At 43.5% G+C, this 72,089-nt stretch overlaps 2 protein-coding genes and 1 pseudogene across 2 annotated transcripts in view; 2 read left to right on the top strand and 1 right to left on the bottom strand.

The window, feature by feature from the left end:
* The first annotated feature begins 8,596 nt into the window (after positions 1 to 8,596).
* On the top strand, positions 8,597 to 10,092 carry LOC137937264 (protein disulfide-isomerase-like). Its single transcript, XM_068782349.1, has 3 exons — positions 8,597 to 8,899; positions 9,073 to 9,704; positions 10,089 to 10,092. Exons 1-3 carry the CDS (start codon positions 8,597 to 8,599, stop codon positions 10,090 to 10,092), a joined length of 939 nt encoding a protein of 312 aa, XP_068638450.1.
* A 26,995-nt stretch (positions 10,093 to 37,087) lies between these two features.
* LOC137937263 (cinnamoyl-CoA reductase 1-like) lies at positions 37,088 to 57,041 on the bottom strand (annotated as a pseudogene).
* A 14,847-nt stretch (positions 57,042 to 71,888) lies between these two features.
* Positions 71,889 to 72,089, top strand: part of LOC137937262 (uncharacterized) — a 483-nt gene continuing 282 nt past the window's right edge. The window contains exon 1 of the mRNA XM_068782347.1: positions 71,889 to 72,089. This exon is cut by the window's right edge and continues 282 nt beyond it. Within this exon, the coding sequence (XP_068638448.1) occupies positions 71,889 to 72,089 (201 nt within the window).

The raw sequence follows: 72,089 nt of genomic DNA, 5'->3' as shown, positions 1-72,089 counted from the left end.
GCATTGCTTTGAAGTGTCGACCTCCACCACAGTGTCCCTCTGCATGACAACGACTCTCAAGTGGTAGAGTAATATATGACATTAATGGGGGCAAGTAACATTAATGTAATAATAAGTTCATCTGTCATGAAATTCCAACCGCAAATATTTTTGATATTTTTGATGGGGTATTAAGTTCCTCCATCATGGATTCCCAACCACAAATTATTTTGATATTTTTGACAGGGTATAAAGTTCCTCTGTCATGGACTCCCAACCACAAATATTTTTGATATTTTTTATGGATATTAAGTTCCTCCGTAATGGACTCCCAACCACAAATAATTTTGATATTTTTAGGGGATATTAAGTTCCTCCATAATGGACTCCCAACCACAAATAATTTTGATAATTTTTAGGGGATATTAAGTTCCTCCATCATGGACTCCCAACAACAAATATTTTTGATATTTTTGATGGGGACAAATAAATAATGGTATGAGGCTACATTTTCTTCAATAATAATGTCTCATCAAAAGAGACACAATAGCAGCAACTGAAATGGGCTTAGGCCCACATAACACGAACCAAACTAATCCTTGTAAAATAACCCATGAAATAATCCAATGCTCATATCTAAACATAATAATATGCTGACCAAGAAATAATCTATCAATTCTACAAAAAACAATAATCCAGCCAGAGAAAGGTTTACCGAATCATGCCAAAATATGTATAAAACTTTGGCATGTATATTGAGGTAGAAAATAAGTGGCCCGAGTTAGGTTGACCCAGACCCGAGTTGACCTGAACAGAGTTGGTTCGAGTTGACTCGGTGTTGCTGGTGCAGAAGCAGTATCCTCGGGTCAGCTAGGAACTCAGTTCGATCTGAGTTGGGTTGGAATGAGTGTGGGCTACGCTGAATCGGCGCTGATTATTTCATGTTTCTTAACTTAGTAAACATGAGATATTTGAACAGTGTCGTCTTCTTCTCCACACTGCCAAACCGAGTTGAAGATTAGAAAGCATAGCTGGTAACGAACAGCGAGAATCAGAAATAGTCGGTGAAGGAATTTCCAAAATCATTAAACTCATCGTCCTCCCGAAGGGGCAACCAAGCTGGCACAGGAAAGGCCAGCAAAAAAAAATCTATCTTCGGAAATTATGGAAACAACAAAGGACTAGCAAGGAGATTTTGAATCAATAGAGTCGTCATCCAGAAACGGCAACACAACGGGATACAGGCACAAGACTTTTAGAAAAACAGATATAACAACAATGGAGAGTGATCTTCTAAAAATGGCAGCAATGCGGGCCGGCTGATTATAATTGGTTTCCTAACTTAGGAACAAATTTAAATCGGTAACAGTGCCTTCTTCCCCAAAGAGCAAAAAATCAAAGCTCTTCAGGAGGCAACTTTCTAGATTAGAGTAGTGAACGAAAATTGATAGGAAACTTGCCCAGATAGCAGCGTGATAGAACAAGACTTTTTCTAGCAATATTTTTTGAGAAAATCAAGAATGTCCAAAGAGCAACTTTGGACGAGCATAGACCGGATAGGCTGGATCAAGTCAGCCATAATCTGCTAAACAAGCTCCAACCAAGTAGGATATATGGCAACTTGATATATGCCAACCAGAATATCAGACTAGACGATGATGACCAGAAATGAAGTTGCCTCTATTGCTGGAATGATTTGGAATGAAGGAAACTTTCCAAGTTAATACACTGAGAAAACTTTCCAGAGGCAACATGTCATAAGAAATCGGGAGGCAACTGTTATGGTCCTGGGTTAAGTATCTATGTCTTCCGCTCCTAACAGGCCGGTCTTTTGGGTAGTATTGGCTAGGTGCTTAACATTTGGTATCAGAGCGGGCTCCCACGTCGCGAGTTCGAGTCATGGGGCGCGCAAAGGCTGGATTAAAATTACTGGTAGGTTTGGAAGGGGCGACCTAGTGGAGGGGGCGACCTGGAGAACTGTGAAGGGGCACTAGGAGTAGGCCGCCGCTAGAGTAGGCCACCGGGTTGGGCTAGTGTTGTTACGCCGTCGTGGTCGTCGGCTCGCGAAGGTGGGGTGTGATGTTATGGTCCTGGGTTAAGTATCTATGTCTTCTGCTCCTAACAGGCCGGTCTTTTGGGTAGTATTGGCTAGGTGCTTAACAGCAACGAAGACAACAACACTGCCGCTGGAGGGTGGTCACCCATAGCTACACCCCGAAGCGGATACCTTCTTCTATCATAAGCTCCATAGACAACTCAAGGGGGGCTGACATAGAGAAGGATGAGAGTATCTTTACCAGTACCATCCGAGACAATGTTCTTCATGCACCATGAGAGCGCTTGCAGACTCTCTTCACCATCATTCACCACCACCAAAAACTTCCTCTCCTTCCCTTTGCCTCTGCCATCATAACTGACCCTTCATCTCATATCTGTCTAAACACTAAACTCTCTCTGAAGTCCGAATTGTGAACCCCATTTTGCTAGCTTTTATAATGGGTGGAAGGTGACTGCTATTTACAAAGACATGGCAGGTGGGTATTAAGCTTGCTGCTATAGTAAGGCTTGGCTGAAGAGCATTCTTTATGATGGTAATTGTCCCCATCGAGAATCTGGATAGAGAGTAAAATCGGAGTCGTGTAAGAAACTCCAAATAGATGGAGATGTAAAATATTTGAAATTGGAAGAAGTAATAAAAAAATAATATGGGTGTAGGTACTAAAAAATAAACACAAGGAACAAAATAAAAAACTATAGGAAAAAACGAAGGAGAAAGAATCCTAAAAAAACCATAGTCAGAATATTGAAAATCACTGTTCTGATACCATGTTGATTTTCAGGACTCCATGGATTAAGCTCATGGAGAAAAAAGGGAGAGAAACCCATTTGGAGAAAACTGGAGGAAGAAGGGTTATGGACTTGATTTCCTGACCCTCCCCCTGAAGCTCTATTTATAGATTTACAAAACTACTATATTATAATAATACCCTAAACTTAGGGTTTAGGGTATAGGGTTTTAACCTTGGAACTTTAACTTAATTATATCAATGTCATCTCTATGAGACGACCCTTTATTTACTATCCTGCCATCATTGTATGTGGGCCTATGGTCTTGTCTTTGATATGTGGGCTTTGAGCTCGTCTTCTATATCTCTTGGTTGCATGGGTCTTCCTGGGTCTTATGGGCTTGGGCCCATCTTCTAATACACTTGGATATGTGGGCCTTCCTTTGTCGTGTGGGCTTGGGCCCTATCTTCCACACGACTTGGTCATCCGTCTGTTATGAACACAATAACATTAATTTTTTTATTTTTTTTATTTATTTTATTTTATTTGAATTTAGGCCACATGGGTATTTTTGGGAATATTTTATTTATAGGAGTATTTTTGGGAATATTTTATTTATAGGGGTACTTTTGGGAATATTTTATTTATAGGGGTATTTTTGTAATATTTTATATTAAACCCTAACAGGGTGAACCCTATTTAAGGGGTAAGAGTAATGAGAAAGACTTGCATTGAAATATTAAGAATTAGGTTAAATATAGTGTAGACAGACTTAGAGTTCTCCATTTTCATATTTGTTCTTCTTCCTAATTGTGTTAGATCTGGGACCATAACAACTGGTATCAGGGCAGGAACACGATGTCCATCGAAGACCCATATTTGGCAACGCACAGACAAGTCCGTGAAATGGCTGAATATGGTGAGACGCCGAAAAGTATACAGATGTGGCGTGCTGGCTGGGTGCAATATTGGCTGACGACGGAGTACAGAGAGGCATTCCTAGGAGTAGATATCTCCGACGGAGAAAAATTATGGCGAATGAAGAGGTCTAGAGAGGCATCCTGTGGAAAAACTGTGTCTGACGGGAAAAAGGGTAACGCCGAGGCTTCGGCTTCGTTCCGTCTACCGACCAAGACTCTTGCAGAGGATTTGGGGGAAACCTCAAATCCATATTCACCCCAAACGCCTCAGCACCACCATCCACCCTCACCTCCACCAACGTCGACCACCAGCGTCGATTCCGCGATGGCGACCTCCGAAATTGGGGACTCAACATGTCCCAAATCAGAAGGATATCACGAAATCCCTTCGGCGACACCCACGGAACACCGTTTACAGGTCCCCCCTCAAGTCCGAAAGCTCGCCCTTTCGAAAGAGATTTTTGAAATCCCGAAATCAAACGACGAGGACCCAGATTTTGGGAAATTGGCAGAAATTTCTACCCCAATCCCGTTGATGGGTTCGACCTCCGAAATCACCTTCTCACAGCCAGCCACACCTCTTCCAGCACTGCAGACGGAAGTCTTCTCATCTTCCTTGGTCACGACAAAGCAATTCAATGTTATGCACGCAATAACATTATTATTTTAGTGTTTTCTTTAATTTACTTTATTTTATTTCAGTTTTAGGTCATAGGGGTATTTTTGGAATATTTTATTTATAGGGGTATTTTTGGAATATTTTATTGTAAACCCTAACCGTGTGAACCCTATTTAAGGGGTAAGAGTAATGAGAAAGGAAAAGGATTGAAGTATTAAGAATTAGGTTAAATCTAGCGTAAAGAGGCTTAGAGTTCTCCTCAACGAGCTCTAGGGTTTTCAAGCTTCCCTTTGGCTTGATCTTCGTTTTCATCTTCCCCATGTCTTCCTACTACCCCTACGGTAATGCCTGGAAGACCCGTAACCCGTGGCAGACTCCAGATCCTCCCAAAGAATCCATGTGTCAGATCCGGGACCGTAACAACTGGTATCAGAGCAGGAACACAATGGGTTATTCTATATCCCAAGAAAGATGGGTTGCTATGGGTAAGGAATTGGAGGAAATACGAGCACGGTTAGATGCTTCAATTGAATGTTCGGCAATGGAGCCACGTGCTCCCACAGAAAAGGTCATACGACCTGAAATTTCCTGCATATGCGTAGGCATATGCGTAGAAGAGGCAGCTGCTGCTTTGGGCGAGCAGAAAGGCCAACGGCCAGGAACTCCAGCGGCGACGACATCGGAATTTGGGGATTCCGAAATTCCAAAATTGCCTGCACCGGAAATTCCGACGGCACTCGAAATCTCCGAGCAAGCGCAGAACTTCCGATATGCCTCCAAGGGCTACGATTCGCCTCCAAGTGGTGCGATTCGCCGCCGGCGTAGCAGGCGACCCAGTCGCTTCCCTTGGGTTCGTCGGCAAACTACCCGAGAGCCCTCTGTCTCGGAAAAATTCCAAGCGGCGACGCCTCAGCGGGCTTCTCGTCGCCACCGGCGAAGCAAAATAGTTCGTCGGCGCCATAAGCAACTTTTCCGCAAGGGATCTCGGTTCCGGGAGGCTGAGGAACGACGATTTACAAGTTTTCGAGACCCCTCTGTCTCGGAAACTATCCAGGCGGCGAAGCCCCGACGGGCTGCGATTCGCCACCGGAAATTCATGCGATTCCGTCGGTGCCGGGAGAGAGGAAGGAGACGAACGTCGCCGGTAATCGTCGGTGCCGTGAGGAACGGAACCGCCGGCCGCAGAGTTCGGGAGCCGCCGAAGGAAGAAGACGACTCCCGATTAAATTTTCCTAACTTAGGAAAATTTAATCGGCCCGGTTCGCTGAGTCGCAAGCCGGACCGGGTTCCTGAACCGGGTCAACCCAGGTTAACTCGGACCGGCCCCCCCTCCCCCCACCCAAAAAAAAAAAAAAAAAAAAAAGGGGCAAACAGAGGGGGCGTCATTGCTTTCGCGGATGCTACTTCAGCACCGGTGAAGACGTCGGCATACAGACACTACTTCCGAGCTTGAGGACAAGCTCGTTTTCCAAGGGGGGTGTAATGTTATGCACGCAATAACATTATTATTTTAGTGTTTTCTTTAATTTACTTTATTTTATTTCAGTTTTAGGTCATAGGGGTATTTTTGGAATATTTTATTTATAGGGGTATTTTTGGAATATTTTATTGTAAACCCTAACCGGGTGAACCCTATTTAAGGGGTAAGAGTAATGAAAAAGAAAAAGGATTGAAGTATTAAGAATTAGGTTAAATCTAGCATAAAGAGGCTTAGAGTTCTCCTCAACGACCTCTAGGGTTTTCAAGCTTCCCTTTGGCTTGATCTTCGTTTTCGTCTTCCCCATGTCTTCCTACTACCCCTACGGTAATGCCTGGAAGACCCGTAACCCGTGGCAGACTCCAGATCCTCCCAAAGAATCCACGTGTCAGATCCGGGACCGTAACATTCAACCCTTCCTCCTCTGTCCCCGTACATCGACCAGCTCCGACAGCTACAAGATTCCACCGAAAAAAGAGGAAGCGCCGTCGAAAACATGTCCGGTGGGATGTGACTTCCAACCATTCCCTCCCACTCGTCGTCCTCCTCTCGGCAGAACCGAGGGAACCCAACTTCCAAATTGGGTGGGCATGGCTCCGAAGTTTTTTTCGGGGGGAGTTGGCTTCCGGCCAACTGCAATCAGTCTCAATCTCCTTCTCGGCTAGCCAGTGGGGAATTCTTGTCCACGCAATCGCGGGTAAGCCTTTACACCGTCCGCTATTTTCCACTCAATTTGATTCTTCCATGCAGTGGATGGGGCTCCCAGGCCTGGAGCAACAACAACGCTGCCTTCAAATTGGGTTTATTTTTTTTGGGAGAGTATTGTCAAATTGGCAAATTGGGATTCTGCCAAATGGATGTTGGATGGCATTTTATTTCCTTGTTAATTACAGCTGGTTTAGGTGGTAGAATCGGCCTTCTAGAGGAGCGCAGGTTCTTCTTTGATTCATTGGCAATTCAGACCATTCAGGTGCTTTCTGTTGGGACCTTCAGGTTCTTCTTTGATTCATTGGCAATTCAGACCATTCAGGTGCTTTCCGTTGGAACCTTGCCTACTGCATCTAATTACAGATCTGCCAAGGATGAGGCAGATGATGGAGTTGAGCCCTCTATGTTAGGCTTGCAAAGCTATTGGGAAGTTGCGTATGCAGATGACCTGGCAAATTTTCATGAGAATGGTCATGTAGGTGAAATTTGGTTTGGATCTGAAGTTATGGAGATTGTTGTCAATTGGACCAAAAATTTGTGCGTCACCATATCCAAAAATTATACACAAAATCTTGCTGATGAAGCCAGCTCCAAATGTGAGTCAATTGAAGAGGTCAACAACTGGTTGCCTAGCTGGAGTGTCCTTGACATTGGCACTGGACATGGTGTCCTTCTCCAGGAACTTGGAAAAGAAGGGTTTTGTGACATGCCGGGAACTGCTTACAGTAAAGCAGCAATTGATCTTGCACGCAATCTTGCATTTGATTGTGATGATACCCATTTAGAAATAAGAACACAATTTGTGGAGAAAGGTTCTGATTGGCTTCAAAATTGCCCTGACATTGAGAATTATCCTCACATGGCCAAACTATATTTGGGCCCAGAAAATGGAGACAATCTAAATCATCCAGTGGAGAACAGTGAGAGAAGTGCTGGAGATATTTCTGGAAGTATCTCATTTTACATCCCAAATATTTTGGCAGGATTCAGTGTGCTAAATAACCGTATTACTGACAAGTTTGAATGTCTCTTCTTATATGGATGAGCGTGTTGGAATATTGTCACAGGCTTTACAAGCAACATGAAATGAAGTTGTTCATCTGCTTGGAGTCATGAAGTTGCTGAAGCTTAACATGAAAAACTTGGAAGCAAGTAACCATGACCAAGACCATACGATAACACTGCTCCAAACTCCTGTAGATGTTCTATATGCTGCATGTTGTAATTCTATCCTCGAACTGCAGACTGTGTCGAACTCCAGTGCAGGTCTGGATTTTGTGGACTTGGGGGCAAGAGGTGGTGATAATGTACCAGAAGAGCGATCAGAGTGCATTAAGACTGCAGAAAAGTTGTCAGCGGTTGTGAAATACATTCACGCTAAAATAGAAGAATTCAGGGTTGAGAACAGTGATAAAATGCAAGATGGTGAGATAGGCAGTAGTACAAAAACTGACAAGCAGGCGCTTGCGGTTAAAAAATCTGGAAAGGATCTTATGACCCAGAATGAGGGACCTAAATCCGGGGATATGCAGACGACTGGGGCTAAAATTACTGCTAGTAAAAAGGAATTCAAGGATCCATTGGAATTATGTGTGAAAGATGGAGATATTAACAGTGTTATGTGTTCTTATAATCACATCAATGGTGTTCCCTCTTGTGCTGATAACAGGCTCTTATCTGCAACCGTTAGAGGAGAATGGGCTCTTCATGGATACATTGTTGTTGACTGTTATTCACTTGAAGTCATGCACCATGGTCACAACTGGCTGAATGATGAACGAGAAGATGCAGTAGCACAAACCTTTGAAGCTGGTTTGGATCTGGATTGTGGAGTTTATTACACCAACTACGCCTTCCCTGCTGTCCAGAATGGCAGAGTCTAGGAAACAGAAGTGGACAAGGCCTTGAGAAATCTCTATGTTGTTCTAATGAGGCTGGGTCTCTTTGATGGAATCCCTGATGGTTATGATTCACTTGGGAAAGAGGATGTTTGGCCCCATAGATCATATTGAGCTTGCTGCTCAGGCTGCTAGGGAAGGAATTGTCTTGCTCCAGACTAACCATTCACTCCCTTGGTACCATCAGAAGATGAATTAAGCAAGGGAGATGGAAGTCATTTTTACTGTATATGAGGACTTCGCACACTACAAAACTGGAGTTTACAAGCACATTACAGGCAGAGAAATGGGTAGGCCGTGCAACTTTACCAATGAGGGACATTGTAAGAATCTTGCTCCTGAGTATGAGAAAGCTGCATCTGTATTGAGCTGCTTTGACCCTCCAGTTGCTCTCGCTAAGGTTGATGCCAATGAAGAGAAAAACAAAGAGCTTGCACGTCTGTATGATGTGCAGGGTTTTCCCACACTTATGATTCTGCGCCAAGGAGGGATGACTATTGATGATTCCAAGGTCCCAAGGATTCTGATGGGATTATAGCATATATCGAGAAACAAGTGGGCCCTGCTGCCACTGAATTAAATCTACAGAACATGCTGGTGACATCATCGATGAGGAAATGATAACTATTGTTGGGATTTTCCCTGACTTCACAGGTGCGGACTATGAAAACTTCACAGCTTTAGCTGGAGTTTGGCATAGGCTTTCTTTTAGGTGATGTTGCAGCAGCCCAAGGTGCCTTCCAGTATTTTGGCCTTAAGGAAGCCCAGGTGCCTCTCATTATCATACAACAAGAAGAGGGCCAGAAATTCCTCAAAGCAAAGTTGGAGCCTGACCACATTGCTTCTTGGTTGAAAGCATACACGGAAGGTAAACTTGAGCCATTCAGCAAATCAGCGCCTATTCCAGAATTTAATAGTGCATCAGTCCAGGTTGTTGTTGCTGCTAGCCTCCAAGAGATGGTTCTAAACTCTGGGAAAAATATTTTGTTGGAGTTCTATGCACCATGGTGTGGGCATTGCCAGAAACTACTCCCTATACTGGATGAAGTGGCTGTCTCCTTTCAAAATGACAAGGATGTTGTTAGTGCCAAAATTGAAGCCACTGCAAATGATATCCCAACCGGTACCTTTGGTGTGAAGGCCTACCCTACTTTGTACTTCTTGTCCTCCAATGGCAAAATATCACAGTATGTGGTGCACAGATCAGCGGAAGATATTTTTGACTTCATTCAGACGAATAGAGATATGGCTGTAGAACAAGATGCTGCCATAGACCTTACTTTCGAGCTTGAGGACAACCTCGTTCTTCCAAGGGGGTATAATGTTATGAACACAATAACATTATTATTTTTTTGTTTTTCTTTAATTTATTTTATTTTATTTCAGTTTAGGCCACAGGGGTATGTTTGAGAATATTTTATTTATAAGGGTATTTTTGGGAATATTTTATTTATAGGGGTATTTTTGTAATATTTTATATTAAACCCTAACAGGGTGAACCCTATTTAAGGGGTAAGAGTAATGAGAAAGACATGCATTGAAATTTTAAGAATTAGGTTAAATATAGTGTAGACAGACTTAGAGTTCTCCATTTTTGTATTTGTTCTTCTTCCTGATTGTGTTAGATCTAGGACCATAACACCGTCTACCTCTTCACTTCATTCTTTGCTTCCATCTTTAAAAGTACTTTCTACTTTCAGTTGAAAGGTTTATCAATTAAGTAAAAAAATTAGGAGTACATATTCTCCTCATCTTACAACTACAAGTGCTACTCTTTTTGAGTTAATACATTCTGATGTATGGGGACCTTTATGTGTCTCAAATATTTCTCAAGTTAAATATTTTGTCACTTTTTTTTATGATTTTACCCAAGTGACTTGGTTATATTTATTTAAAGAACGTTCATAAATACTTCCTTTGTTTAAAATTTTTTATGCTATGGTATTGACACAATTTGGGGAGAAAATTCAAATCCTTAGGTCTGATAATGCTAAGGAATATTTGTCAAATGAATTCAAATAATTTTGTGAGGGTAATGGGATTATCCATCAAACATCATGTGCCTATACCCCTAAAAAAATGGTGTTGCTAAAAGGAAGAACTGTCACGTTATTGAAGTTGCTTGGGGACTCCTCTACTCCATGAAGGTACCCTATTTTATTGGCCTCATGCTATACTTACGGCATGCTTTCTTATTAATATGTTACCTTCATCGGTTCTTCATAGTAAAAATCCTTACTCTATTTTATTTCATGGTGAAGATCTATTTTCTCTTCCTATTAAAGTGTTTGGATATATATGTTTTGTTCATATTACTTCCCCACAAAAAAATAAACTTGATCCTCAGTCTATGAGGTGTATTTTTTTGGGGTACTCTCACACCCAGAAAGGTTATGTCTATTACAATCATACCCTTCGGAGGATGCTTGTTTCTCGGGATGTGACTTTCTTTGAGGACACCTCCTTCTACTCCTCCCATGATGCTCCTCTAGGATGGACATTTTCTTCTACCATTCTGTTATGGTCCCTAGCTATGGATCTAGTAACTCGGCGAGTCAAATAAGCATCCAGCACTGTTAGAGGGTTTCTTAACACGTTTTTATGAAAACAAACTCTCTTTTACTTCCCTCACACATTATAATTGAAAAGGAGTTTTCTTTTCTCAATTATAGATGCACCAAATCAATCAAGAGACTGTTTAAGGATCCACTTTATACCTCACGTCAATGAGTAGGGTTTTTGAATTCATGCAACTACCAATGCTGTATGTAAAGTAGTCTATAGCTCTTCTAAACTCAGAAAAGATAGATAAAAATACCTCTTGAAGACCTCCTTCAATCAGCAACTCGAAATCCTCTTTCTTGATGCTAATGCTCACGCAAAATCTCCTTCCCTCACTGCTGGTTCGTGGAAGAGATGGATAACTATTGCAGCTTGGAAGACAAGGATGATTCCTCTTCTTTTTCCTTCCACGATCTCCTCAAAGACTCCCCAATGGATGCAACAAACCACCAAGGACAGTTCACGCCAAGAACCCTAGGACAAGGAACATAGAAAGAACCTAATTACTCTATTTTACTCTAAATCCGAACTTACTTTATTTCTCATTCCTTACCCTTTAAATAGGGTCATTCACACCAAGATAGGTTAGGGTTAGGTTTATAAATCCCAACTATACCCCTACCTTCAAGTCTTATTACATAATCTATCAAATTCAAAATTAAAAGCAACATAAGTAATAAAAGTAAAAGTAGGTGACTTGGTGAGTCATTGTCTCCTCCTTTGAGTGACTCGCTGTGCCATTGAGTCCATAACATCTGCCTCCCCTTGGAGAAAGAGCTTGTCCTCAAGCTCATAAGTTGGATAGACCTGTTTGAAGGTCTCTAACCGCTCCCATATCGCTGCCTCGGGGCCTGTAGCGGTCCACTGCAAGAGGATGTCCCAGTGATCATTCGTCACACGCACCCGTAACACCGCGTAGGGTGTCAGAATGACGTGGCCATTGTCCACTGGAGGAAGGAACGGTGGAGATGAAGGGGCTGACCCCTTGTTTGGTTTTAGTAGTGAGACATGAAACATATCATGCAACTTCTCTGTGTCCGGCAATTGTAGTTGATACGCCACCTGCCCGACGCTTCAAATAATGGCAAAGGGCCCAAAGTACATGGGGGATAGCTTATGGCGCGCTGGCCGGATGAGAGAGTGTTGTCGGTACTGCCGAAGACGTAGCCACACATAGTCCCCAACCGCGTATGAGACATCCCGGTGGCCCTTGTTGTAAGCCGTAGTCATCAGGTCCTGAGCCTTTTGTAGCCGGTCTGTAAACGTCTTCAACAACTGATCTCGATCCATGAGTGCCTCATCAATGGCATCCACGCGGGTGGTGCCTTTGGTATAAGAGAGAAGCCTCGGGGGATCCCTCCCATAAAGAACCTAGAAAGGAGAAGGCTACAAGGCTGAGTGGAATGAAGTGTTATAACAGTATTCTGCCCTGGGTAGCCATTGAACCCACTGTTTCGTCAATCTCCCACTAAGCACCGGAGATACATCTCGATGGTCTGATTAACCACCTCGATTTGGCCATCCATCTAAGGGTGATATGTGGAGGAAAATTTCAATTGCGTTCCACTCAGTCGAAACAGTTCCCTTCAGAAAGTACTCATGAAAATCGCGTCCCGGTCACTCGCAATAGATTCAGGAATGCCATGTAAGCGTACAATATGCTCCAAGAAGGTTTGTACCACGCGAGCTGCCATGTAGGGGTGAGCCATTGGGATAAAATGACCATACTTGGAGAAACGATCAACCACCACAAACAAAATAGACTTCCCGGCTGAGAGGGGAAGACCCCCCACGAAGTCCATCGAAACATCTGCCCATACCTGAGTAGGGAGAGTGAGAGGCTCAAGAAGATTTGCAGGACTCAAATGATCGGATTTGTTCCTTTGACATACCTGATAGTCGGAGACATATGTAGTAATGGAGGACTTCATAGCCGGCCAATAGAAATCCGCCCGAATACGCCACAATGTCTTCTGTAACCCCTCAAGGGTAGAATCATGATAAGCCGAGAGAACGGCTGGAGGAAACTCAGACGTGGTCGAAAGGTAAATTCACTACTTATAGCAAATTAGTGAATCCTGAATGGACCACTTAGAATCCATCTCCCCATTGAAAATTTTGAGGTACAGTTCCTGTAGTGCTGGAAGTGTGGCATGCACATCATAGACCATGTCTAGAATGAGCAAACGTGGCTAGCTGATGGCATAGATGAGCTGCTGATGTTCAAAATGTTTGGACAAGGCATCTGCTCCCTTGTTTAATCTGCCCACACGATACTCCACTGAGAAATCAAAGCACATCAACTTACTAATCCAATGTTGCTGTGGTGACATCGTGAGACGCTGCTCAAGTAAGAACTTGAGACTATAATGATTAGTATGGATGAGAAAAGTACGTCCCCATAAATACGGCTGCCAGTGGTGGACCGCCTTGGCCAACCCGATCAGCTCACGTTCATATGCAGCCAATTTCTGATAACGAGAGGTCAACTGTCGACTGAAATAGGCACTGGGGTGGGAGTTCTTATGCAACAAGGCCACAATGCCCCCACCAGAAGCATCACATTCTATCACAAACAAGTCATCAAAATTTGGAAGCTGTAACACCTGTGTAGATCCAAGAGCATTCTTGAGTACGTCAAATGCCATGGAAGCCTCCTCGTTCCACTGAAAACAATTCTTTTTAAGGAGGTTTGTCAAAGGTGTTGCCAACAGACCAAAACTCTGAACAAGTTTCCGGTAATAGCCTGCCAAACCCAAGAATCCGTGTAATGCTGAGCAAGACTGAGGCTGTGGCCACTCACTAATGGATTGAATCTTCTCCGAATTTCCGAAGGTAAGAGCTAAATACCTCATTCATCAATGCCTAGAAAGTAGAAGGAGCATTTGATAGCCCAAAAGGAATGACCACAAATTCAAAGTGGTCGTGATATGTTCGGAACGCCGTCTTTTCAATATTTGCTGGATGCATGTGAATTTGATGATACCCAGACTGTAAGTCTAATTTTGTAAAGACCCACGATCCATGTAGCTCATCGAGGAGCTCCTCCACCACCAAAATGGGAAATTTGTCTTTCACTGTCAGCGCGTTCAACTCATGATAATCAACACAAAAGCGCAAGTCCCATCATGTTTCTTCATGAGCAGAACTGGTGAAGAGAATGGAGACCTATTGCTGTGAATAAGGCCCTGTTGTAGCATTGCCTGACACTGTCTTTCAATCTCATCTTTCTGGAGGTGAGGATACTGATACAGATGAACAACTACCACATCTGACCCTGGTTTCAAACATATCCGGTGATCACATTGTCTGAGCAGGGGGAGCCCTATAGGCTCACAGAAAAGGTCAGAGAACTCATGAATAAGACCATCAATATTGCCTGCTGAATTATCCGGGGTAGTTAGAGAGTGAATGTGCTGTTGTGTTTCTATTTGACCTCCTTGTAGGAGCACTTGGCTACCACGTAGGATAAAACTCATTGTCAATGCAGGAAAGTCCCACAAAATGGGTCCCAACATTTGTAACCATTTGATTCCCAACACCATATCAAAACTAGCCAGAGGAATAACAAAAAACTCAGTATGAAACAAAGTAGTGCCAATAGTAAAATTTACCGCCTTGCTGATTCCATAGCTAGGAACCTTCTCCCCATTGGCCACTGAGACTGTGGCTGTCGAATGGGGAAGAATCTGTAACTACAGGTGCTGGATCGCCATCAAACTACAAAAATTGTGGGTGCTCCCCAAGTCCACTAGGCCCACGAGTTCCCGATCAAAGATCTAAGCTATGACTTGCATGGTTTTGGGCAACTTTTGCCCAGTAATTGCATGCAAGGAAATTTTCGGTGATGTTTCCTCTATCATATCCTCTGTCACCTCGATATCATCATCTTCAACTGTATCAATTAAAAACAATCTTTTGCACTGATGACCAACCTGATATGGTTCATCACAGTTGTAAAACAGATTTTTGGACCGCCTCTCCATCATCTCAGCACTTGTCAATTTTTTAGGTACTGAGGTGGATGACTACTCGATTTCTTATCCCCTAGTAAAGTGGTGCTCGGAATGTGTCTGGGAGGAGGTGTTGTGGGTGGAGGAAGTGCTCCTCTCCCCTGACCATGTGGGTTGTCTGTGCAGGGCCTTCTGCTGCAGTTCTAAAGCATGAGCTACATTCATCGCGTGTGATAATGCAATCGGTGCATAGAGCTCCACCTCAAGCTTTAACGCCTCCGTCAGGCCTACTGTAAATAATGCCACTTGCTGGTCCACTCGTACCATACCGTTTGTTCATGCTAAATTTTCCTGGAACAGTTTTTGATATTGCTCCACGGAACTAGTTTGTCGTAATAGAACCAAATTACCCAAGGGATTGCTGTACGCCGGAGGACCAAAATGAAGAGAGCATAAATTCTTAAATTCTTCCCACTCCACAACTGGTCTATCCACTTCAACTTGTTGATACCAGAGTTGTGCTTCTCCCAGTAAGTGGAAAATAGCCATCCCCATTTTATCATATGTTGGTACTCGTTGATGGGAAAAAAAATTTCGCAGCGATGTAGCCTTACCAAAGGGTCTTCTGACCCATTATAAGTGGGAAATTCGAGATTAGTGTACCTAGGTATTGTGCCTCCTCCTTGGTGGAAGGGTCCCCTTGGGATGAAGGGTCCTTGCTGGCCAGGTACAGTGCCTCCCCCCTGGTTGAAGGGTCCTTGCTGGCTAGAGATACTCTTGCGCCTTGTAAACTCATCTCTCCCTCTGTTATATGAATGATCCCCTCCTCTTTCCTCTGGAGTTGTGTTCCTTCCAGTAGTCAGACCAATCTCCATGCTGTCTATTCTTCCATTCAAGGTCTCCATACCGATATCAACCTTAGAGAACCTCTCCTCCAATTCAGAAAATCTTTTCTCATTATCTGCATTGCCTTTGAGGATAGCTTCAAGCAATTCATGGTTGTTGATATCTGTCGGGTTACCCTGCTCTGATACCAAGTTGTTATGGTCCCTAGCCATGGATCTAGTAACTTGGTGAGTCAAATAAGGATCTAGCACTGTTCGAGGGTTTCTTAACACGTTTTTGTGAAAAGAAACTCTCTTTTACTTCCCTCACATGTTATAATTGAAAAGGAGTTTCCTTTTCTCAATTATAGATGCACCAAATCAATCAAGAGACTGTTTAAGGATCCAATTATGAAACCCCACTTTATACCTCACGTCATTGAGTAGGGTTTCTGAATTCATGCAACTACCAATGTTGTATGTAAAGAAGGTAGTCTATAGCTCTTCTAAACTTGGAAAAGATAGATAAAAATACCTCTTGAAGACCTCCTTCAATCAACAACTCAAAAATCTCTTTCTTGATGCTAAGGTTCACGCAAAACCTCCTTTCCTCACTGTTGGTTCGTGGAAGAGTTGGATAACTATTGCAGCTTGGAAGAGAAGGATGATTCGTGTTCCTTTTCCTTCCATGATCTCCTCAAAGACTCCCCAATGGATGCAACAAACCACCTAGGATAGTTCATGCCAAGAACCCTAGGATAGGGAGCCTAGAAAGAACCTAATTACTCTATTTTACTCTAAATCAGAAATTACTTTATTTCTCATTCCTTACCCTTTAAATAGGGTCATTCACGCTAAGATAGGTTAGGGTTAGGTTTATAAATCCCAACTATACCCCTACCTTCAAGTCTTATTACATAATCAATCAAATTCGAAATTAAAATCAACATAAGTAATAAAAGTAAAAGTAGGTGACTTGGTGAGTCATTGTCTCCTCCTCTGAGTGACTCGGTGTGCTATTGAGTCCATAACACACTCATGTCCGCTTGTGCCTTTCAATGTTGAAATTAATCCACCCCTTGATGCACCGGCCGTACCTTCACCTGTGGAGTTATCGGATCCACTAGAGGTAAGTCATTCTCCTCCTATGTTCAGGCCTGAATTTGATACTAGGCCTATTGCTTTAAGAAAGGAATGTTGTTCCTGTACTACTTCGCATCCTATCTCAAATTTTATGTCTCACCATCGTTTATCTTCTGAGTGTTTTGAGGTCCTTGCTTCTCTTTCTTCTACTTCCATTGCATAGTCGCATCGGGAGGATTTAAAGCATCCAGGATGGAAGGTAGCTATAGATGAAGAAATGCATTCCTTGTATGAAAATCAAATCGGGTCCTTAGCATCACTCCCAAAAGGTAAAAGAACCAGTGGGTTGTAGATGGGTGTTTTCAGTGAAAATTACCCTGATGGATCGGTTGCTCGTCTTAAAGCTCAATTCATTGCTAAAGGTTATACTCAGAGCTATGGGATAGATTATGAGGAGACCTTCTCTCCTGTTGCCAAATTGAATTCAGTATGTATCATCTTATCTATTGTTGCTAACTCATCATGGCCTGTAAATCAATTGGATGTCAAAAATGCCTTTTTAAATGGTGATATATGTGAAGAAATTTATATGGTTCAACCACCTGGTTATGTGGTGGAGGGGGAGTTAGTATGCCGGTTAAAAAAATCTTTGTAAGGGCTTAAACAATCCACTTTGGCTTGGTTTGATAAATTTAGTCAAGCACTTCTATGGTTTGGTTTTCATTGGTGCTCGGTTGATCATTCAGTATATTTTAAAGAAACTGTCAAAGGAAAAACATTATTGGTTGTATATGTTTATGATATTATCTTAACCGATGATGATGCTCAGAGCATACAAGAAGTGCAAAATATGATATGTCAGGAATTCAAGACTAAAGACCTGAGTATGCTTAATAGTTTTTTGGGCATAAAAGTTCTTCAATCCAAGCATGGGATAATATTGTCTCAGCAGAAATATGTCTTGGATCTCCTTGAAGAAACAAGAATGAAGGGTTGTTGACAAGTTAACACACCTATGGATACAAATGTAAAATTGTGTGCCACGATTGGAAAAGATATTGATATTTGAAAATATCAAAGACTTGTGGGAAAAGTGATGTATCTCATCGTAACTAGGCTGGACATATCATATGTTGTAAGTGTGGTGAGTCAATTCTTGCGCAAACTACAAATTACCCACTGGCAGGCCTTAGAGAGAATAGTACGATACCTAAAAGAAGCTCTGGGAAGAGGATTGATGTATAAAAAACATGGGCACTTCAACATAGAAGGCTTCTCAAATGTAGATTGGGTTGGATCACCTGATGATAGGAAATCTACATCGAGATATTGTACTCTTGTTGGAGTGAACTTGGTTACCATGGAAAAGTAAGAAGAAAAATGTGGTTGCAAGATCTAGCGCCGAAGTAGAATACAAAGATATGGCCCATATAGTTAATGAACTCTTATGGATTATGACCCTTCTTATCGAATTAGGATTTTATAAAAGAGGTTCCATGGGTTTGCATTGTGATAACCAAGTAGCCATTCATATTACTTCAAATCCAGTCTTCCATGAAAGCACTAAACATATTGAGGTGGATTGTCACTTTTCACGGGAGAAGTTTCAAGTAGGAATAATCTCCCTCAAACATGTTTCATCTCAAGAGCAAGTAGCTGATATTCCCACTAAACCCATTACATCTAAAATCCTATCTTTTATTAGTGGAAAGCTGGGTATTTATGATGTCTTTTCTCCTCCAGCTTGAGGGAGGGTGTTGGAAGAAGGACTCAAGCCCACAAGCTCAAGACAAGAAGCCCACATGTCAAAGGAGTGGCATATGTGTAAAATATGATAGTTTCCATAAAGAAGGCATAGAGGTATAAATATGTGTTCCTTTTATGTATTTTGTTTTATCAAGTTGTAGCCCTAAGGACATTTTAAAACTATAAATAAAGGCATTGGCTAAGTGGTAGAGCATTGAAGTCCTCTCCTCTTCTTCCACAAATTCGTCCTGCCTTCCTCTTTCTTATTTGATACAAACTCTTCTCCTCTTAATCCAAACTCTCTCCTTCTATGTTCTTCTTCTTCTCCTCTCCTTTCTCTCTTCTTCTTCTTCTTCCTCATTGATCTAAAGTTCTTCTCATGGGATCCTAAATTGTACATTTATCAAACTCAATTTCAGGAAAAAACTAGCTCGAGCAAGCCACCTAGTTCGAAGAGACCAGTATGTAAATTTGTTTACAGCAAGGCTTAATGACCCATTGAAGTTGGAGGTGGAGCTCCACGTGCCTACTGATTTGGGCCGAGCAATGAACTTGGCTCAGGCAATGGAAGCAAGACAGCACATTCAAAATAGGAGTAGTTGGCAGGGGGGAGAAACAATTCACCTAAGTGGCAGGAGGAGGACCTATTCACCACCGGTGACAAGGCCAACAGTGCCACCACCCAAAACTAATACTATACATACTGTGGCAGCAACCACTAGAACTAGCAATTCACTGCCCCCATATATCAGAAAATTAACAGGGATGGAAATGGCTGACATATGTTAAATGTCATTATGGACAGAAGTCAGCCAAAACCATGCAAGTGAGAGCAAGGGTTAATGACCAGGAACTTGTGAGGTTAGTGGACTCTAGTAGTACCCACAATTTCCTAAGCATCACAATGGCGAAACATCTCCACCTTGGGATCCAGCATCACCCAATTGCCACTGTTTCATTCGCCAATGGTGAAAAAATCCCTAGCTACGGGGTCAGCAAGGTGGTATAAATTTTCATTGGTAACACCCACTTTACCACTGAATGTTTTGTCATTCCCTTAGCCTGATTTGATATGGTGCTCAGGGTTAAGTGGTTGCAAACATTAGGCCGACTTTTTTGGGATTTCTCGGCCTTAACAATGAGCTTTATGTTAGAAGGCAACCCAGTCTTACTAGGTGGTAGTCAAGCTGAAGCAGCCCCCCCCCCCATGTCCACCTACTACACAAGCAACAACCACCAGACAACAACATAGACAAGTTACTAGAGGAGTTCATCGACTTGTTTCAGGAGCCTTCCATGCTGCCCCCATTGAGGCATTGTGACCACAAAATTTGTTTAAAGGTCTGATCAGATGTGGTGGTTGTTAGACCATATAGGTATCCACACCTCCAGAAAGGTGAAATAGAATGGCAGTGAAAAACCATGATGGAACAGGGCCTTATCTGCAACAGTCGTTCCCCATTTTCTTGGCCAGTCATACTAGTTAAGAAACATGATGACACATGGTGGTTCTATGTGGACTTCTGGGAGCTCAATGAAAAAACCATCAAAGACAAGTTTCCCATACCAATGGTGGATGAACTATTGGATGAATTGCATGGGTCCCAAATTTTTACCAAGCTGGATTTACTATCGGGTTATCACCAAATCAGAATGCATCCTCCCGATATCAAGAAAATAACATTCCATACTCACCATGGACACTTCAAATTCGTGGTGATGCCATTCGGGTTATCCAATGCACCACCCTCCTTTAAGGCTTTGATGAATGAAGTATTCTGTGAATATCTCCGTAAATTTTTGTAGGTCTTCTTAGATGATATTTTGATTGACAACACATCAAGCGCACAACATTTAGAAGACCTACGGGTTTTTTTCCAACTCCTCCAATCACATCATCTCTTCTTGAAACAATCCAAATGTTCAATTGGGAAGCCCCAAGTTGTATATCTTGGACACATAATCTCAAAAGAGGGTGTCACAGCGGACCCAAAAAAAATTATAACAGTCACCAACTGGCCTCAACCGTACAACATTTCAGCCTTAACAGGATTTTTGGGACTAGCAGGATATTATCAGAAATTCATACAAAATTTCGGACCGCTGGTCAGTCCATTAACCAGTCTTCTCAAGAGCAATGCCTTCGAATGGGGTGATGCAGCAACAGACTCTTTCAATGCAATCAAGCAGACTTTAGCTTCTACTCCAGTCCTACAATTGCCTGAAATTGAGGCCCAATTTGTGGTGGAGTGTGACGCTTCTGGTGGCGGTACTACAGCAAACACAACACCCCATTGCATATTTGAGCCGGAAGCTAGTAGCACATCACCATAAATTACCCACTTATGACCGAGAGCTGATTGGGTTGGCCAAGGCGGTTCAACATTAGCGGACCTACTTGTGGGGATGCACCTCCCCATCTGCACTGATCATTACAACCTCAAATTTCTGCTAGCACAACACATCTTGACGTCTCCACAACAACATTGGATCAAAAATTTATTGGGGTTTGACTTCACAGTGGAACACAAGCCGGGTAAATTGAACAAGGTGGCTGATGCTTTATCCCTACGTCTGGAGAAACAACACCAAGTCTATGTGATTAGCCAGCCAAAGTCTCTCTTGCTTGATTCCATTAAAGAGGACCAGCAGACTAATTCAACACTTTGGGAGCTGTCGCAGAAGATCACGACAAGAACAATGGACTCCAGATGGGCTATCCAGGACAACACCGTTATGTATGGCAATGGCATCTATTTACAGAATTATTCTCCCTTGATTGCCTTAATTTTATCCACCTACCAAGATAGCACTCAAGAGGGCATTCAAAAGACGTTGCATCGGATTGGGGCTGATTTTTACTGGCAAGGCATGAAGTCTACAATTGCTGAGTACGTAGCCTCATGTCATACCTGTCAAGGTAACAAGGCTGAACATTTATCCCCAGTGGGCATCCTTCAACCACTTGCACTTCCCACATAGGTTTGGGCTGATCTTTCCATGGACTTCATTGATGGCCTTCACAAAACATCCGGCAAATCCATCCTATTAGTAGTGTTTTACAGATTTTTCAAAGTATGCTCACTTTATTCCTTTGGCTCATCCGTATACGGCTTCATGAGTAGCTCAAGTGTTTTTTGAAAATATTGTGCATTTGCATGGCATTCCGGAGTCCATAGTGAGCGATCGTGATGCTGTCTTTACTAGTGAGAGAGCTCTTTCAATTATGTGGTACCAAGCTGAACTTTTCCTCTTCTTATAATCTGCAATCTGATGGGTAGACTAAGGTTGTTAACTGCATGGTAGAAATGTACTTACGGTGCTTTGTTGGTGACCGCCCTCAACGGTACATTGAATGGCTTGGGCCGAATATTGTTACAATACATCCTTTCATATAGCCTTCCAACCCACTACCTTCAAGGTCCTCTACGGCAGGGATCCGCCAAGGTTGCTGTCCTATATGGCCGGTTCCACCAGAGTTGACGCTCTTGACCAGGCATTGCTGGACCGTGATCAGGTAATACAAGTAGCCACCCAGCATCTCCATACAACTCTGGCCAGGATGAAATAATACTATGATAGGGGCCATAAAGATGTTACTTACAACCCCGGAAATTATGTGTGGCTTCACCTCCAACCCTACCATCAACAGTCTCTTGCCGGCCCCCACCACAAGCTATCTCCCAAATTCTATGGGCCCTTTTCGATTCTCCAACGCATTGGCCAAGTGGCATACCAGATGCAGCTTCCATCAGATGCTCAATTGCACAACATCTTTCATGTGTCCTTCCTCAAACCCTTCAGGGGTCCAGCACCACCTCCGCCTCCATTCTTACCATGAATGAAGGAGGGACGTGTTATTTTCTCTCCAGCCACAACATTGTAAACTCGCCAACTTCGTAACAAGTGGGAGGTTCTCATCCAGTGGGCTGACACAGATGAAGCAATGACAACATGGGAAGATGTGGAGACTTTCTGCCAGGCCTACCCTACCTTCAAGCTTGAGGACAAGCTCTTTCTCTAGGGGGTGGGGGAGTGATGTTATGAACTCTATAGCGGGCCGAGTCACTCAGAGGCACCGTGGCTGAGTCACTAAGTATTAAGTTCTTTAGTTTTATTTTACTGCATTTTATATCAGTTTAAGAGTAGATATGTCATAGGGGCATATTGTAATTTTTAGCCTAAACTCTTGTTGGTGTCAAGCTTATGTAGGAGGGAAAGGGAATATGAAAGGTCAAGTATCATTTAAGCCAAAACAGAATCTGAGTTCTCCTTGACGAGCTCAAGGTTTGGAGTTCCCCTCATTGAGCTCTGGTTTTCTCCATTTATCCCATCTTCTCTCCCTCCCCTTTCCATTTTACTGACTTCAAGCCAATTACAGTAGTCCTAAACTCGTACACCGGTTTCAGGTGTTGCTATGTAGTTTAGATGAGCATAATAGTGCAAGAACTCACCTTCTCAGCTCTGGATTTATCCATCCCATGTCGTGTTACACGATCTATTACAAGGGAACCTCACACGCAAGTCTTCCTCAAGAGTATTGTCCATTTGCATGGCATTTCGGAATCAATTGTCAGTGATTGGGATGTTGTCTTTATCAGCCATTTTTGGAGGGACCGTTTTTGTCTGTGTGGCACCAAGCTGAACTTCTTCTCCTCCTATCATACTCAAACAGACGGCCAAACAGAGGTGGCTAACCAAACCACAGAGATGTATTTACGGTGCCTTGTGGGTGATCACCGTAAACACTGGGTTCAATGGCTACCATGGGCAGAGTATTGCTATAACATGTCCTTCCACACAACCTTGCAGGCCACTCCATTCCGAGTTCTTTATGGCAGAGATCCCCCTCGACTTGTCTTTTATACTCCGGGATCCACCAGAGTTGAAGCCATTGGTTAGGCCCTCCTTGATAGTGACCTGCTGTTACATGATATTACGGATCACCTCCAGAAGGCCCAAATTTGTATGAAGGAGTTCTATGACAAAGGGCACAGGGACATCTCATACAATGCTGAGGACTACAAATGGCTATAATTACAACCTCATAGACAACACTCCATTGTTGGCCAAAAGCACCACCAACTCTCCCCCAAGTACTTTTAGGTAATTCTCTATCCACAAGTGAATTTGGGAGGTTGCCTATCAGCTTAAACTTCTAGCCAATGCCAAGCTTCACGATGTCTTTCATGTCTCCCTACTTAAAACCTTTTAAGGTTGCAGACCCTCCTCCAACTGTTGAGGACTCAATAGCTAACCGAGTCACCCAAAGGAGGCACCAATGACTCACTGAGTTAATTAATTTTAAGTTTATTTTTCATTAAGTATTTAAGGTTACGTGCCGCAGAGGCAGAATTGTAATAGTGAAACCCTAAACTCTAATGGCATCAAAACCTATTTAGAGGGTAAAGGAATAGAGAAAAGGCAAGTATTGATTTTTAGGTTAAACAGGGTTTAAGAGTTCTCCTTGACGAGCTCTAGGTCCAGGTTCCCTCTTGAATCTGAGTTTCTTCCTTCTCTCTTTGAATTCTGTTTTACCTTGCTCTCACCGAAACCAAGGGGGGAATTTCTTTCCCTTTTTTCGAGTTCAACCAGAGGCTTCAGTCTCTCAACCATCCACAGCAGCAAGAGAGGTCCCTCTCTCTCTTTCCGAGCAAAGATAGGGCTTTCCAGCCCTATACCGAGAGCAACCAAAAATATAGGGTTTTCAGCCTCTATTCTAGTGAGCTGCAAGGTTAGGGAACCCTAACCCCTCTCATCTGTGATTAGTAAGAAGCAAGAAGGGTCCTAATCCCTCCCTGCAGTGAGTAATAAGGGGCCATCCCCTTCCTGTACCAGAGCAGCAAGGGTTTCTCAACCCTTAGTGAGAACAACAGCCAAGTTGAAAAAAGAGGCTCTTTTCCTCCTTACCGAGAGAAGCAGCTCTCTTATAGCGTTGGATTCACCAATCCCATGCCGAGTTACTCGATCCATGGCTAGGACCATAGCAATGTGGTATCAGAGTAGGGTACCACGGGGGAGACCATCATTGGTGAGTTAAAAGAATTGGTGATCAGAGGGCAGCACAGACAGAGAATGATAGAAAGTTTGCTCTAATCATGGAGAAGTTGGAACAACTTATGAATATGAATCTCCAGATTGATAGACTTTCTGGAATGATGGGAAATATGACGGCTGGAAGGAACTCAACCCTGGAACAAAGAGGAGAAGACAACTCGCACAGTAGAGGGGGAGACCAGTGTGTAGGGCTCACTGCCTTTCCTACCCGGACTAGAAATTTCAACCAGGGAGGAGGCACTGTACCCAGGTATAAAAAATTGGATTTTCCTAATTTTAATGGGTCAGACGACCCCTTGATTTAGTTACATAGGTGCAAAAATTTTTTTATCCATCAAAGAACATAAAAAATTGATAAGGTGGGGTTGGCGGTCTTCCACATGCTCGATGAAGCACAACTTTGGTTTCATCAAGTAGAGTTGGATAGATTGGTCCTGGAGTGGGAAGAGTTTAAAGGATTATGCACCCTATGATTTGGTCCTCCAACCCACATAAACCCCTTGCAGGATTTGGTGTTGTTACGACAAACTGGTCCAGAGGAACTAGATCAAAAACAGTTCCAAGAAAATTTGGCACGAGCCAACCGGATGGTTTGTGTAGACTAACAAGTCAATTTATTTACAATAGGCCTTAATGAGTCATTAAGGTTAGAGATGGAGCTCCACACACCTATGACTTGGCTTGAGCAATGAATCTAGATCGCGCACATGAAACTCGACAAAAATGCTCAAAATAGGAGGACGGTTTGGCAAGGGGATCGGAACACTTCCAATAGTTGGCAAGGGAGGCACAACACTACCTCTCCGATAAATTTCCTAGTAGGGCAACAGGCCAAAAATAATCCCATTACTAATCTTGCAGCAGATACATGGCCTAGCAACCCACCTGCCCAGTATATTCAAAAATTAACTAGTTTGAAGATGGCTGACAACAGGGGAGATAACTTATGTTACAACTGTGATGAACCATATAGGGCAGACCATCAGTGTAAACGGTTGTTCTGGTTAGAAGTCAATGAAATCATAGAACCAGAATAGAGTGATGATCCTACTGAGGAAGATGCACCAGAAATCTCTCTGCATACCATTACCGGCTAGAAATCCGCCAAAACTATGCAAGTCAGGACTCGGGTGATGGACCAGGACCTTGTCAGCCTTGTGGATTCTGGAAGTACACATAATTTTCTCATTTTAATAGCTGCTCAACACCTTCAACTACAAATCCTTCCACACCCAACAACCACGGTTTCAGTTGCCAATGGAGAGAAAGGTCCCAGCTATGGCATCAGCAAAATAGTAAATTTCTCAATCAGTACGACTTTCTTTCATGCAGATTTTTTTGTCATACCTTTAGCTAGGTTTGATATGGTATTGGGTATTTAATGGTTGCAAAACTTAGGCCCTATTCAATGTGACTTTACTGCTTTAACTACGAGTTTTGAAACGGGTAGACAACAAGTACTATTACAGGGCACTCAAGTCGACAAGCCACAACACATTCACATGCTTCACTCATAGGACAATCTGGATAGCACTATTGAACATCTCCTAGATGAACTCTCGGACTTGTTCCAAGAGCCCTCAGGGCTGCCTCTCTTGAGGCACTGTGACCTTCGGATATGTTTAGAACAAGGCTTAGAGTTGGTGGTAGTTCTACCTTATCGGTACCCACCTCTAGAAAGATGAAATAAAAAGACAATGCCAAGCCATGCTGCAACAAGGCCTTATTCGCAGCAGCTATTCACCATTTTCTTCACCAATCCTTCTCATTAAGAAACATGATGGTACATGTGATTTTGTGTCGATTATCGGGATTTGAATGCACAAACTGTGAAATACAAGTTCCCTATTCATATGGTGGAGGAACTTCTAGATGAATTACATGGGTCGTATATATTCACCAAATTGGACTTGTGCTTCAGATATCATTAGGTTCATATGCATCCAGATGACATCGAGAAAACTACCTTTTGCACTCATAACAGCCATTTTGAATTTGTGGTCATGCCATTTGGGTTATCCAACACACCCTCCACATTCCAGGTTTTAATGAACGAGGTATTCCTCAACTATTTCCGCAAATTTGTACTTTTTTTTTTATGACATACTCATTTATAGCCAGACAGGAACTCAACATTTAGAGCATTTAAGAGTGGTATTTCAATTGTTACATGCACATCAGCTATATTTAAATAAATCTAAATGGTCTTTTGCAACTTCACATGTGGCATACCTTGGCCATATTATTTCCCATGATGGGGTTACGGTTGATTCTGAAAAAATTCAAGCCATTGCCGATTGGCCGCAACCTATGAATACCTCTACTTGGAGAGAGTTTTTGGGATTAGTAGGATATTACAAAAAATTAATCAAGAATTATGGGGCCATTAGCAGCACCATTGACAAGCCTCCTATTATGGACTCCATAGCATCTAGAGTCATTGCTAGACATAGGACTTCGTGGGTGTCATTTTTATGTCACGTTATGTGTTGGGTCTAATGTAATTTTCAGTATATGTGTGGGTCATGGTTAGGGAGGTTAGCGTCAGGTTTTGGGAAATGTCAAATTCCATAACATCTAGAGTCATTGCTAGACATAGGACTTAGTGGGTGTCATTTTCATGTCACGTTATGGGTTGGGTCTAATGTAATTTTCAGTATATATGTGGGTCATGGTTAGGGAGGTTAGCGTCAGGTTTTGGGAAATGTAAAAGTCATAGTTTTGGAAAGTGTATGCTTTGGGGAAGAGTAGGAGTCATGGTGGGAAGTGAGTGGACGTCATGGGAAATGTATGGACGTCTTGAGAAATGTGGGGTCATCATGGGAAAGCGATTGGTTTGGAAATTGTATGGATGTCATAGTCCTTCTTGTTATAAGAAGGAAGGAAGTAAAAAGGAAAGGAAGCTTTGATCAATTAAATTAGTGCAAGGTCGGATTCTCCCTTTGAGATCCAGGGTGAGCTTCCCTTCACAAGCTTAGTTATTCCTCCTCTCGTTAATTCTGTATTCTCACTATTGCTCGATCAAAGAACTCCAAATATCCTTCAACGTCGCATCAAGAAGGAATGAGTGATCGTCAGGTGACTCGATCTATGGTGAAGGAACCTAACACCTCCTCAAGAAAAAATCCTTTATTTGGAATGACCAAGCAACATAGTTCTTCTTAGATATCAAATTAGCTCTTGCATCTGCACTAGTTTTGCAACTTCCCAATTTTGAAGATTTATTTGAGGTCGAGTGTGACGATTCTGATGGAGGCATTGGGGCCGTTCTACAACAGTACTTTCATCCTATTGCATATTTCAGTAGACAATTGGCAGCATATGAACGAGAGTTAATCGGGTTGGCCAAAGCTGTCCAACATTGGAGACCTTACTTATGGGGCCATGCATTTCTCATTCACATTCATAGTCTTAAATATTTGCTGGAGCAGTGCCTAAGAACTTCTCCTTAACAACACTGGATTAGTAAATTGATGGGGTTCAATTTTATTGTGGAATACCATGCGGGGCGGTTAAACAAGGCGGTTGATACCTTGTCACGACATTTTCAGAATCCACCGCTTCTTTATGCTATCAGCCAGCCTTGTTTTATTCTCTTAGACTTGGTCAAGGAGAAAAATTCCAGTAATCTAGTCATCCTCAATCTGCACAAAAAAATTACAGGGGGGGCACTATATTCTTGATGAGCCATTCAGGATTCTCTTATTTACTACAAATTGTGCTTTTATGTTCCACATACTTCAGAGTTAGTTTCAGCCATCATCTCTGCATACCATGACAGCACTCATGAAGGCATACAGAAAATATTGCATCGCATTCGAATGGATTTCTATTGACAGGCCATGAAGACCTCCATTGCAACATATGTAACATCATGTTCAGTGTGTCAATGTAACAAGGCCAAACACTTAAGTCCAGCGGGCCTTCTGCAACCTCTTGAACTTTCTACACAAGTGTGGGCTGATATATCTATGGATTTCACTGAAGGTCTTCCTCAGTCTTCCGTCAAATCTATAGTATTTGTGGTGGTGGATAGGTTCTCCAAGTATGCTCACTTTATTCCCATGGCACACCCATATGCTGCATCCAAAGTGGCACATATATTCCTTGAGCATATTATTTGTTTACATGGCATTCCAAAATCGATTGTCAGTGATCGTGATGCAATCTTTACCAACACTTTTTGGTAGGAACTTTTTTATCTATGCGGCACCAAGTTGAAATTCTCATAATCCTATCATCCTCAAATAGACGGCCAAACAGAGGTGGTTAACCGCACCATGGAAATGTATCGCCGCTGTCTGGTGGGCGATTGTCCTAAAAATTGGGTTCAACTGGCTACCATGGGCTGAATATTGTTACAACACTTCCTTCCACACCGCTTTGCAGTCTTCTCCCTTCTTCATTCTATATGGCAGAGATCTTCCTCGATTTCTCTCGTATTCTCTAGGCTCCACCCGAGTGGGTTCTATTGATCAGGCACTAATTGAAAGGGACAAGATGCCATAGGGATATCTCATACAAGGAAGGGGACAACGTATTGTTATGACTCCAACCTTACCGCCAACACTCAATTGCTGGCCAATAGCGTAATAAACTTTCCCCATAGTTCTTTGAGCCTTTCTCTATTATTTTGCACGTTGGACCAGTTGCCTATCAACTGCAACTTCCCACCACAGCCAAACTTCATGATGTGTTCTATGTCTACGTACTTAAACCCTTTCACGGCTCACCCCTCCTTCAACCCCATCACTTCCTTCAGTGGACAATGGATGGGTTATTCTTACTCCAGCTACAGTATTGCATGCCCACCTTATTCATGACTAGTGGGAGATTCTAGTCAATTGAAAGGACACCGAACTAGTAGCAGCTACAAGGGAATAGCTGGCCAAGTTAAAGCAGGTCTACCCAACTTACGAGCTTGAGGAAAAGCTCTTTCTCCAAGGGGAGAGGGGAAGGGGGGGGGGGGGTGGCGAATGTTGAGGAGTCAATAGCTAACTGAGTCACCCAAAGGGGGTGCCAATGACTCACTGAGTTAATTACTTTTACTTTCATATTTTATATTACTTTAAAGTGTATTTTTCATTAAGTATTTAAGGATACATGTTGTAGGGGCAGAATTGTAATAGTGAAACCCTAAACTCTAATGGGGTCAAACCCTATTTAGAGGGTAAAGGAATAGAGAAAAGGCAAGTATTGATTTTTAGGTTAAACAGGGTTTAAGATTTCTCCTTGACGAGCTCTAGGGTTTGGAGTTCTTCTTGACGAACTCTAGGTCCAGGTTCCCTCTTGAATCTGAGTTTCTTCCTTCTCTCTTTGAATTCTGTTGTACCTTGCTCTTACTGAAATTAAGGGGGAAATTTCTTTCCCCTTTTCCGAGCTCAACCAGAGGCTTCAGTTTCTCAGCCATCCACAGCAGCAAGCGAGGATCCCTTTCTATGTTTCCGAGCAAAGATAGGGCTTTCCAGCCCTATATCGAAAGAAACCAAAAATATAAGGTTTTTAGCCTCTATTTCAGCAAGCAGCAAGGTTAGGGAACCCTTCTCAGCCATGAGCAGCAGCAAGAAGCAAGAAGGGTCCTAACCCCACTCAGCAGTTAGCAGCAAGGGGCCATCCCCTTCTTGTCCAAGAGAAGCAAGGGTTTCTTAACCCTTACCAAGAACAGTAGCCAAGCTGCAAAAAGGAGACTCTTTTCCTCCTTACCGAGAACAGCATATCTCTTACAACAATGGATTCCCCAATCCCATGTCGAATTACTCGATCCATGGTTAGGGACCATAGCACCAACTCCTTTCCTCCCTCCAGTGGATGACAACTGAGTTATCCTTACTCTAGCCTCTATGTTGAGTGTTCGACTTCTCAATGACCAGTGGGAGATTCTAGTCCAGTGGACTCACACCGAACCAGCAACAACTACTTGGGAACACTTGGACAACTTCTGGCAAGTGTACCAAGCTTTCGAGGTTGAGGACAACCTCTTTCTCCTGGGGGAGGGGGGGGGGGGGGGGGGGGGGGAATATTGAGGAATCAATAGCCGGCCGAGTCATTTAGAGGCGTCGTGGTTGAGTCATGCAGTTATTCAGTTAATTGCTTTTATTTTATTTTACAATCAATTTATTAGTTAGTGTGCCATAGGGGCATAGTTGTAATTCTTTCTCTTAAACTCTGGTTGTCATGAACCCTACTTAGAGGGGCAAGAGAAGGAAAGAGTAACTCTTGATTTAACGTAAACAAGGGATTTTGAGTTCTCCTCAATGAGCTATAGGGTTGGAGTTTTCCGCAATGAACCCAAAGGTCTAGATTCCCTTACAAATCTGATTCTATCTCTTTTCCTTTTTCCAAAACCAAAGGTGATCATGATAGAGAAGAACTCATTCTCTAAACCCTGGATTATCCTTCTTAGTGCCCTATTACAAGATCCATGACCCTGGACCCTAATATACCATTGGGTGAAACAGATGAATTTACTTCTTCAATCAGAGTAGATTGTTCTAAATGGAATGCTCACTTTACTCTTCACAAAAAAGGATAAAGGAAGCCTTGGATAGCTGCCAAATCACCATTATAACAATCATAACATAAATCATCCAATGCATAATCATCTTATACTTCTTAACCTCTCTTAGCTCTCTGGCTATTTCTTCAGTTGTCATATTTTTTTTCTTGATGTTTTGAAACTTCTTGCCCACTTAATTCTTTTTGGAAGATATGGTGGACTGCCATTTTATATGGGAGGATCCTATACACCATTTGCAGCAAGCTAGGCATTCATGATATTCTCTCACCCCCAACTTGAGGGGGAGTGTTGGAAGAAGGGCCCAAGATCACACGACCAAGGAAGGCCCACACATCCAAGAGATGTGGAAGGTGGGCTCAAGGCCCACAAATCAAGGGAAGGCCCATAGGCCCACATAGTGATGGCAGGATGGTAAATAAAGAGTCATCTCATAGAGATGACATTCATGTATTTAGTTTAAGTTCTAGGGGTATTATTTTAATATTGTAGTTTTATCATTCTATAAATTGAGTTTCAGGGTGAGGGTTAGTGTTATGGACTCCATAGCATCTAGAGTTACTGCTAGACGCATGATTTAACTGGTGGCAATTACAGGTTAAGTTATTGGTAGGGTTAAATGTAATTTGCTTTAAATATATGGGCCAATTCATGGCTTTGTTTTGTAAGCGTCACCCCTTTATATGGATGACGGAGTTCTGAATGAAGACAAGCATTAATCAAAACCTAGTTTAGTGAGATCAGATTCTCTCTCTAATGAGGTCCAAGGTTGAGCCTCCTTCGAAGGCTCGTTCTATTCCACCAATTGGTCGTTTGAAGCATCCCAAATCTCTCTCTATGTCAAAATTAAATCTGGAAGCTAGAGGTGATCACTGGGTGACTTGATCCATGGCAAGGGAACCTAACATCGTGGTATGAGACAGGACCACTGTCGGTGATTCCTCTTCCCCTAATGATATGCGTAATCTTGTGGAAGAAGTAAGAATGGAAACTCAGCACTCTGTCGCCTCTGTCCGCACATAATTAATGGAGCATTGGGATTCCTTTCAGCAATTCACTCTTCAAAAGGAAGAGTATATGACACAGGACACTGCCATTCCCAATAATTCAAACCGCCAACACCACCAATCCCCACCCCCGCCCCCACGAATGGCTCCTCTACGCCTACCACAACTTGTTGCAGGCGGGACTCATGCCAACACCCATTCCATAGTGCCCAGGTATACCAAACTCGACTTTCCTACTTATGACGGGTCCACTGACCCTTTGATATGGTTGCACTGGTGTGACCAATTCTTTTGGAATCAAAGAACCCAGCCCGACATGCTCGATGAAGCGCACCTGTGGTATCATGAATTAAATTTTGAGCATAATGTGTACGGTTGGGAAATTTTTAAAGACCGCATGTTGAGGTTTGGTCCACTAGCATGAAGCAATCCTCTAGGATATTTGGTCAATCTTAAACAAACAGGTCTATCGAGCATTATTAGAAATTATTTCAGGAATGGCTTGCCCGAGCCAATCAGTTTGTGCGTCCGAGTCAATATGTCCATTTGTTTACTGCTGGCCTGGTTGAAGCACTTCGTCTCGAGGTGGAATTATATGACCCCCCATCTTTAGCACATGCTATGAATATGACACGTACAATGGATGCCAAGATATGAATTATGAATAAATCTCTGGGGCGTAGACCCCCCTGGCCAGGCTGAGTGCCACCAGGTGCCCCAACAAACCACAACACCCCTCTGCACCAAGGGACACCTCCTTCTCCTACAGTAAAGACTACCAAGACCATAATCCCAACACAATATAGTAGACACCTATCCAAATCAGAAATGGACCAGAGAAGGGCTCAAGGGCTGTGTTTTAATTGTGATGAAAAATACCGGATGGGGCATGTTTGGAAAAGGCTGTTTTGGTTAGAGGTGGAGGATCCAGAAGATATCACACCACCAGTGGATGAGGAAGATGCAGAAGTGGAAGAACCAACAATTTCCATACACGCCACGACTGGGTTATATAGCACCAACACTATGCAAGTCCACACTGGCATCCAAAATCTCATGTTACTTGCACTGGTTGACTCGGGCAGCTGTTATGGACTCCATAGCATCACGAGTAACAGGCAGACGCAGGAGTTAATTTATGTAATTTCCCTTTCATGTTTTAGGATGGCTTAATTGTAATTTCTCATAACTTATGCCATTGGTTTGGGCTGAAAGTTTTGCATCCCTAATCCTTTTATTAAGGAGGACAGGCAGGAATGAAACTCAAGCATTGAAGTCGAATTAGATTAGCAGTTCGGATTCTCCCTCTCTAAGGTCCAAGGTTGAGCCTCCTTCAAGGTTCGTTCTATCTGCAAACTATTGCACGTTTGAAGCACATAAAGGTTCTTCCTTCGTCAATTGCAAATCTGGAGGAAAAAGGAAAAAGGAGGGTGACGAGATCCATGGCAAGGGCAGATCCTAACATAATGGTATCAGATAGGACCACCCTTGGGGATTCCTCTTCCCAGGCAGATTTGCGTCAATTCATGGAGGAGTTGCATCATACAGTGGAGAAAAATCGAAATCATACTGACTCTGCAATATCTGCCATGAACGACACTCTACAACACCTACTCCAGCGAGTGGAGGAAGGCTTTGCTCGGGGTCCTACGCTGCCGGACAGTTCCACACTTTTGGCCAAGCCACTTCCTCCCCACCCACCCCCACCACCTCTATTCTTCCTACCTCCCACAGCCATGGGACCACACATACCAGGCCACAATACGGTGCCTAGGTATGCCAAGCTCAACTTTTCTACATATGACAGGTCTACGGATCCTTTGATCTAGTTACACCGCTATGACCAATTCTTTTATAACCAAAGAACGTATGCTGATGATCGGGTCCATTTAGCTGCCTTCCATATGCTTGATGAAGCGCTCCTATGGTACCACCAATTTCATTCGGAGCATCATGTTAATGACTGGGATTTATTTAAAGAGTACTGCATGTTGAGGTTTGGCCCTCCTGCCCGTAGCAACCCCTTGGGGATCTGGTGAATTTGAAACAGACAGGGACTATTGAATAGTATCAGAAACAATTCCAGGAACGCCTGGCCGGCGCCAGTTTATTTGTGCCTCATTCCCAATATGTTAATTTATTTACTACCAGGTTAATGGAGGCATTGCGCCAGGAAGTAGAACTGCATGACCTCACGACCTGGCCCATGCTATGAACCTTGCAAGGACTATAGATACAAAACAGGGTGTCCTAAAGGAGTCTATGGGTCCGCAGACCATCTTGGCCAAGCAGGGAGCCCACTAGTGCCCCATCATCCTACTCAGCCCCTCCTTGCCTTGGGCAAACTTCAGCACCATGTGCTGACAATTATATATCCATGCTACCCGTACAATATATCCGTCGCCTGTCTAGGCCCGAGATGGAACAGAGGCAAGCCAAGGGGCTTTGTTATGAACAATATGTCCAGGGTCACCAATGCAAAGGTTTATTCTGGTTGGAGGTTCTGGATGACGTAGAGGAAGATCCACAGTTGGAAGACAGTGCTGAACCCGAACCGGATGAACTCGCCATTTCCCTCTAGGCTAAGGCTGGCATGCATAGCTCCAACACTATGCAAGTCCGTGCCAGATTGCAAAATCTGCAGTTACTTGCATTAGTGGATTCAAGCAGCTCTCACAACTTCATTAGTCAGCCAGCCACACAACAACTTGGGTTGGTGATTCAAAATAACACCGGCATTTCAGTATCCGTGGCCAATGGGGAGAGAATTTCAAGTGCAGATATTTCTCACTCCACAGACTTTAGTATTGAAGGACACTCCTTTGTAGAAGATTTTTTGGTCATTCCCTTGGCTAGGTTTGATTTGGTACTCGCCATTAAATGGCTCCAGACGTTGGGGCCCATCTTATGGGATTTCAAGGCCCTCACTATGACTTTTATGGCCGCTCAACATCATATTACACTTCATGGCACTCATGCTCCCACACCATGTACTCTTCAGGAAATTCACGGCTAGGACGCGGATCACTGTAAGTTCAATGCTTTACTTAAGGAATTTGGTGGATTATTTCAGGCCCCTACTACCCTTCCGCCTATCCGACATTTTGATCACCGTATCTCATTGAAATTGGGCACTGTGCCGGTGGTGGTCCGCCCTTACCGTTACCCACAGTTACAGAAGGATGAAATTGAGCGCCAATGCCATACTATGCTCGCCCAAGAGATTATTCAGCCTAGTAGGTCTCCATTCTCATCCTCAGTGTTACTCGTCAAGAACCTGGGGGTTTTGTGTTGACTAAAGAGAGCTCAATGCTCATACCATCAAAGATAAATTTCCCATTCCAGTGGTAGATGAACTGTTAGATGAATTGTATGGAGCCAACTTATTTACCAAGCTGGAATTGAAATCAAGGTATCACCAGATTCGAGGTCACTCTTCTGACGTGGAGAAGACAACATTCTGTACCCACCATGGGCATTTTGAGTTTTTAGTCATGCCATTTGGTCTCTCCAATGCACCTTACACCTTCCAAGCCCTCATGAATGAGGTATTTCATTCTCTCTTAAGTTTGTTCTAGTCTTTTTTGATGATATCCTGGTTGATAGTAAGCACTGGGAAGAGCACCTTTAGCATCTGCGCCAAGTGTTCACTCTCCTACGCTCCCATCATTTGGTTCTCAACCAATCCAAATGCTCAATGGGAACTTCAGAGGTAGCATATTTGGGCCAAGTTATATCAGCAACTGACATGAAGACCGACCATAGAAAAATTCAGGCAATGGTCGACTAGTCTACTTCCACATCAGTCACAGCATTAAGGGCGTTCTTGGGAATAGTAGGTTACTACTGGAAATTTATTCGTAACTATAGATAAATTGCTGCTCCACTCAACAATCTTCTTAAGCGCAATGCATTTATTTGGTCAGAAATAGTCGCATCTTCCTTTGAGAACTTGAAGACCGCATTATCTTCAACACTAGTCCTCCAGCTTCCCAACTTTGATGATTTATTTGTTGTTGAATCTGATGCATCTAGAGGGGGTATTGGCGCTGTCTTATAGCTGCAAGGCTACCCCATAGCTTAATTTTTCAGGCAACTCGGCCAATATCACCACATATTAGCTGCCTATGAAAGGGAGTTGATCGGCTTAGCTAAAGCCATTCAGCACTGGAGGCCCTATCTCTGGGGGCGTGCCTTTATCATAAGGACTGATCATTGCAGTTTGAAGTACTTACTCCAGCAGCGTCTCACCACATACCCCCAACAACATTGGTTGAACAAATTGATGGGATTTGATTTTACTGTTGAGTATAAACCTGGCCACCTCAACTTGGGTGCAAATTCCTTGTCCCGCAGGGACCTCTCTGAGCCTCAGCTACACTCAATCAGTCAGCCAAGATTTCTTTTGCTGAACTCTATTCGGCATGAAACTCAGCAGCACCCAGAGCTCCTTGAGTTATATCATAATATGTTATGCCCCATTTCAGATCAACCACCGAACGATTTCTTTCCACGTGGGGAGGAAGGGATTGAGCCTTGAAGGAGGCTTGACTTTGGACCTCAAAGGGAGAACCGGCCTACTTAATTCTAATTTTCTCAATACTTTCTTTCTTCATTCATCTCATGTCCCTATATAGGGAGTTAGGGAAAACATGCCAAAGGCCATAAGTTCAACAAATTACAAATAAATGCCTAATGAATAGAGATTGTAAATAAACCCCTAATAAATAGAAACTGCAAATAAACCCCTAATGAGTCCATAACATTACTCCCCTCCTGGAGAACGAGCTTGCCCTCAAGCTCGAATGTAAAATGTCCTGTCCGTACAAAAGTAAAGCAACCTAACAAAGGAGTAATTTTTTTTTTTAATGTCCTAAACTTTTCACCCTCTCAGAGCTCAAATCGGATGGTTCTATTTCTCAATCTTTAACCAACCAAAGTTGGCTTCAGTCATTATGTATTGAACAGAGGCAAAAGCCTCCGTAATAGTCGGTCGACAAAATTTTGAGGATAATTATACTATGAAAACATGCTCTTTAACTTGTCAACTAAATCATGTGCCCGTATTGCATGGGGGCCACATATGGATCTCCCAGATGCATCTGATCTTGCATAGACAAAGAAAAGAGCTTCAGCTACATCTCGGACATCAACTATGTGCTGGATGTTGTGTTTCTTTCCATACTCCAAAGCTTCACTTGCGGCTGCTGTTTTTGCAAGGCAGTACCAGTTCATAATTGTTCTGTAGTATACTTTGTCTGACCAGCAAGTCTCATCCCTGATTTTACCCTTTGGCCACGTTGTTGGCATAGGAACAACAAAGGGAGAAGAAACAACAATAACCTGTCTCACAGGTGCCTCAGTTAAGGCCTTAGGTACATTGAGGGTATCAGTAACAACAGGCTCAATTAAGTCAATCTCTGGATTGGGGACACTACCCGGAGGAAATGGACTTGCAACATGGAAGACTCCAACACATCCTACATTAGCCGCACCAAGAGAGACATAAGCCAGCAATTCGGCCCTAAAGAGTTGAAGATTTTCAGGGGCATGATCCAATTTCTTCAAATGAGCAGCTTCAGTGCTGGACTCCACTTCAATCATAATAATTGAATCACTGAGATAATCCTTGGGAGGAATACCAGCTTCAAAAGTAGACGAAGAAGTGGACAAGCCAGGGCGCTCACTGACCTGCATGGAAAGGTTTTTTTCTAGCTGTATTTATTTTTCAACTTTTTCAAGATAGTTTGGATCATCAAACAATGGGTCAAGGAGTTCTGTTTTAAGTTCCTCAAAGGATATAGGTTCTTCTAGCTCTTTTACGTCATAAAGGAAATAGTAATTCCCATGCCTGAATAACATCACCAGCCAGCTTTGGTGGAAATCTGCTGCTCAAGGATCGACAAGGAGGAGGAACTCTCGGTTCATTAAACAAATCCTCATTGTACTGCTTCTTAGATTTTCTGAGAAAGTCATCACTTTGGGACCCTAAATAAGTCCTCCTCATTTAATATTGGCAACAAGAGTGGGCCTCAAGAAGTTGTTCTATTATATTTGGAACAAATTCCACATCCAATCCAAATCTATCGTGGTCTAACCTTTTTGCAATAGCTCCACATGTCATTGCAAGCTCACTCTCACTATGAATTTGTTGTGGATTCAATAGCACACCGAGTCACACAATGAAGGAGACAACAACAACTCACTCAATAGGATTTATTTCTTATATTGTTTTAAGTAGGAGTTATTTCTAATTACTTTATATGTAAAGGCATTATGGGGAATTATTGTAACCCTAACCCTAAAACTCCATGACGTGACCTATTTAAGGGAAAGGTATGAATGAAATAGGTAAGCTTTGAGATTTTAGAATAACCTAGTCTAAATAGGTTGAGATCACCTCTTGATCTAGAGTTTCAGGTTAACTCCAAAAATCCAACCTATCCTTCACCCTCCATTGCCATTCATCTTCACCCAAATTCATCCCTCATCATCCATACAAAAAAGAGGAACTTCCTGCCCCTTTCCGAGCCCAAAGAGAGGGTCTTCTCTCTTCATCAATGTCAATAACCATCAAGGGTTCTAACCCTCTTGACGAGCAGCAAAGTGGAGAATTTTCTGGTCCTTCATGTGAAGGAGTTTAATTGCTGTTCCTAGCTTGGCACCAGCAAGGAAAGAGAGGAGAATAATCCATGCACGTGGGCCAAGGTTTACTACAAGCCAGGTGTTGCATCTCTTGACCTGCAACAACCAAATCAGGGTTGAAACCCTGATTTTCGTGAGGCAAGAAAAGGTATTTTTCCTTATTTTATTCTGGTCAACATTGGGTGGATTAAATTCATATATCTAGCTATATATATATATATATATATATATATATATATATATATATATATATATATATATATATATTGCATTCATCAAGAGGCTTGTCCACATGAGAGAAAACCAACAAGGAAGAGTTTTTTTCCACCCTCATACCAAGTCCAACAACTCAGTACCAGTGCTGGATTCACAAAATCCTACGCCGTGTTACTTGATCCATGACCCGGGACCGTAACAACTTGGTATCAGAGTAGGGTAACATGGGGGATAATATCAGCAATGAAGAAATCCAAATCAGGATACAAAAGATAGAAGATGGCCTTGAAACAGCTCAACATGTGTTGGTAAAGGTTTGTGGTTTGGAAGAAGAGATGAGCCGAGTCATCAACATGCTACAAGAGCTGAGGACAGAGAGACATCAGAGTCCAGAGGTGAGAGAGGTTGCTCAACCATATCACAGAAGAGGGGAGCAGTGGCTTGGGCGCATTGTTGTCCAAGAACCTCAGCATGGAGGCACAGTCCCAAGGTACACCAAGTTAGAGTTTCCCTCTTTCAATGGTTATGTGGATCTGTTAGGTTCTTCCCTTGCCATGGATCGAGTCACCCTTCTTTCCTCTCTTCCCTCCATGGATGATCTTGACGTTGGAAGAAAATTCTTGTTTCTTGAACGAGTAATGGTGGAACTCAATTAGAACGAAGGAGCTTTGGAGGAAGCTCAACCTTGGACCTCAAAGGGAGAAATCCGACCTAGACCTCTGAGGGAGAATCTGACCTGTAAAATATAATTTTCTCAATACTTCCTCTCTTCTCCTCCACGTCCCCCTAAATAGGGTTGAGGACGAAAATACAAAGATGACCCATAGGTCAAGTGGTTCACGCCACATTACACTGAACCAACCCAAAGTAAACCAAACCAAATAAAGTAAACCAAACCGAATTGAAATTACATGAAAAGTAAATGGACATAATTTAATTCCTATGCCTATGGATAACTCGTGATGCTATGGAGTCCATAACATCACCCCCTGGAGAAAGAGCTTGTCCTCAAGCTCAAAGTATGGGTAGAGGGTACGAAACGCCGTTAATGGCTCCCATGTCGTGTCACTGGGGTCAGCATCTGCCCATTGCACTAAGATCTCCCAATCACCCTGAACACGACGAGTTTGTAATACCTGTGCCAGGGTAGAAAGTACACGTCCCTCATGGAGTGGGGGCAGCGGGGGTGTGCAGCAAAGGCGAATCACCTTGGAAGGCCTTTAATTGTGAGACATTAAAGACGTTGTGAATTCTGGCCTCTGGCGGAAGCTACAATCTGTAGGCCACTGTCCCAATGCGGTCCATCACCTGAAAGGGACCATAATATTTAGGAGACAGCTTGTGACGTTTGGAGGCTATCAACGACAGCTGCCTGTAGTGTTGGAGACGCAACCAAACATAATCTCCAGGAGAAAAGAAGACTTCCCGGTGCTTCTCGTCATAATATTTTTTCATAGAATGTTGTGCCTCCTGTAGATGAGTGCGTACCTCAGTGATGAATGTGTCTCTTTCAGCTAATTCTTGGTCCAAATTGGCGACTTTAGAAGCCCCTGGTTCACAGGCTAAAAGACGGGGAGGTTCTCTACCATATACCACCTTGAATGGGGTTGTGCCGAGTGCGCTGTGGTAGGAGGTGTTGTAATAGAACTCAGCCCAGGCGAGCCACTTAACCCACCTCTTAGGTGAGTCCCCCATGAAACAACAGAGATACATTTCAATGGTTATGTTGACGACCTCTGTCTGACCATCAGTCTGCGGATGGTAGGCTGAAGAAAAGGCTAATGTTGTGCCCTGTAACTTGAAGAGTTCTTTCCAGAAGGTACTTGTAAAGATTGCATCCCTATCACTGGTAATTGAATTAGGCATCCCATGTAAGTGGACAATGTTATCCATAAAAAGTTGAGCGACCTGAGTTGCAGTGTAAGGATACACCAGAGGAATGAAATGCCCATACTTAGAGAAATGATCCACCAATACAAGGATAACAGATTTACCCGACAAAGAGGGAAGTCCATCTGTGAAGTCCATAGAAATATCAGACCAGACCTGTGACAAAAACTTAAGTAGTTGGAGCAACCCAGCTGGACTTAATGTTTCAGCTTTATTCCGTTGACAAGCCTGACAAGCCACCACATAATCAGCTATACTGCGCTTCATGCCCCTCCAATAAAATTCCCTACTGATCCAGAAATATGTTTTTTGTCGGCCCTCATGTGTACTGTCATGGAAGGAGGCTAAAATGTTGTTAATCAGAGGGGATGTGTGGTGTAGAAAAATTCTGTTTTTGTAGAGGACGAGATTGTGTTGAACCCTCCAATGGTTTGCCGTTGTCCCTTGCTGGATGTCCTGGCATAAGGAGATAATATCCGGGTACTGTTGTGCCTCTTCCCGTATAGAATCCAACAAGAGAGCTCTGGGCTGACTGATGGCATTTAATTGCGGCTCTGGAACGTCCCAACGAGATAATGCATCAGCCCCTACATTCAAACTTCCCAGTTTATACTCGACAGAAAATTCAAACCCCATAAGCTTACTTAAGCAATGTTGTTGTGGTGAAGTAGTGAGACACTGCTCAAGAAGATACTTGGGGCTGCAATGATCAGTGTGAATAAAAAAAGAACGTCCCCATAGATAAGGGCGCCAATGCTATATAGCTTTCGCCAATCCGATCAATTCCCTCTCATAAGCTGCCAACTTGTGGTGGTGTTAGCCCAGTTGACGGCTAAAATAAGCAATTGGGTGGCCCTGTTGGTGCAACACTGCACCAATACTGCCCCCCGAAGCATCACATTCCACTACAAACGACTCCTCAAAGTCGTGAAGTTGCAAAACTGGGGCTGATGATAAGGCATCTTTCAATTGCAGAAAGGAATGAGTTGCTGTCTCTGACCAGGTAAAAGCATTTTTGTTGAGGAGATTGTTGATCAGAGCTGCAAGCTGGCCATAGCTATGAATAAATTTTCTATAATATCCAGCTAGGCCCAAAAATCCTCTTAAGGCTGTAATAGATGTAGGAATAGGCCAATCTGTGACCGCCTATATCTTACTCTGGTCTACCTTCACCCCCGTTGCTGAAATAACGTGGCCCAAGTATGCCACTTCTGATGTGCCCATAGAATATTTTGACCGATTTAAAACCAAATGATGTGAACGTATAAGAGAAAATACCTGGTGAAGGTGCTGAAGATGTTCTTTCCAGCTGTTGCTATAGACCAAAATATCGTAAAAAAATACCAATACATATTTTCTCAAGAGAGAGGAAAATACCTCATTCATGAGGGCCTGGAAGGTGGAAGGCGCATTTGACAGACCAAATGGCATTACGAGGAATTCAAAATGGCCGTGATGCGTACGAAACGTTGTTTTCTCCACATCTGATGGATGAACTCGGATTTGATGATAGCCAGATTTCAAATCGAGTTTAGTAAATATAGTTGCTCCATGTAGCTCGTCTAACAGCTCGTCCACCACTGGAATAGGAAATTTATCTTTAATCGTATGGGCATTGAGTTGTCGGTAATCCACACAGAACCTCCATGACTTATCATGCTTGCGGACTAGTAATACCGATGAAGAAAAAGGAGACCTGCTGGGCTGAATAATACCCTGTGCTAACATCTGCTGGCACTGCCTTTCAATCTCATCCTTCGTAAGTGAGGGTAACGATACAGACGTACGACTACTGGCTCGGTACCCATTTTCAAACGGATACGGTGATCACAGTGCCTAAGTGGCTGTAAGGCAGTAGGGTCTTGAAAGATATCTTCAAATTCTGTAAGTAAGTGAGATAACTTACATGTGTTTGTGGACTGGACTTGGGCAACCTGTAGTGCGTAGGTGAGTGGTGCTTGTGTGCCATGCAATACAATCTGATGTTGGTCATCTATAAAAGACATGGTCAGAGCTTGGAAATCCCATAGTATTGGTCCTAACAATTGTAGCCATTTAATTCCTAGCACCAAATCGAATCTTGATCGTGGAATCACCAGAAAATCTGCAACAAATGCATATCCCTCAATATCAAAGTGTGTGGCTGGTGATATGCCTACACTAGTAATTTTAGCCCCATTGGCTACTGATACAGAAAGACCAGTCTGTTGCTGTACTACTAACCCAAGTTGTTTTGCCGCCTGCTGACTGATGAAATTATGTGTACTACCCGAGTCAACTAAAGCCAGTAACTGTAAATGATGTAATTGGGCTTTAACCTGCATTGTGCTTGCACTGCGTAGACCAGTCATAGCATGAAGGGAAATCTCTGGACCTTCTTGGTCAATTTCCACAATTTCCTCCTCTGGTGGTATTTCTTCTCCATCCTCCCACAGACATATACTGAATAATCGTTTGCAGTGGTGTCCAATGACATACTATTCATCACAGTTAAAATAGAGGCCCTTGGCCTTTCTCTGGTCCATTTCCTGTCTAGTAAGTTTTTTGAAGTAAGGAGCAGGTGGAGCCGAATTAGAGATGTTTGGGCGAGGGGCTGCACTGTCTCTAAATCTTGGAGGTCCATAGGAAGGGTTTGGCGCTGAGGCATTGTGCCTCCCTGGCCAAGCTGGTTTTCTGACCAGTGACTCCTTTAGAACACGCTGCTTGTGCTCAATTGCCCTGGCTAAATTCATAGTGTAGTCTAAATCTATTGGAGCATGTAATTCAACTTCTAATCGCAGAGCTTCTGTCAAACCAGCAGTAAAAATATGAACATACTGTGTGTGGCTAACAAACTGGTTTGCTCGGGCTAACCTTTCTTGGAAGGTCTTTTGGTACACCTCTAGTGTTCCAGTTTGTTTGTAATTGATTAATTCTCCCAATGGATTGCTACTAGCTGGAGGACCAAATCTCATCATGCAAGACTGTCTAAAATTTGCCCAATCCTGAACCACTTGGTCATTTCGGAATTGGTGGTACCATAGAAGCGCTTCATTGAGCATGTGGTAGGCGGCCAAATACACTTTCTCATCTGCAGGTGTTTTTTTATGATAAAAGAACTGATCACACTTAGCTAACCAAATCAAAGGGTCCTTAGACCCATCATACGTAGGAAAGTCAAGTTTTAAATACATGGGCACAGTGTTTGGTCCTTGAACGGCAGGCCCTAGATGGGGATGGTGTTGACGCATTGGTGGTTGTGGGGGAGGTGATGGGTGGAATTGATGGTGGTTGGCCGGTGGAGAGTAGGCAGCTGGTGGTTGGACTCGTGTATCATGGTCCTCTTATTGCCGGAGGAGAGCTTGGATGGCAGCATCCATTGATTTTATTGCCTCACACAAATCAGAGGTTGTTTGACGCACCTCTTCCAGGGCATGAGCCTAGTTATCTGTCCTCTGCCTAGTATCTTCCACTAATTGTCTCAAATCGTCAGGGGAAAAGGAATCCCCAAGGGTGGACCTGTCTGATACCAAGATGTTAGGTTCTTCCCTTGCCATGGATCAAGTCACCGTTCTTTCCTCTCTTCCCTCCATGGATGATCTTGATGTTGGAAGATAATTCTTGCTTCTTGAACGAGTAATGGTGGAACTCAATTAGAACGAAGGAGCTTTGGAGGAAGCTCAACCTTGGACCTCAAAGGGAGAAATCCGACCTAGACCTCTGAGGGAGAATCTGACCTGTAAAATATAATTTTCTCAATACTTCCTCTCTTCTCCTCCACGTCCCCCTAAATAGGGTTGAGGACGAAAATACAAAGATGACCCATAGGTCAAGTGGTTCACGCCACATTACACTGAACCAACCCAAAGTAAACCAAACCAAATAAAGTAAACCAAACCGAATTGAAATTACATGAAAAGTAAATTGATATAATTTAATTCCTATGCCTATGGATAACTCGTGATGCTATGGAGTCCATAACAGGATCCCTTAATTTGGTTGCCTAGATGTGAATTTTTTTTTTGAACCAAGGGACTACTGAATGGGATAAGGTGCAACTAGCCTCTTGCCATATGATAGATGAAGCCATGTTATGGGTTAGAGAAAGAGAGATAGGGAATGACTTGGGGAGAATTTAAAAATCTATGCACAGTTAGATCTGGGTGTCCCGCCAACAGCAACCCCCTGGGAGAGTTAGTCCAATTGAGACAAACGGATTCGATGGAACAATATCAAAAACTATTCCATGAAAAGTTGGCTGGTGAGAGGGTATTGGTTGACCAGTAGATCTCCTTATTCACAGTAGGTCTCAATGAGTATTTAAGGCTAGAGGTAGAACTCCTTATGCCCACGGATTTAGCTCATGCCATGAATATGGCCCGAGCAATGGAACAATGATAGCAGCTGCAGCAACGTAAGCCGGGTTGGTCGAGTGAGAGGAACACTTCCTCCACGTGGCAAGGGCGCTGCTATAATTCCTTTCAGGGAGCATCTACAATAGTACCATCTAGACACACTCCGACTACGACTCGGGTAGCCGATCCCTGCCCTGGTAATTCCCTACCGAGCTTTATAAAAAAATTGATGAGTGTAGAGATGGCAGAAAGGAGGTCCAAAAATTTATGTTATAACTGCGATGAGCAGTATCGGGTCGGACACCAATGTAAATGATTTTTTTGGCTCGAAGTGGAGGATTCAGAGGATCCAGAGGAGCCAGAGGATATTATCGAGGAGGAACCACTAGAGATATCGTTGCATGCTATTACTGGGCAGAAATTGCCTACTACAATGCAAGTCCAAGCTCATGTCATCGACCAAGAACTAGTGAGACTAGTAGACTCAGGGAGTACACATAATTTTCTGAGTTCGACAACCACACAACATCTCCAGCTCCAGATGCACACTCATCCAACCGCCACCGTCTCAGTGGCCAATGGCAAGAAGGTCCCTAGCCATGGGATTAGTAAGGTAGTAACTTTTTTCCATTGGCTTTACTTCATTTAATGCAGAATTTTTTGTTATTCCCTTGGCAGGATTTGATATGGTATTAGGCATTAAATGGTTACAAACGTTGGGGCCCATTCTGTGGGACTTTTTGGCTTTAACCATGAGCTTTGATTTGGCCGGAAGTCAGGTGCTCTTACAAGGCTGCCAAATGGATAGGGCCCACCACATGCACACTTTGCAGATACAGGATCAACCTGATAGTACTAGTGATGGTCTGGTTGAGGAGTTCTTTGACCTCTTCCCGGAGCCTTTGGGGTTGCCTCCCATGAGGCACTGTGACCACATAATCTATCTAAAACCAGGTTTTGAGGTAGTGGTCGTGCGACCATACTGTTACCCACACCTTCAGAAGGACAAGATAGAGTGTCAATGCCATGAGATGTTGAAACAGGGTCTTATTCGTCCCAGCTGCTCCCCGTTCTCTTCACCCATCTTACTTGTGAAGAAACATGATGGGACATGGAGGTTCTGCATGGATTATCGGGAGTTGAATGTGCAAACAGTAAAAGACAAGTTCCCGATTCCGGTAGTGGATGAGCTCCTGGATGAGTTACATGGGTCGTGGTTATTCACTAAACTCGACCTCTATTTGGGATACCATCATGTCCGGATGCACCCCTCTGATATCAAGAAGATGGTGTTCCCGCACCATGGCCACTTTGAGTTCGTCGTCATGCCGTTCAGGTTATCCAATGCACCCTCCACTTTTCAAGCTTTGATGAACGAGGTATTTAGCTCCTATCTTCGAAAATTTGTTCTTGTATTTTTCTATGATATTTTGGTATATAGCCAGTCGGTTGGGGAACACTTGGCACACTTGAGGATTGTTTTTGACTTGTTACGAGCCCATCAGCTCTATTTGAAAATTCCAAGTGTTCTTTTGTGGCTTCACATGTGGGGTATCTGGGACACATTATCTCACATGAGGGGGTTATGGTGGATCCCGAGAAGATCTGAGTGATTCACGAGTGGCCGTAGAAATAATCGTGTTATGTATTACTAGGTTTTTTGGGTCTTGGTGGGCTAGTGGCAGCACCATTGATGAGTCTACTCAAGAAAAATTCCTTTATTTGGAATGAGGGGGCCACCACGTCGTTTGTGGAACTCAAAGCTGCCCTCGCATCCGCGCCAATATTACAATTTCCCAACTTTGACGAATTGTTCGTGGTAGAGTGAGACGCTTCGGACGTGGGCATTGGGGCATTTTACAACAGATGGACCATCATATTGCATATTTTAGCAGACCATTAGCAGTCCGTCATCACAAGCTGGCAGCCTATGAGTGCGAATTGATTGGGTGGGCCAAAGCGGTCCAACATTAGAGGCCTTTTCTCTGGGGCTGGGCTTTTGTCATACGCACGGATCACTACAGCCTTAAATTCCTACTAGAACAGCGTTTGACAACGTCACCACAGCAGCACTGGATCACTAAGTTGTTGGGTTTGACTTCTCGGTGGAGTATCTTGCGGGGAGATTAAATAAGGCGGCAGACGCCTTGTCACGGTGTTTTGAAGATCAGCAGTCGGTCTATTCGATCAGCCAGCTGAGATTTCTCATCTTGGACTTGGTGAGAGATGCACGTGCCACTAACCCAGCACTGCAAGAACTGCATCAGAAGATTTTAGAAGGGACAATGAATTTGAAGTGGTCCATCCAAGATTCACTTATTTATTACAAGCAGCGGATTTTCATTCCACCTGAGTCCGAGTTGATTCCAGCTATTCTCTCGGCTACCATGACAGTACACACGAGGGGATCCAGAAGACCTTGCACAGAATTCGAGCTGATTTTTACTGGCAAGCCATGAAACCCTCTATTGCGACTTATGTGGGCGACTGTCAGGTATGCCAGCGCAACAAAGCCGAGCACTTGAGTCCAGCCGGTCTTCTCCAGCCTCTGGCCCTTCCTACACAGGTTTGGGCCAACATTTCAATGGATTTTGTGGAAGGCCTACCCCTGTCCGCCGGCAAATCCGTACTTTTCATGGTGTGTTAAGCACCTAGCCAATACTACCCAAAAGACCGGCCTGTAAGGAGCGGAAAACATAGGTACTTAACCCCAGGACCATAACATGGTGGTTGATAGATTCTCCAAGTATGGAAATTTTATACCGTTGGCTCATCTGTATACAGCAACATGGGTTGCTCAGACTTTCCTGAAGCAGATAGTCTGCTTACATGGCATTCTAGAATCCATTGTGAGTGACAGAGATGCAGTTTTCATGAGCAACTTTTGGCGGGAACTGTTTCGCTTGAGTGGGATGAAATTGAAGTTCTCCTCCACCTATCATCCACAGACGGATGGGCAGACTGAGGTGGTGAACTGCACCATCGAGATGTATCTACGATGCTTGGTGGGGGATCGTCCGCGGCAATGGGTTCAATGGCTTCCGTGGGCCGAATACTATTACAACACTTCGTTCGACTCTGCCTTGCAATCCACTCCTTTCCGGGTTATATATGGCCAAAATCCACCTCGCCTTCTCTCTGTTAGGATCCTCATGAGCCATGGATCTTGTCACCCTCCTCTCTTCTCTTCCTTCCATTGCTTTCTTGATGTTGAGGTATATTGATTGTGTGCAAAAGAAGAATTTCAGAAAGGAATTGGGGAAAAATGGGAGAGAGCTTGAAGGAGCTCTCGACCTGTTTAGCTAATTTACTCTAGGCTAAAGTAGACTCAATTGCTGCCTTTCATTAACCTAGCCATCCCCCTTAAATAGGGTTGAGGACGCCAACTACAATTCCGACCCCTTGGGTCTATGGTTCAAACCAAATAAATTCTAAACCAACCCAAACCAAAATCAATTACATGGAAATAGAAAATCACATTAATTAATTCCTACGCCTGCTGGTAACTCGTGATGCTATAGAGTCCATAACATCACCCCCCTCCTAAAGAAAGAGCTTGTCCTCAAGCTCGAAGGAAGGATAGAGAAGTCGAAATGCTGATAACGGCTCCCATGTCGTGTCACTGGTGGGTCTGCATCGGCCCACTGGATGAGAATTTCCCAATCGCCTTGAATGTGGCGTGCTTTCAATACCTGAACTGGAGTAGAAAGGACTCTGCCCTCATGGAGTGGTGCCAGAGGAGTGTGCAGTAGGGACGAGTCACTTGGAAGTGCTTTAGTTGTGATAAATGAAATACAATATGTATCTTTGCCTTGGTTGGTAGCTGCAAACGGTAGGCCACGGGGCCAATTTGGTCCAACACCTGAAATGGACCATAATATTTTGGAGAAAGCTTATGACGCTTGGAGGCAGTTAGGGACAGCTGGCGGTAGTGTTGAAGCTTTAACCACACATAGTCTCCTGGGGAATAAGATACCGCCCGATGCTTCTTATCATAATAGATATTCATAGAGTGTTGGGCCTCCTAGAGATGAGTACGTAACTTAGTGATCATAGCATCTCTTTCAGCTAATGCTTGGTCCAAAGTGACGACTTTGGATGCCCCTGGTTCATATGGTAACAAACGAGGTGGATCTCGGCCATAAACTACCCTGAAAGGAGTAGTTCTAAATGTGGTATGGTAAGAGGTGTTATAGCAAAATTCTGCCCAGGAAAGTGTTAAGTACCTAGCCAATACTACCCAAAAGACCGGCCTGTTAGGAGCGGAAGACATAGGTACTTAACCCAGGCCCATAACCAGGATGTCCCACAACATCACACCCCCCCTTCGTGAGCCGACGACCATGGCGGCGCAACGACACAGGCCCGACCTACCTGTATTTTAATCCAGCCTTTGCGCGCAATGCAGTGACACTAGCCCGACCCGGGTTTTTATCCTACGGCCTACCAGTATTTAAATCCAGCCTCTACAGCATTGTCGGGAATCGAACTTGGGACTGAGGGTCGGCTCTGATACCAAATGTTAAGCACCTAGCCAATACTACCCAAAAGACCGGCCTGTTAGGAGCGGAAGACATAGGTACTTAACCCAGGCCCATAACCAGGATGTCCCACAACAGAAAGCCACTTCACCCACCGTTTAGGTGACTCCCCCACAAAACAACGAAGATCCATTTCAATCGTGCGATTGACGACTTCGGTTTGTCTGTCAATCTGTGGATGATATGCCGATAAAAATGCCAATTGGGTGCCCTGTAATTTGAATAATTCCTTCCAAAAGATACTGGTAAAAATTGCATCCCTGTCACTGATAATGGATGTCGGAATTTCGTGTAATTGGACAATGTGGTCCATAAATAACTGAGCGACCTGAGCAACAGTATATGGATGCACCAAAACAATGAAGTGACCATATTTTGAAAAATGATCAACCACAACGAATATCACTGATTTATCGGAGGAAGTGGGAAGGCCATCAATGAAGTCCATTAAAATGTCGGACCAGATTTGAGAGGGCAGTTGCAAAGGTTGTAGTAGGCCGACAGGACTTAAAGATTTGACCTTTTTTCGTTGACAAACCTTACAAGCAGCGACATAATCAGCAATTGTGCTCTTCATGCCCTTCCAATAAAATTCTCGACTGATTCGAAAATATGTTTTCTGTCGACCCTCATGTGTGCCATCATGGATAGAAGATAGGATGGTGGGAAGAAGTGGGGATGTATGATGCATAAAAATCTTGTTTTTGTAGAGTATAAGACGATCCTGAATCATCAAATGTGGAGCTGTTGTCTCCTGCTGAATATCCTGATATAATGAAATGAGTTCCGAATATTGATACATCCTCACGAATAGAATCCAACAAAAGTGAACATGGGTTGTTGATAGCATAAACGTGTGGGTTTGGAATGTCTCGACATGACAAAGCATCAGCCCCCAAGTTCGAACTACCTGGCTTATATTGAACAGTAAAATCGACGCCCATGAGTTTAGTTAACCAATGCTATTGTGGTGATGTGGTGAGGCGCTGTTCAAGAAGATACTTGAGGCTGCAATGATCTGTACAAATGATAAATGGTAGTCCCCATAGATAAGGTCACCAATGTTGGACAGCCTTGGCTAACCCAATCAGTTCCCTCTCATATGCAGCTAATTTGTGGTGGTGTTGTCCCAACTGATGGCTGAAATAAGCAATGGGGTGTCCCAATTGTTGTAACACTACCCCTATACCTCCCCCGGATGCATCACATTCCACCACAAAGTCTTCATCAAAATCTGGTAATTGTAGTACAGGCGCTGAGGCTAAAGCCTCCTTTAACAGCTGAAAGGCTTGATCCACTGAAGAAGACCAGTTGAATGCATGTTTTTTTAGAAGGTTGTTGAGTGGTGCTGCTATTTGGCCATAAGATTGGATAAATTTTCTGTAATATCCCGCTAGGCCCAAAAATCCCCTTAATGCTGTGAGGGAGGTGGGAGGCGGCCAATCTGTTACTGCTTGTATCTTGCTCTGGTTAACTTTCAAGCCCACAAATGATATGACGGGGCCCAAATATGCCACTTCAGAGGTGCCCATAGAACATTTGGATTTATTCAAAACCAAATGATGAGAGCGTAGAATGATAAATACCTGTTGGAGGTGCTGGAGATGTTCTACCCAATTTTTGCTATAGACCAGGATGTCATATCAAAAATACTAACACATAGTTGCGCAGAAGCGAGGAAAATACCTCATTCATGAGGGCCTGAAAAGGTGGAGGGTGCATTGGAGAGACCGAAGGGCATGACGAGGAACTCGAAATGATCGTGGTGTGTGCGAAACGCAGTCTTCTCCATATCTGCCGGGTGAACTCTAATATGATGATAGCCTGATTTCAAATCTAACTTGGAAAAAATCGTAGCACCATGTAACTCATCTAGCAACTCGTCCACCATTGGAATGGGGAACTTGTCTTTAATTTTCTTCAAATTGAGTTGCCTAACGTCGACACAAAACCTCCATGATTTATCCTTTTTGCATACCAGTAAAACAGGTGAGGAGAAGGGAGACAGACTGGGTTGGATCACTCCCTGAGCAAGCACATTCATGCACTGTCTTTCTATTTCATCTTTCTGTATATGTGGGTACCAAAAAGGGCGCACCACTACTGGATCGGTTCCCAACTTTAAACGAATGTGGTGATCACAGTGACGCACTGGTGGTAAACCCGTAGGGTCATTAAATAAATCCGCAAATGTTGTAAGTAAAGGAGCTAACTTACAATCTGTTAGGGTCCTGGGTTAAGTACCTATGTCTTCCGCTCCTAACAGGCCGATCTTTTGGGTAGTATTGGTTAGGTGCTTAACATTTGGTATTAGAGCTAGCGCTGCGTCCCGACTTTGAATCCTGGCGCCCCCAAAAATGGATGCGGGTGGTCACGCGCCTGGACTGACCCGGGTTTGATCCGGCTCTGGTTGCTCTGTTGTGGTAGCCTCCACGGTCGTTGGCTCGGGGAAGGGTGGGGTACTATTAGGGTCCTGGGTTAAGTACCTATGTCTTCCGCTCCTAACAGGCCAGTCTTTTGGGTAGTATTGGCTAGGTGCTTAACACAATCACCAGTGTTCTGAAGCTCTAAAGTGTGAAGTGTGTTAGGTACCTGTGCCACAATACCCTGTAATGTAATCTGGCCTTGTGGTGCTGTAAATGTCATAGTCCGAGCCTGAAAGTCCCACAATATAGGGCCTAATAACTGAAGCCATTTGACCCCGAGCACCAAATCAAATCCGGCCAAAGGAATGACCAGTAAGTCCGCCTGAAATGAATGTCCCTCAATGGTAAAAGGTGTGTTTGCACATAACCCCACACTGGAAATTTTAGCCCCATTGTCCACTGAAACTGAGAGACCCCTTTGCTATTGAATTTCCAATCCCAATTGTTTCGCTGCGGGCTCACTGATAAAATTATGTGTGCTACCAGAATCAACTAAACCAAGTAGCATGAGGTGGTGTAATTTGGCCTTTACCTATGTGGTATTAGAACTACGCTATTATGGACTCCATAGCATCAAGAGTGGCAAACCAGAGAAAAGAATAGATGGAGTAAACTTGTATTTCAATACCTTAGGGGTTTAATTGTAATTTGAAGTTCAATAAGGGTCTAATTGTAATTATAGAACCTTTGACGTTTTCCTTGATCTATTTAGGGCATCAAGTGATTGAATGAAGGACAAGCATAGATCAATTAGTCTAGATGAGATCGGGAACTCTCTCTAAAGAGGCCTAAGGTTGGAGCTCCTTCAAAGGCTCACGTTCCTTCATCATTGGGCGTTCAAACACCCCCAAATCCTTCCCTTCTTCGTCAGTCAATCTGGAAGCTAGAGGAGATCGCCGGGTGACTCGATCCATGGCGAGAGAGCCTAACATCGTGGTATCAGACAGGACCACCCTTGGTGATTCCTCTTCCCCTGCAAAAATTCAAAATTTTGTGGAAGAAAACCATGCTGATCTACAATCTCAAATCAATGGCATGGAGGGAAAATTCCAGATGTTGATGTCCCGAATGGAGGAGGGCTTTACCTAGCTTTCCGTCCAAATGGCATCTTCCTCACGCATAGCAGATCATCTCAACCCTCATCCACCGCCACCACCTCCTCCCCTGCGCCAAACACCTCCACCTCGTGGGGGCATCAATCCAGCACCCCCTACCGTGCCAAGGTACACAAAGCTTGATTTTCCAATGTATGATGGGTCTTCCGAACCTTTAATGTGGTTACACAGATGTGATCATTTCTTTTCCAATCAAGGAACTCTACCCGAGGGCAAGGTTCAATTAGCTGCCTTCCACATGCTCGATGAAGCGCTTATGTGGTTTCATCAATTCAAAAACGAGTTTGTGGTATATGATTGGGAATTTTTCAAAGAAAATTGCATGCTACGGTTTGGTCCTCCTCTTCTCAGCAACCCAGTTGGGGATTTGGTCAATCTAAAACAGCTTGGAACTATAGAACAATATAAGAAATTGTTCCAAGAAAAACTTGCTCGTGCAAGTCATTTGGTGCGGCCTGAACTTTATGTCAATTTGTTCACGGCTGGCCTAGTAGAACCACTTCACCTAGAAGTGGAATTGGAAGCCCCCACCTCCCTAGCCCACGCCATGAATTTGGCAAGAGCATTGGACACCAAATAGCGCCTCTTCCAAGATTCATTAACCAAATGTCCCCCATGGCAACCTCGCCCACAGCCCCATGGTCCTTTTTCCACTAACCCAAGGCCTCAACAACACAACCCTCTCCAACACCACCACCAGGATTTAACAACGTCTTACAAAAGCAGAAATAGATCAGAGAAGGGCTCAGGGACTATGTTTCAATTGTGATGAAAAATTCTTCAAGGGCCATCAATGCAAAAGACTCTTTTGGGTAGAAATAGAAGACCCCTCAGAGGATTACTTTCAGGAGGATGTGGACCAAACCGAGGAGGAGGAACCAAAAATCTCTCTCCACGTAATGATAGGCCTTCACAACACAAATACCATGAAGGTCTACACCACCATGAACCATCATATTCTGCTAGCACTGGTGGACTCAGGTAGCACACATAATTTTATAAGCAGCCAAGCTACACAACAGTTGGGGTTATCACTACAGCAGAAATCAGGAATATCAGTCTCAGTGGCTAACGGTGACAAGGTCACCACTGTGGGTTTTGGTTCAGCAGTTCCCTTTACTATTGAGGGTCACTCCTTTGTAGCGGATTTTTTTGTCATACCACTAGCTGGTTTTGACCTGGTATTGGGCATTAAATGGCTACAACGATTGGGTCCGATCTTATGGGATTTCCAATCCCTTACCATGAGTTTTACATAGGACAACCATCCGATCACCCTCCAGGGCACTAGCACCTAGAACCCATGCAGCCTACAAACACTTTCTGTGGGTCCTTCAAAGGGGGATAACTTAGCTTCATTGTTGGCCGAATATGCGGATTTATTTCAGGAACCTGTAGACCTTCCGCCTATACGAGCTTGTATCACAGAATTTGTTTAAAGATGGGCACAGAACCAGTGGTAGTGCGTCCCTACCGCTATGCATATGTGCAAAAAGATGAGATAGAAAGGCAATGTCAACAAATGCTCCAATAGGGTATTATTCAGCCTAGTCATTCTCCCTTTTCGTCCCCGGTATTGCTGGTAAAAAAATCAGATAAATCTTGGTGCTTTTGTGTGGATTACCGTGAACTCAATGCTCGCACCATCAAAGATAAATTTCCAATTCCGGTGGTAGATAATTTATTGGATGAGCTACACGGATCTCAATTATTTAAAAATTTGGACTTGAAATCTGGCTACCATCAGATTCGGGTTTATTCGGAGGATGTCAAAAAAACTGCCTTCCACACCCACCATGTTCACTACAAGTTCCTGGTGATGCCATTTGGGCTATCCAATGCCCCGTCCACCTTTCAAGTGCTTATGAACCAGGTATTTCACCCTTTCTTACGGAAGCATGTCTTAGTTTTTTTTGACGATATACTGGTCTATAGCAAAACTTGGGAAGCACATTTACACCAATTGAGATAGGTTTTCACAATCCTCCGAGCACCCCATTTATTTCTCAATCGAGCCAAATGTGATTTTGCCACTTCCGAAGTAGCTTATTTGGGGCATGTGATCTCTGCCTCTGGGGTGAAACTAGACTTCAGCAAGATACATGTTGTTATGGATTGGCCCACACCTCACTCTGTTATAGCTTTGAAAGGGTTCCTTGGTCTCACAGGGTATTATTGAAAATTTATTAAAGAATATGGTCACTTGGTAGTACCATTGCCCAATTTACCGAAGAAGCATGCCTTTCAGTGGTCTCAATTGAAACAGGCATTAGCATCAGCTCCAGTTTTCCAATTGCCAAACTTTGTCAAAAATTTCATCATAGAATGCGATGTATCCGGGGGAGGTATAGGTTCCGTCTTACAGCAACAGGGACACCCCATTGCCTACTTCAGCCACCATCTCGCTCCTCACCACGTCAATTTAGCCACTTACGAAAGGGAACTCATCGGTTTGGCCAAAGCCATGCAGCATTTGAGGCCGTATCTGTGGGGTAGACCTTTTGTGATCCGGACAGTCCACTGTAGCCCCAAATACTTATTGGAGCAGCGCCTAACTACATCCCCACAACAACATTGGCTCAGAAAATTAATGGAATTCGATTTTCAGGTGGAATACAAACCGGGTTATCTCAACTGTGAAGCAGACACCTTGTCACGCAGAGAACTGGGGGATTCACACCTGCACGCACTGAGCCACCCCAGGTCCCTTTTGCTGGACACAATCCGTCAGGGTACTAGCCATCATCCGGATCTCCTTTCCTTACAAGCTCAAATCAAGAACCATTCCAAGGACAATAACTGGACACTACAAGACGGTCTCATTCTATATAAAGGACGCATATATCTTCATCCTTCATCGGCACTCCTTCCTGCCATTATTGCCTCCTTTCATGATAGTACACATGAGGGCCAGTAGAAGACATACTTCTGCCTCAGTCGGGAGTTTTATTGGAGGGATATGAAGCGGGTCATTGCTGATTATGTTGCAGCGTGCCAAGTCTGTTTGAGGAATAAGTCTGAATCCTTACAACCCGTCGGCTTGCTCCAGCCACTTCAACTTTCTTCATAGGTATGGGCAGATCTCTCAATGGATTTTATCGATGATCTTCCTCCTTCTGCAGGGAAATCTGTTATTCTTGTTGTGTTAGACCGGTTCTCGAAATATGCCCACTTTATGGCCCTCAGCCATCCGTATACAGCAACACAAGTCACTCAGCTATTCATGGATAATATTGTCCGCCTCCATAGACTTTCGGAGACCATCACTAGTGACCGTGATGCTATATTCACCAGTAAATTGTGGGGGGAACTATTTAAGCTCCACGGCTCCAAGTTAGCATTTTCTTCATCATACCACCCTCGGACAGATGGCCAGACAGAGGTGGTTAACCGCACATTGGAGATGTATTTGTGGTGCTTTGTGGGGGACACTCCCCGACAGTGGGTTCGTTGGTTAGCATGGGCAGAGTATTGTTATAATACCTCATACCACACTGCACTGGGTGCTACCCCTTTTTGAGTCATTTATGGACGCGAACCTCCGCGCCTACTTTCTTATGTACCTGGGTCTTCTCAGGTAGAAGAATTGGACCAAGCATTAGTCGACAGAGATGCAATGCTTGCTCAGGTCCGCCTTCAGTTATAGCTTTCACAACCCACAATGATGCATACTTATGACAAAGGACATCGTCCCCTTTCCTTTGCACCCGGAGAATTTGTTTTGCTAAAACTTCAACCATATCGCCAACTCTCTCTTGCAGCCATCAAACGCCATAAGCTCTCTCCAAATTTTTATGGGCATTCCAGGTCCTGCACCGTATTGGCACTATGGCGTATCGTTTGAAACTCCCACCAGACACCAAGCTACATGACGTCTTCCACGTCTCCCTTCTCAAGCCATTCAAGGGAGACTCACCACTACTGCATACCACTCTGCCTCCTCTCTAAGATGGTAGGTCCATGCCCACTCCCATACAGATCCTTCAAGCATGGTGAGTTAACAACGCTTGGGAAGTGCTCGTTTAGTGGACTGACGAGGAATTGGTGGAAGCCTCTTGGGAGACACTCGAGTCCTTCCAGACTCTATTCCTCACTTCCGAGCTTGAGGACAAGCTCTTTCTTCAGGAGGGGGGTGATGTTATGGACTCCATAGCATCAAGAGTGGCGAACCGGAGAAGAGAATAGATGGAGTAAACTTGTATTTCAATACCTTAGGGGTTTAATTGTAATTTGAAGTTCAATAAGAGTCTAATTGTAATTATAGAACTTTTGACATTTTACCTGATCTATTTAGGGCTTCAGGTGATTGAATGAAGGACAAGCATTGATCAATTAGTCTAGATGAGATTGGGTACTCTCTCTAAAGAGGCCTAAGGTTGGAGCTCCTTCAAAGGCTCACGTTCCTTCATCATTGGGCGTTCAAAGACCCCCAAATCCTTCCCTTCTTCGTCCGTCAATCTGGAAGCTAGAGGAGATCGTCGGGTGACTTGATCCATGGCGAGAGAGACTCACATCATAGGCCCTGCATGGCATGGAGGGAGAGTTTTGGTTCTTGTTGTTCCTCTTCAACAAATTCATTTTTAGGAAGCTCTTTTGAACCTTCTTCCCAGAGTTCAATACTGAATAAACGTTTACAGGTATGTCCTGGAAGGAATTGTTCATCACAATTAAAACATAGGCCCTTGGCCTTTCTAGCCTCCATTTCCTGTTTAGTCAAAAACTTACGTGGAAGAATGTGGGGGGGCACACTTGTAGACTGGTCTGCTTGGTTAGGGGCAGAGGAGCCAAAACGTGGGCCAGGTGCTGTACCCTGTATTTTGTTGTTCCAAAATTGTTTTCGGCCTAAGGATTCTTTTAGAACTCTTTGTTTGTGTTCCACAGCTCTGGCATAATTCATGGCTGAGTCCAAATCTGTCGGACCAAGTAATTCCACTTCCAATCTCACCGCCTCAGTCAATCCAACATTAAAAATCTGCACATGTAGGTGAGGAGGAACAAATTCACTGGCTCGGGCCAACCTTTCTTGGAACATTTTTTGGTACAATTCTAAGGTGCCCGTCTGTTTATAGTTAATCAATTCACCCACTGGGTTGCTACTATGTTATGGACTCTATAGCATCACGAGTTACCAACATGCATAGGAATTAATGAATGTGTTTTTCAATTTCCATGTAATTGTTTCTTGGTTTGGTTTTGTATTTGGTTTGGGTTGGTTTAACATTTATTGGTTTGAACCATTGACCCAAGAGGTCTTTAGGGTTTTGGACGTCCTCAACCCTATTTAAGGGGACGACTAGGGTAATGAGAATTATCAATTGAGTTCACTTTAGCTAACGTAATTTAGATAAACAGGTCAAGAGCTCCTTCAAGCTCTTTTCCGTTTTTCCCCCAATTCTCCTTTCCGAAATTCAATTCCCTTCAACCCCTCATTCCATCTCAACATCAAGCAAGGTAATAGAAGGAAGAGAAGGGAGGAGGGTGACAAGATCCATGGCTCGTGAGGATCCTAACAACGTGGTATCAGACAGGTCCACCCTCGGTGATTCCTCTTCTCCAGAGGACATACGTGTCCTTTCAGAACTTCAACAAAGATCCACTTTTCAAGGTATGGAAATTTCTCACATCAATAATACCTTACAAACACTGGAATCATATCTACAAACCATCCTCCAACAACTTGCTGCACGTCAAGTACCAACGCCACCACCAGCACCCAATTTTCAACCACAACTAGTTCCCCACCAACAATTCATGCCACCACCAAATCCACCCCTGCGCCAACCAATGGGTTCAATGACCACTCACGCACAAGGACCATCAACGGTTCCCAGGTACTTTAAACTTAACTTTCCTACATATGATGGCTCTAAAGATCCTTTACTGGGGTTCACGAAATGTGAATAATTCTTCTATCATCAACAAATGGTGGAAATGGACAAGGTTACTTTGGCCGCCTACCACATGCTTGATGAAGCACTCATGTGGTTCCATCACTACCGAAATGTCCATTCCGTTCAGGATTGGCTGCACTTTAAACATGCTTGCAATTGAGGTTCGGACCTCTAGCTAGCAGCAACCCAGTGGGGGAATTGATCAACTATAAATAGACCAGCACCTTAGAAGTTTACCAAAAAACGTTCCAAGAAAGGTTGGCCCGAGCTAGTGAATTTGTTCCTCCTCACCTACATGTTCAGATGTTTAATGCTGGATTGACAGAGGCAATTAGATTGGAAGTGGAATTACTTGGTCCGACAGATTTGGACTCAGCAATGAATTATGCCCGAGCTGTGGAACACAAACAGAGAGTTCTAAAAGAGTCTTTACAACGAAAACCATTTTGGAACAACAGAATACAGGGTACTGCATTTGGGCCACGTTTTGGGTCCTCTACCCCTAACCGAGCAGATCAGGCTACCAATGTGCCTCCACAGACTATGCCACGTAAATTTTTGAATAAACAGGAAATGGACGCTAGAAAGGCAAAGGGCCTATGTTTTAATTGTGATGAACAATTCCTGCCAGGCCATACTTGTAAACGCTTATTCAGTATTGAACTGTTGGAAGAAGATTCAGAAGAGCTTATTGAAAATGATATTGTTGAAGAGGTACAGAAAGAACCAGAGCTCTCCCCCCATGCCATGCATGGCCTGCGTACTTCTAATACCATGCACGTAAAGGCCAGGTTACATCATCTCATGCTACTTGCTTTAGTTGATTCAGGCAGCACCCATAATTTTATCAGTGAACCAGCCGCGCAACAATTGGGATTGGCCATTCAACAACAAAGGGGACTCTCAGTTTCGGTGGCCAATGGGGCCAAAATTGCTAGTGTGGGGTTATGTGCTAACACCCCCTTTCACCATTGAAGGGCATTCATTTCTGGCGGATTTATTAGTCATTCCATTGGCTGGATTTGATTTGGTGCTCGGGGTCAAATGGCTCCAGCTATTAGGACCGATATTATGGAACTTTCAGGCTCGGGCTATGACATTTTCAGCACCACAGGGCCAGATTACATTACAAGGCATTGTGGCACAGGTCCCTAACGCACTTCACACTTTGCATATTCAACACATGGGTGATGATAAGTTATCTCCTTTACTTAAAGCATTTGCGGATTTATTTAATGATCCTACAGGTCTACCACCAGTGCGTCATTGCGATCACCGCATTCGTTTAAAGTTGGGAACTGATCCAGTAGTGGTGTGGCCTTATCGTTACCCGCATATCCAGAAAGATGAAATAGAATGACAGTGCATGCATATGCTCGCTCAGGGTGTGATCCAGCCCAGTCGATCTCCTTTCTCCTCACCAGTGTTACTTGTACATAAAAAAGATAAATCTTGGAGATTTTGTGTCGACTATAGGAAACTCAACTTGCACACAGTTAAGGACAAGTTCCCATTCCAGTCGTGGACGAGTTGCTGGATGAGTTATATGGTGCTACAATTTTTACCAAATTAGATTTGAAATCGGGCTATCATCAAATACGAGTTCACCCGGCGGATGTGGAGAAGACTGCCTTCCGTACACATCACGGTCATTTCGAGTTCCTCGTCATGCCCTTCGGTCTCTCCAATGCACCATCCATCTTTCAGGCCCTAATGAATGAGGTCTTTTCATCACTTATGCGCCACTATGTGTTAGTCTTTTTTGATGACATTCTAGTCTACAACAAAAATTGGGAAGAACATCTCCACTACCTCCATTAGGTATTTACCATTCTACGCTCTCATCATTTGGTATTGAATAAATCGAAATGTTCTATGGGTACATCTGAGGTGGCATATTTGGGCCACATCATATCAGCTGTGGGCATGAAAGTTGACCAGAGCAAGATACAGGCAGTTACAGATTGGCCGATTCCCACCTCCACCACAGCATTAATGGGATTTTTGGGCTTAGCGGGATATTATAGAAAATTTATCCAATCTTATGGCCAGATAGTTGCACCACTCAACAACCTTCTAAAAAAAGTGCCTTCCACTGGTCTTCTTCAGCAGAACAGGCCTTTAACCTGTTAAAGGAAGCCTTAGCCTCAGCGCCAGTCCTACAATTACCAGATTTTGAGGCAGAATTTGTGGTGGAATGTGATGCCTCCGGGGGGGGGGGGGTATAGGGCAGTGTTACAGCAATTCGGATACCCCATTGCTTATTTCAGCCGTCAGTTGGGACAACACCACCATAAGTTAGCTGCATATGAGAGGGAATTGATTGGGTTAGCCAAGGCTGTCCAACATTGGCGACCTTATCTTTGGGGACGACCGTTTCTCATTCGTACAGGTCATTGCAGCCTCAAGTATCTTCTTGAACAGTGCCTCACCACATCCCCACAGTAGCATTGGTTAACTAAACTCATGGGCTTCGATTTTACGGTTCACTATAAGCTAGGTAGTTCGAATTTGGGGGCTGATGCCTTATCACGTCGGGATATTTCTGCCACACAAATTTATGCTATCAGTCACCCACGAGCACTGCTATTAGATTCTATTCGTGAGGAAGTACATCAATATCCGGATCTCATGTCATTATATCAGGATATTCAACAAGGGACAACTGCTCCTCATTGGACGATTCAGGATCGTCTCATTCTCTACAAAAACATGATCTTTTTGCATAATACATCCCCACTTCTTCACACCATCTTGTCCTCTATCCATGATAGCACACATGAGGATCGACAGAAAACATATTTTCGAATCAGTCGGGACTTTTACTGGAAGGGCATGAAAAACACAATTGCTGATTATGTAGCTGCTTGTCATATTTGTCAAAGAAACAAGGCCGAATCTTTATGTCTGGTTGGCCTACTGCAACCTCTGCAACTACCATCTCAAATCTGGTCGGATATCTCCATGGACTTCATTGCTGGACTTCCCATTTCATCAGGTAAATCGGTGATATTCGTCGTTGTTGATCGGTTTTCAAAATATAGGCACTTCATTGCTTTGGAGCATCCATATACTGCTGCTCAGGTCACTCAATTATTTATGGACAACATTGTCCGATTACATGGAATTCCCTCATCCATTATCAGTGATAGGGATGCCATTTTTACCAGTATCTTTTGGAAGGAATTATTCAAATTACAAGGCACCCAATTGGTATTTTCGTCTGCCTATCATCCACAAACGGACGGCCAAACAGAGGTTGTCAATCGCACGATTGAAATGTATCTTAGTTGTTTTGTGGGGGACGCACCTAGAAGATGGGTGAAATGGCTTTCATGGGCAGAATTTTGCTATAACACATCTTACCACGCAGCACTGGGTACTACTCCTTTCAGGGTAGTTTATGGTAGAGATCCACCTCGTCTGTTACCATATGAACCTGGGGCATCCAAAGTCGTCACTTTGGACCAAGCATTAGCTGACAGAGACGCTATGCTCACTGAGGTACGTACACATCTACAGGAGGCCCAACACTCTATGAAACACTTTTATGATAAGAAGCACCGAGAGGCATCTTATTTACCTAGAGACTATGTATGGTTAAAGCTTCAACACTACCACCAACTGTCCCTGACTGCATTAAAGCGCCATAAGCTGTCTCCTAAATATTACGGTCCATTTCAGATATTGGACAAAATTGGGCCCGTGGCATACCGCTTGCAGCTACCACCGGAATCAAAGATCCACAATGTCTTTCACGTCTCCCAGTTGAAGCCCTTCCAGGGTGACTCGCCCCTACTGCACACACCACTGCCGCCACTACATGAGGGCAAAGTCCTTTCTATTCCGGCTCAGGTAATACGAGCACGCCACATTCAAGGTGATTGGGAAATTCTTTTCCAGTGGGCAGATGCCGATCCTAGTGACACCACATGGGAGCCGTTATCAGCATTTCGACTTTTATATCCTTCATTCGAGCTTGAGGACAAGCTCTTTCTCCGGGAGGGGGGTGATGTTATGGACTCTATAGCATCATGAGTTACCAACAGGTGTAGGAATTAATGATTGTGTTTTTCGATTTCCATGTAATTGTTTCTTGGTTTGGTTTTGTATTTGGTTTGGGTTGGTTTAGCATTTATTGGTTTGAACCATTGACCCAAGAGGTCTTTAGGGTTTTGGACGTCCTCAACCCTATTTAAGGGGACAGCTAGGGTAATGAGAATTATCAATTGAGTTCACTTTAGCTAACGTAATTTAGATAAACAGGTCAAGAGCTCCTTCAAGCTCTCTTCCGTTTTTCCCCCAATTCTCCTTTCCGAAATTCAATTCCCTTCAACCCCTCATTCCATCTCAACGTCAAGCAAGGTAATGGAAGGAAGAGAAGAGAGGAGGGTGACAAGATCCATGGCTCGTGAGGATCCTTACATACTAACTGGAGGTCCAAACCTCATTTGGCAAGCATGTTTAAAGTGTAGCCAATTCTGAGTGGAATGGACATTTCAGTAGTGATGGAACCACATGAGCCCTTCATCGAGCAGGTGGTAGGCGGCCAGTATAACCTTGTCCATATCCACCATTTGTTGGTGATAAAAAAATTGTTCACATTTTGTGAACCATAGTAAAGGATCTTTAGAGCCATCATATGTAGGAAAGTTGAGTTTAAAGTGCCTGGGAACCGTAGTTGGTCCTTGTGCATGATTAGCCAAGGGAACAGGTTGTTGGCATAGTGGTGGGGGTGGTGGTGGCGTGAAGTGTGGGTGATGTACTAGTTGGGGTTGAAAGTTTGTGGCTGGTGGTGGCGTTGGCGATTGAATTGTAGAAAGTTGGTGGATGACTGTCTGGAGAGAGGATTCCAGCGTGTGCAATGTATTGTGGATGTTAGTAATTTTAGTACCTTGAAGAGTGGATCGTTGTTGAAGTTCTGAAAGCACTAGATGTATATCCTCTGGAGAAGAGGAGTCACCGAGGGTGGACCTGTCTGATACCACGTTGTTAGGATCCTCACGAGCCATGGATCTTGTCACCCTCCTCTCTTCTCTTCCTTCCATTGCTTGCTTGACGTTGAGGTATATTGATGGTGTGCTGAAGAAGAATTTCGGAAAGGGAATTTTGGAAAGTAATTGGGGAAAAATGGGCTCGTGCTTTAGAATTGCGATAGAAGTCACACCACATACTACCTCCATGGTCAGGGGAGCGGAGCGCTCCATCCACAGGGGCAAGGGGAGCGCATTCCTCCGAGAAACAACCCAAGTATTACTTGGACAGGGATCCAAGATCTAGTCATCCTACAACTCCTTATATAAAAAAATTGACAAGTGCTGAGATGGCAGAACGGCGGGCTAAGAATCAATGTTACAACTGTGATGAACCATATCGGGTTGGGCATCAGTGCAAAAGATTGTTTTTGATCGATAAGGTTGAAGATGAGGATATCGAGGTGATAAAGGATATGATTGAGGAAGAACCACTAGACATCTCTGTTATGGACTCTATAGCATCATGAGTTACCAACAGGCGTAGGAATTAATGAATGTGTTTTTCAATTTCCATGTAATTGTTTTTTGGTTTGGTTTTGTCTTTGGTTTGGGTTGGTTTAGCATTTATTGGTTTGAACCATTGACCCAAGAGGTCTTTAGGGTTTTGGACGTCCTCCACCCTATTTAAGGGGATGGCTAGGGTAATGGGAATTATGAATTGAGTTCACTTTAGCTAGCGTAATTTAGATAAATAGGTCAAGAGCTCCTTCAAGCTCTCTTCCGTTTTTCCTCCAATTCTCCTTTCTGAAATTCAATTCCCTTCAACCCCTCATTCCTTCTCAACATCAAGCAAGGTTATGGAAGGAAGAGAAGAGAGGAGGGTGACAAGATCCATGGCTCGTGAGGATACTAACAACGTGGTATCAGACAGGTCCACCCTCGGTGATTCCTCTTCTTCACAGGACATACGTTAAGTACTTTCAGAACTTCAACAATGATCCCCTCTTCAAGGTACTGAAATTTCTCACATCAATACTACCTTACAAACACTGGAATCATCTCTACAAACCATCCTTCAACAACTTGCTGCACTTCAAGCACCAACACCACCACCAGCAACCAATTTTCAACCACAACCAGTTCCCAACCAACAATTCACGCCACCACCAAATCCACCCTTGCGCCAACCAATGGGTTCAATGGCCACTCACTAACAAGGACCATCAACGGTTCCCAGGTACTTTAAACTTAACTTTCCTACATTTGATGGCTCTAAAGATCCTTTACTGTGGTTCACAAAATGTGAACAATTCTTCTATCATCAACAAACGGTGGAAATGGACAAGGTTACTTTGGCCGCCTACCACTTGCTCGATGAAGCGCTCATGGGGTTCCATCACTACCGAAATGTCCATTCCATTCAGGATTGGCTGCACTTTAAACATGCTTGCCAGTTGAGGTTCGGACCTCCAGCAAGCAGCAACCCAGTGGGGGAATTGATCAACTATAAACAGACCTGCACCTTAGAAGTTTACCAAAAAACGTTCCAAGAAAGGTTGGCCCGAGCTAGTGAATTTGTTCCTCCTCACCTACATGTTCAGATTTTTAATGCTGGATTGACAGAGGCAGTTAGATTGGAAGTGGAATTACTTGGTCCGACAGATTTGGACTCAGCAATGAATTATGCCAGAGCTATGGAACACAAACAGAGAGTTCTAAAAGAGTCTTTACAAAGGAAACCATTTTGGAACAACAGAATACAGGGTACTGCATCTGGTCCACGTTTTGGGTCCTCTACCCCTAACTGAGCTGATCAGGCTACCAGTGTGCCTCCACACTCTTTGCCACATAAATTTTTGACAAAGGGCCTATGTTTTAATTATGACAAACAATTCCTACCCGGACATACCTGTAAACGTTTATTCAGTATTGAACTGTTGGAAGAAGATTCAGAAGAGCTTCTTGAAAATGAAATTGTTAAAGAGGTACAACAGGAACCAGAGCTCTCCCTCCATGCCATGCATGGCCTGCGTAGTTCTAATACCATGCAGGTAAAGGCCAGGTTACATCATCTCATGCTACTTGCTTTAGTTGATTCGGGCAGCACACATAATTTTATCAGTGAACCAGCCGCGCAACCATTGGGATTGGAAATTCAACAACAAAGGGGACTCTCAGTTTCAGTGGCCAATGGGGCCAAAATTGCTAGTGTGGGGTTATGTGCTAACACCCCTTTCACCATTGAGGGGCATTCCTTTCAGGCAGATTTACTAGTCATTCCATTGGCTGGATTTGATTTGGTGCTCAGGGTCAAATGGCTCCAGTTATTAGGACCGATATTATGGGACTTTCAGGCTCGGACTATGACATTTTCAGCACCACAGGGTCAGATTACATTACAAGGCATTGTGGCACAGGTACCTAACGCACTTCACACTTTGTAGCTTCAACACATTGGTGATGATCAGTTAGCTCCTTTACTTACAGCATTTGCGGATTTATTTAATGATCCTAGGGGTCTACCACCAGTGCGTCATTGCGATCACCACATTCGTTTAAAGTTGGGAACTGATCCAGTAGTGGTGCGGCCTTATCGTTACCCGCATATTCAGAAAGATGAAATAGAATGACAATGCCTGCATATGCTCGCTCAAAGTGTGATCCAGCCCAGTCGATCTCCTTTCTCCTCACCAGTGTTACTTGTACGTAAAAAAGATAAATCTTGGAGATTTTGTGTCGACTATAGGCAACTCAACTTGCACACAGTTAAGGACAAGTTCCCCATTCCAGTCGTGGATGAGTTGCTGGATGAGTTACATGGTGCTACAATTTTTACCAAATTAGATTTGAAATCGTGCTATCATCAAATACGAGTTCACCCGGCGGATGTGGAGAAGACTGCTTTCCGCACACATCACGGTCATTTCGAGTTCCTCGTCATGCCCTTCGGTCTCTCCAATGCACCCTCCACCTTTCAGGCCCTCATGAATGAGGTCTTTTCATCACTTTTGCGCAACTATGTGTTAGTCTTTTTTTATGAGATACTGGTCTACAGCAAAAATTGGGAAGAACATCTCCACCACCTCCATCAGGTATTTACCATTCTACGCTCTCATCATTTGGTTTTGAATAAATCAAAATGTTCTATGGGTACATCTGAGGTGGCATATTTGGGCCACGTCATATTAGCTGTGGGCGTGAAAGTTGACTAGAGCAAGATACAAGCAGTTACAGATTGGCCGATTCCCACGTCCATCACAGCATTAAAGGGATTTTTGGGCCTCGCAGCATATTATAGAAAATTTATCCAATGTTATGGCCAGATAGCAGCACCACTCAATAACCTGCTAAAAAAAATGCCTTCCACTGGTCTTCTTCAGCAGAACAGGCCTTTAACCTGTTAAAGGAGGCCTTAGCCTCAGCGCCAATCCTACAATTACCAGATTTTGAGGGAGACTTTGTGGTGGAATGTGATGCATCCGGGGGAGGTATAGGGGCAGTGTTACAACAATTGGGCCACCCCATTGCTTATTTCAGCAGTCAGTTGGGACAACACCACCATAAGTTAGCTGCATATGAGAGGGAATTGATTGGGTTAGCCAAGGTTGTCCAACATTGGCGACCTTATCTTTGGGGATGACCGTTTCTCATTCGTACAGATCATTGCAGCCTCAAGTATCTTCTTGAACAGTGCCTCACCACATCCCCACAGCAGCATTGGTTAACTAAACTCATGGGCTTCGATTTTACGGTTCATTATAAGCCCGGTAGTTTGAATTTGGGGGCTGATGCCTTATCACGTCGGGATATTTCAGCCACACACCTTTATGCTATCAGTCACCCACGTTCACTGGTATTAGATTCTATTCGTGAAGAAGTACATCAATATCCGGATCTCATGTCATTATATCAGGATATTCAATAGGGGACAGCTGCTTCTCATTGGACGATTCAGAATCGTCTCATTCTCTACAAAAATAGGATCTTTTTGCATAATACATCCCCACTTCTTCACACCATCCTGTCCTCTATCCATGATAGCACACATGAGGGTCGACAGAAAACATATTTTTGAATCATTCGGGACTTTTACTGGAAGGGCATGAAGAGCACAATTGCTGATTATGTAGCTGCTTGTCATATTTGTCAAAGAAACAAGGCCGAATCTTTAAGTCCGGCCGGCCTACTGCAACCTCTGCAACTACCATCTCAAATCTGGTCTGATATTTCCATGGACTTCATTGATGGACTTCCCATTTCATCAGGTAAATCAGTGATATTCGTCGTCATTGATCAGTTTTCAAAATATGGGCACGTCCTTGCTTTGGCGCATCCATATACTGCTGCTCAGGTCACTCAATTATTTATGGACAACATTGTCCGATTACATGGAATTCCCTCATCCATTATCAGTGACAGGGATGCCATTTTTACCAGTATCTTTTGAAAAGAATTATTCAAATTACAGGGCACCCAATTGGCATTTTTGTCTGCCTATCATCCACAAACGGACGGCCAAACAGAGGTTGTCAATCGCACGATTGAAATGTATCTTCGTTGTTTTGTGGGGGACACACCTAGAAGATGGGTGAAATGGCTTTCATGGGTAGAATTTTGCTATAACACATCTTACCACACAACACTGGGCACTACTCCTTTCAGGGTAGTTTATGGCAGAGATCCACCTCGTTTGTTACCATATGAACCTGGGGCATCCAAAGTCGTCACTTTGGACCAAGCATTAGCTGAAAGAGATGTTATTCTCACTGAGGTACGTACACATCTGCAGGCGGCCCAACACTCTATGAAACGCTTTTATGATAAGAAGCACCGGGAGGCATCTTATTTCCCTGGATACTATGTGTGGTTAAAGCTTCAACACTACCGCCAGCTGTCCCTGACTGCAGCCAAGTGCCATATGTTGTCTCCAAAATATTATGGTCCATTTCTGATATTGGACCAAATTGGGCCCATGGCATACCACTTGCAGCTACCACCGGAAGCAAAGATCCACAATGTATTTCATGTCTCCCAATTGAAGCCTTTCTAGGGTGACTCGCCCCTACTGCACACTCCACTGCCACCACTACATGAGGGCAGAGTCCTTTCTATTCCAGCTTAGGTAATACAAGCACACCACATTCAAGGGGATTGGGAAATTCTTGTCCAGTGGGCAGATGTCGATCCCAGTGACACCACATGGGAGCCGTTATCAGCATTTTGACTTTTATATCCTTCCTTCGAGCTTGAGGACAAGCTCTTTCTCCAGGAGGGGGGTGATGTTATGGACTCTATAGCATCATGAGTTACCAACAGGCGTAGGAATTAATGAATGTGTTTTTCAATTTCCATGTAATTGTTTCTTGGTTTGGTTTTGTCTTTGGTTTGGGTTGGTTTAGCATTTATTGGTTTGAACCATTGACCCAAGAGGTCTTTAGGGTTTTGGACGTCCTCCACCCTATTTAAGGGGACGACTAGGGTAATGAGAATTATGAATTGAGTTCACTTTAGCTAGCGTAATTTAGATAAACAGGTCAAGAGCTCCTTCAAGCTCTCTTCTGTTTTTCCCCCAATTCTCCTTTCCGAAATTCAATTCCCTTCAACCCCTCATTCCATCTCAACGTCAAGCAACGTAATGGAAGGAAGAGAAGAGAGGAGGGTGACAAGATCCATGGCTCGTGAGGATCCTAACAATCTCCCTGCATGTCATTACTGGGCAGCAATCGCCCACAACAACACAGAATGGGAGCGGCTTGACAACTTCCACCAGGTCTACCCGGCTTCCAAGCTTGAGGACAAGCTTGATCTCCAAGGGGGGGCAGATGTTATGGACTCAATAACACTGAGTCATCTACTTTACTTTTATTATTTATGTTGCTTTTAATTTCGAATTTTATTGATTTTTAATAAGACTTAAAGGTAGGGGTAGAATTGGGTTTTATAACCCTAACCTATGTTGATGTTAATTACCCTATGTAAGGGTAATTTAGGTTCCTTCTAGGCTCTCTATTCTAGGGTTCTTGGTGTGAACTCTCTTGGGGGTTTGCTGCAACCATTGGGGAGTTTTTGAGGAGATCTTGGAAGGAAAAGGAAGAGGAATTACCTTTCTCTTTCGAGCTGCAAGAAGAGGTCATCTCTTTCACGAAAATTCCAGATAGGGAGAAGGGTTGGCGTGAGCTACCTAGGAAGGAGGACGAATTCTGGTTGCTGGATTGGTGTTGACGTCAAGAGGTATTTGCTAATCTTATTCCAAGAATTAAGATTAGATTTATGTTTCTCTTTTACGTAAGGAACTAGTGCTGCATGAAATTGGAAACCCTACCTTGACATGAGCCAAAAGAAAGGGGGTTCCACATTGGGGCCTCAAGGAGCTTCCTTGACTAGCTGGGTTCATTCATAATTAAGAAAAGGAAACTCCTTTTCAAGGGAAATGAATTCAGTAAAGGGAAAGGGGTTGTTCTTGAGTCATTACAGCAAGTAAAACCCTCTTGACATGAATCATAAAAGAGGGGTTTCATATCTGAGTGCTTAAACAGTCCTTTAACTTGCTGGTTGCATCTATAATTGAAAAAAGGAAAATCCTTTTCAATCCTAACGTGAAAGGAGAAGTATAAGAGAGTTCTTTTCACAAAAACGTGATAAGAAACCTTCAAACAGTGATGGATTCATATTCAACTCGCCGAGTTACTAGATCCATGGCTAGGGACTGTAACAAAGTACTTATTATCCATCAAGGGCACTAAACCTCGCTTGATTAGATGGATCTTGCAATTGTAAGAATTTGACCTTGAGATTCGAGATAAGAAGGGTTGTGAGAATTTTGTTGTTGATCATCTATCTAGGATCTATGTAGCACCTCAAGAAGGATCCCTTCCTTTAAATGATTCCTTCCCTGATGAACAACTTCTCCAAGTATCCCAGTTGCCTTGGTTTGCTGACATAGTCACTGATTATTGGAGTAAACTAGATCGGTTGAAATTCTTTTCCCAAGTCAAACATTTTTTTTTGGGATGACCCTTACTTGTTCAAGGTGTGTCCTGACCAAGTCATTAGGTGTTGTGTACCTGAGCAAGACTTTGCCAATATTCTTGAATTTTGTCATTCCCACGCATTTGGTGAACATTTTGGTGCTAGAAAGACCGCGACTAAAGTCTTGCAATGTGGTTTCTATTGGCCTTCATTATTTAAAGATGCCCATGATTTTTGTCGTGTGTGTGATAGATACCAACGGACTGGTTTTTTGTCTAGGAGTAACATGATACCTCTTAACCCCATTCTTATTGTTGAATTGTTTGATGTGTGGGGTATTGACTTCATGGGTCCTTTTCCTGTCTCGTTCGGCTATCAATACATCCTTGTTGCTGTTGAATATGTCTCTAGATGGATTGAAGCTATTGCATGTAAGACCTATGATCACAAAGTGGTGGTAAAGTTTTTAAAAGAAAACATCTTTAATCGGTGTGGTACCCCAAAAGCGATCATCAGTGATGGGGGATCTCATTTTTGTAACAGAGTATTTGAGACCTTGTTGAAGAAATACTCCATCACTCATCGGGTGTCCATTCCGTACCACCCGCAAACTTGTGGTCAAGTGGAAATCTCTAATAGGGAGATCAAACAGATTTTGGAGAAGTCGGTTCACTTTGATATGAAAGATTGGTCCACTTGATTGGACGATGCTTTATGGGCCTGTCAAACCGCTTATAAGACTCCTATTGGGATGTCTCCATTTCACCTAGTGTTCTGCAAAGCATGTCATCTACCTGTTGAGCTTGAGCATAGAGCTTATTGGGTCATTAAGGCTTTCAATTTTGATTTGACTCAAGTGGATGAGGAGAGGAAATTGCAATTGAATGAGTTGAAGGAGATACATCATGATGCTTATGAGAATGCCAAATTGTATAAGGAGCGAACAAAGCTT

Source organism: Aristolochia californica, unplaced genomic scaffold (assembly GCF_029961685.1).
Source record: "Aristolochia californica isolate CCGP_79_NKW_82.1479 unplaced genomic scaffold, dmAriCali1.0.hap1 SCAF_7, whole genome shotgun sequence".
Classification (NCBI taxonomy): domain Eukaryota; kingdom Viridiplantae; phylum Streptophyta; class Magnoliopsida; order Piperales; family Aristolochiaceae; genus Aristolochia; species Aristolochia californica.
Note: the sequence above shows the minus strand (reverse complement) of the source record. Positions and strands in the feature narration are given on the sequence as shown.

Excerpts from the sequence above, each read along its gene's own strand:
- LOC137937264 (XM_068782349.1), top strand. The coding sequence starts at position 8,597 with ATGGAAGTCATTTTTACTGTATATGAGGACTTCGCACACTACAAAACT. Across the intron at positions 8,900-9,072 it reads TGACTATTGATGATTCCAAG|CTGGAGTTTGGCATAGGCTT; the intron begins GTCCCAAGGATT and ends TCACAGCTTTAG.